The following is a 72,089-nucleotide window of genomic DNA, read 5'->3' on the forward strand; positions in this document are numbered from 1 at the left end:
ATAAAAGATAAAAAGTGTTTACAATCGCTAAAAATTATAGACACTCTTTGGAATTATCTCTCTCTAAATTTTTTCCTTGTGCATTTCCATTTTAGATGTATACATTTTTCTTAAATCAAAACTTTGAGTTTTCGCACTACCTTCATCAGTAAACAAAAAAGGCAAATAGATCACAAAAATATGAAATATTTAGAGATTATTTAAGAAAAAATTTTAAAACAATAAAAATTGTAAGTAAGGAAAATTTATGCACACACCAAAAATGAACACAAAAGTTTTGTTATCCAAGTTTGGGAAATTGCACAAGTTCAACCCTAATAGCTTGGAAATTTTAAGAAAGTTTTTTCTTCTAGACATGTTTTAAAAAGCGATAAGCATGCTTGAAACATGTTAAAGATGCTAATGACCTATGGAATCAAACCTTTTAAAAAGAATAACAAACGCCCACTAAATTCACAAGTGAACTTGGGGTGGGATATTTACTCGAGCCAAACAAGCCACTATTTTTCCCATTTACAAAACGTTGGCTTAAAAATCATAGATGATTGTAGAGTGATTTATCACGGGTAACGGGCTATATTTTTCTAAGAAATGACTAATGCATTGGGAGTCAACACTCAGTTAAAAATGCCCCCCCCCCCCCCCCCCCCCCCCCCCCCCCCCCCCCCCCCCCCCTCCCCTCCCTTTTCCCCGACCTTTGAAAAACCTAATATATAAAAAAACTAAAAAGAGTTTACAATCCCTAAAAATTATAGACACTCTTTGGAATTATATCTCTCTATGTTTGTGCATTGTGCATTTCCATTTTAGATGTTTACGTTTTATTTAAATCAAAACTTTGAGTTTTCGCTCTCCCTTCATCCCCTAAACAAAAAAGGCAAATAGAACACAAAAAAAATGAAAATTTTAGAGTTTATGTGTGGAAAAAATTTAAAACAATAACAAATGTTAGTAACGAAAATTTATTCACACACCACAAATGAACACAAAAGTTTTGTTATCCCAGTTTCGGAAATTCCACTAGTTCAACCCTAATAGCTTGGAATTTTATAAGAAAGAGATTTCTTCTACACATGTCTTACAAATGGATATGCATGCTGGAAACATGTTAACGATTAAAATGACCTATGGATCGAAACCTTTTAAAGAGAATAACAAATACTCATTAAATTCTCAAGTGAACGTGCGGTGAAAAATTTTCCTAAGTCAAACAAGCCACTATTTTGTCCATTTACAAAAAGCTGACCTAACAATCATATATGATTGTAAAGTGATTTATCATGCATAATGGGCTATATTTTTGTAAGAAATGACTTATGGATTGGGAGTCAACACTCAGTTAAAAATCCCCCGCCTCCCCCTTTTCCCCGACGATTGCAAAACCTAATATATATAAAAACTAAAAAGAGTTTACAATCCATAAAAATTACAGACACTCTTTGGAATTATCTCTCTCTACATTTGTGCATTATGATTTTCCTTTTTATATGTATACTTTTTTCTTAAATCAAAACTTTTACTTTTCTCACTCACTTCATCCTAAAAAAAAAGGCAAATAGATCGCAACAAAATGAAAATTTTAAGAGTTTATGTTTGGAAATAATTTAATCAATAACAAATGTAAGTAAATAAAATTTATTCACACACCATAGATGAACACAAAAGTTTTGTTATCCCAGTTTGGGACATTCCTCTAGTTCAACCCTAATAGGTTGGAATTATTTAAGAAAGAGATTTCTTTTACACATGTTTTAAAAATGGATATGCACACTTGGATAATGTTAAAGATGCATATGACCTATGCATCCAAACCTTTCATAGAGTATAACAAACGCTCATTAAATTCTCAAGTGAACGCGCGGTGGGATATTTACCCGAGTTAAATAAGCCATTATGTTGTCCATTTACAAAAAGCTGACCAAACAATCAAAGATGATTGTAAAGTGATATATGACGCATAACGGGCTATATTTTTGTAATAAATGACTTATGGATAGAGTGTCAACACTCAGTTAAAATCCCCCCCCCCCCCCCCCCCCATGCTCCCCCTTTTCCCCAACGATTGCAAAACCTAATATATAAAAACTAAAAAGAGTTTACATTCCCTAAAAATTACAGAAACTCTTTAGAATTATCAAATTTTTGCATTGTGCATTTCCATTTTAGATGTATACTTTCTTCTTAAATCAAAACTTTGAGTTTTCGCTCTTCCTTCATTCCGTAAGCAAAAATGGCAAATAGATCACAACAAAATGAAAATTTTTAGAGTTTAAGTTTGGAAATAATTTAATACAATAACAAATGTAAGTATATAAAATTTATTCAAACACCACAAATGAACACAAAAGTTTTTTTATCCCTGTTTGAGAAATTCCACTAGTTCAACATGAATAGCTTGGAATTTATAAGAAAGAGCTTTCTTGTACACATGTTTTAAAAAAGGATATGCATGCTTGAAACATGTGAAAGATGAGCAAGACATATGGATCCAAACCTTTTAAAGAGAATAGCAAACGCTCATTAAATTCTCTAGTGAACGTGCGGTGGGATAATTACTCGAGTCAAACAAGCCATTATTTCAACCATTTAGAAAAAGCTCATTAAGAATCATAGATGATTGTAAAGTGATTTATCACGCGTAACGGGCTATATTTTTATAAGAAATGACTTATGGATTGGGAGTCAACACTCAGTTAAAAATCCCCGCCCCCCCCCCCCCCCCCCCCCCCCCCCCCCCTCCTCTCCCCGAAGATTGCAAAACCTAATATATAAAAACTAAACAGAGTTTACATTCCCTAAAAGTTACAGACACTCTTTAGAATTATCTCTCTCGAAATTTTTGCATTGTGCATTTCCATTTTAGATGTATACTTTTTTCTTAAATCAAAACTTTGACTTTTCGCTCTCCCTTCATCCTGTAAACAAAAACGGCAAATAGATCACAACAAAATGAAAATTTTAAGATTTTAAGTTTGGAAATAATTTAATATAATAACAAATGTAAGTATAGAAAATTTATTCAAATACCACAAATGAACACAAAAGTTTTTTTATCCCTGTTTGAGAAATTGCACTAGTTCAACATGAATAGCTTGGAATTTATAAGAAAGAGCTTTCTTATACACATGTTTTAAAAATGGATATGCACGCTTGAAACATGTGAAAGATGAGGAAGACATATGGATCCAAACCTTTTAAAGAGAATAGCAAACGCTCATTAAATTCTCTAGTGAACGTCCGGTGGGATAATTACCCGAGTCAAACAAGCCATTATCTTACCCATTTACAAAAAGCTCACTAAGAATCATAGATGATTGTAAAGTGATTTATCACGCGTAACGGGCTATATTTTTGTAAGAAATGACTTATGGATTGGGAGTCAACACTCATTTAAAATCCCCCGCCTCCCCCTTTTCCCCGACGATTGCAAAACCTAATAAATAAAAACTAAAAAGAGTTTACATTCCCTAAAAATTACAGACACTCTTTCGAATTATCTCTCTCAACATTTGTGCATTGTGCATTTCTATTTTAGATGTATAATTTTTTCTTCAAATCAAAACTTTGAGTTTTCGCTCTCCCTTCATCCCGTAAACAAAAAAGGCAAATACATCACAGCTAAATGAAAATTTTAGAGGTTATATATGGAAAAAATTTAAAACTATAACAAATGTAAGTAAAGAAAATTTATTCACACACCACAAATGAACACATAAGTTTTGTTATCCAAGTTTGGGAAATTCCACTAGTTCAACCTTAATAGCTTGGAATTTTATAAGGAAGAGATTTCTTCTACATATGTTTTCAAAATGGATATGCATGCTTGAAACATTTTAAAGATGCAAATCACCTATGGATCCAAACCTTTCAAAGAGCATAACAAACACTCATTAAATTCTCAAGCGAACGTGTGGTGGGATATTTACCCGAGTCCAACAACCCATTATTTTGCCCATTTACAAAAAGTTGACATAAAAATCATAGATGATTGTAAAGTGATTTATCACGCGTAACGAACTATATTTTTGTAAGAAATGACTTTTGATTGAGAGTCAAAACTGAGTTAAAAATCCCCCGCCTCCCCCTTTTCCCCGACATTTGCAAAACCTAATATATACAAACTAAAAAGAGTTTACAATCCCTAAAAATTACAAACACTCTTTGGAATTATCTCTCTCTACATTTGTGCATTGTACATTTCCATTTTTTATGTATACTTTTTTATTAAATCAAAACTTTGAGTTTTTGCTCTCCCTTCATCCTCTAAACAAAAAAGGCAAATACGTCACAACAAAATGAAAATTTAAGAGTTTAAGTAAGGAAAAAATTTTTAAAAATAAAAAATTTAAGTAAAGAAAATTTATTCACACACCACAAATGATTACAAAAGTTTTGTTATCCAAGTTTGGGAAATTCCACTAGTTCAACCCTAATAGCTTGGAATTTTATAAGAAAGAGATTTCTTCTACACATGTTTAAAAAATGGATATGCATGCATAAAACATGTTAATGATTCAAATGACCTATGGATCCACACCTTTTTAAGGTAATAACAAACTCTCATTAAATTCTCAAATGAACGAGTGGTGGGATATTTACCTGACTCAAACAAGCCATTATTTTGCCCATTTACAAACACCTGACCTAACAATCATAGATGATTGTGAAGTAATTTATCACGCGTAATGGTCTATATTTTGGTAAGAAATGACGTATGGATTGGGAGTCAACACTCAGATAAAAATCCCCCGCCTCCCCTTTTCCTCGACGATTGCAAAACCTAATATATAAAAACTAAAAAGAGTTTACATTCCCTAAAAATTACAGACACTCTTTGGAATTATCTCTCTCCACATTTGTGCATTGTTCATTTGCATTTTAGAAGTATACTTTTTCGTTAAATAAAAACTTTGAGTTTTCGCTCTCCCTTCCTCCAGTAAAAAAAAAAGGTAAATAGTTTACAACAAACTGAAAATTTTAGAGTTTTTGTATGGAAAAAATTTAAAACAATAAAAAATGTAAGTAAAGAAAATTTATTCACACACCACAAATGAACACAAAAGTTTTGTTATCCCAGCTTGGGAAATTCCACAAGTTCAACCGTAATGGCTTGGAATTTAATAAGAAAGAGATTTATTCTACACATGATTTAAAAATAGATAAGGAAACTTGAAACATGTGAAAGATGAACATGACTTATGGATCCAAACCTTTTAAAGAGAATTACAAATGCTCATTAAATTCTCAATTGAAAGTGTGGTGGGATATTTACTAGAGTCAAACAAGCCATTATGTTGCCCATTTACAAAAAGCTGACCTAACAATCATAGATGATTGTAAAGTGATTTATCACGCATAACGTGCTATATTTTTTTTAGAAATAATTTATGGATTGGGAGTCAACACTCAGTTAAAAATCCCCGACCTCCCCATTTTCCTCGATAATTGAAAACCCTAATATATAAAAACTAAAAAGAGTTTACAATCCCTAAACATTATAGGCACTATTTGCAATTATATCTCTCTACATTTGTTCATTGTGCATTTCCATTTTAGATATATACTTTTTCCTTAATCAAAACTATGAGTTTTCACTGTCCCTTCATCTCGTAAACAAAAAAGGCAAATAGATCACAGCAAAATGAAAATTTAAGAGTTTATGTAAGAAAAAAGTTTAAAACAATAACAAATGTAAGTAAATAAAATTTATTCACACAACACAAATGAACACAAAGTTTTGTTATCCCAGTTTGGGAAATTCCACTAGTTCAACCCTAAAAGCTTGGAATTTTATAAGAAAGAGATTTCTTCTACACATGTTTAAAATATATATATGCATGCTTGAAACAAGTTAAAGATCCAAATGACCTATGGATCCAAGCCTTTTAAAGAGAATAACAAACGCTCATTAAATTCTGAAGAGAACGTGCGGTGGGATATTTACTCGAGTCAAACAAACCGTTATTTTAACCATTTACTGAAACCTGATCTAACAATCGTAGATGATTGCAAAGTGATTTATCACACGTAACTGGCTTTATTTTTGTAAGAAATGACTTATGGATAAGGAGTCAACACTCAGTTCAAATTCCCCCTCCTCCCTCTTTTCCCCGACGATTGAAAAACCTAATAAATAAAAACTAAAAAGAGTTTACATTCCCTAAAAATTACAGACACTCTTTGGAATTATCTCTCTCTTCATTTGTGGATTGTGCATTGTGCATTTCCATTTTAGATGTATACTTTTTCCATTAATCAAAACTTTGAGTTTTCGTTCTCCCTTCATCCAGTAAACAAAAAAGGCATATAGATCCCAACAAACAAAAAATTATAGAGTTTATGTATGGAAAAAATTTAAAACAATGACAAATGAAAGTATAGAAAATTTATTTACACACCACAAATGCACACAAAAGTTTTGTTATCCCGGTTTGGGAAATTCCATTAATTCAACCCTAAAAGCTAGGAATTTTATAAGAAAGATATTTCTTCTACACTTTTTTTAAAAATGAAACATGTCAAAGATGTAAATGACTTATTGATCCAAACCATTTAAAGAGAATAACACACCCTCAACAAATTCTCAAGTGAAAGTGCGGTGGGAATTATCTCTCTCTACATTTGTCCATTGTGCATTTCCATTTTAGATGTATACTTTTTCATAAATCAAACTTTAATCTTTCACTCTCCCTTTGTCCCGTCAACAAAAAATGCAAATAGATCACAACAAAATGAAAATTTTAGAGTTTATGTATGGAAAAATTTCAAACAATAAAAAATTTAAGTAAAGAGAATTTATTCACACACCACAAATGAACACAAAGGTTTAGTTATCCCAGTTTGGGAAATTCCACTAGTTTATCCCTAATAGGTTGGAATTTTATAAGAAGGAGATTTCTTCTACACATGTTTTAATAATGGATATGCATGCTTGAAACAAGTTAAAGATGAAAATGACCTATGGATCCAAACCTTTTAAAGAGAATAACAAACGCTCACTAAATTCTCAAGTGAACGTGCGGTGGGATATTTACCCGAGTCAAACAAGCCATTATTTTGCCCATTTACAAAAAGCTGACCTAACAATCATAGATGATTGTAAAGTGATTTATCACGAGTAACGGGCTATATTTTTGTAAGAAATGACTTATGGATTGGGTGTCAACACTCAGTTAAAAATCCCCCGCCTCCCCCTTTTCACAATTGCAAAACCTAATATATAAAAACTAAAAAGAGTTTACTATCCCTAAAAATTACCGACACTCATTGTTATTATCCCTCACTACATTTGTGCATTGTGCATTTCAATTTTAGATGTATACTTTTTTCTTAAATCAAAACTTTGAGTTTTCGCTCTCCCTTCGTCCTGTAAAATAAAAAGGCAAACACATCACAAGAAAAATGAAAATTTTAGAGTTTATGTATGGAAAAAATTTAGATGATAAAAAATGTAAATAAAGAAAATTTATTCCCACGCCACAGATGAACAAAAAATTTTTGGTATCCAAGTTTGGAAAAATCCACTAGTTCAACAAATATAGCTTGGAATTTTAAAGAAAGAGATATCTACTATACATGTTTTAAAAATGGATATGCATGCTCCGAACGTGTTAAAGATGCAAATGACTTATGGATCCAAACCTTTTAAAGAGAATAACAAACGCTCTTTAAATTCTCAAGTTAACCTGTGGTGGGATATTTACCAGAGTCAAACAGGCCATTATATTGCCCATTTACAAAAAGTTGACCTAACAATGATAGATGATTGGAAATTGATTTAGCACGCGTAACAGGATATGTTTTTGTAAGAAATGACTTATGGATTGGGTGTCAACAATCAGTTAAAAATCCCGCGCCTCCCCCTTTTCTCCGACAATTGCTAAACTTATTATATAAAAACAAAAAAGATTTTACAACCCCTAAAATTACAGACACTCTTTGGAATTATCTCTCTCTCCAATTTTGCACTGTGCTTTTCCATTTTAGATGTATACTTTTTTCTTAAATCAAAACTTTGAGTTTTTCCTCTCCTTTCATCCCGTAAACAAAAAAGGCAAATAGATCACAACAAAATTAAAATTTTAGAGGTTATGTATGAAAAAAATTTAAAACAATAACAAATTTAAGTAAAGAATATTTATTCACACACCACAAATGAATGCAAAAGTTTTGTTATCCAAGTTTTGGAAATTCCACTACTTCAACCCCAAGTGCTTGGAATTTTATAAGAAAGAGATTTCTTCTAAACAAGTTTTAAAGATGGATATGCATGCTTGAGACATGTTAAAGACGCAAATGACCTACGGATCCAAACCTTTTAAAGAGAATAACAAACGCTCATTAAATTCTCAAGTGAACATGCGGAGGGATATTTACCCGAGTCAAACAAGCAATTATTTTGCCCATTAACAAAAAGCAGACAAAACAGTCATAGATGATTGTAAAGTAATTTATCACGCGTAATGGGCTATATTTTTGAAAGAAATGACTACTGGATTGGGAGTCAACACTTAGTTAAAAATCCCCCGCCTCCCCCTTTTCCCTTTCAATTGCAAAACCTAATATACAAAAAATAAAAAGAGTTTACAATCCCAAAATATTACAAACATTCTTTGGAATTATCTCTCTCTACATTCATGTATTGTGCATTTCCATTTTAGATGTATACTTTTTTCTGAAATCAAAACTGAGTTTTCGTTCTCCCTTCATCCTGTCAACAAAAAAGACAAATAAATCACTACAAAATGAAAATTTGAGAGTTTATGTATTGAAAAATTTAAAACAATAAAAAATGCAAGTAAAAAAAATTTATTACACACCACAAAAGAACACAAAAGTTTTTTTATCCAAGTTTGGGAAATTCCACTAGTTCAACCCCAATAGCTTAAAATTTTACAAGAAAGAGATTTCTTCTACACATGTTTTAAAAATGGATATGCATGCTTGAAACATGTTAAAGATGCACATGACCTATGGATCCAAACCTTTTATAGAGAATAACAAACGCTCATTAAATTCTCAAGTGAACTTGCGGAGGGATATTTACCCGAATCAAAAGAGCCAATATTTTGCCCATTTACAAAAAGTTGACCTAACAATCATACATGATTGTAAAGTGATTTAACACGCGAATGGGCAATATTTTTGTTAGAAATGACTTATGGATTGGGAGTTAACACTCAGTTAAAAATCCTCTGCCTCCCCTTTTTCCCCGACGTTTCAAAAACGAAATATATAAAAACTAACAATTGTTTACAATCCCTAAAAATTAAAGACACTCTTTGGAATTATCTCTCTCTAAATTTGTGCATTGCACATTTCCATTTCAGACATATAATATTTTTTTTTAAATCAAAACTTTGAGTTTTCGCTCTTCCTTCATCCTGTAAACAAAAAAGGAAAATAGATCACAACGAAATGAAAATTTTAGAGTTTATGTATGGAAATAATTTAAAAAAATAATAAATTTAGGTAAAGAAAATTTATTCACAAACTTCAAATGAACACAAAAGTTTTCTTATCCAAGTTTTGGAAATTTCACTAATTCAACCCTAATTGCTTGAAATTTTATAAGAAAGAGATTTTTTCTACACATGTTTTAAAAATGGATTTGCATTCTTGAAACATGTTAAAGATGCAAATGACCTATGCATGAAAACCTTTTAAAGAGAAAAATAAATGCTCATTAAATTCTCAAGAGAACATGCAGAGGATATTTACCCGAGAAACACAACCCATTATATTGCCCATTGATAAAAAGCTGACCTAAGAATTAGAGATGATTGTAAAGTGATTTATCACTCATAACAGTCTATATTTATGTAAGAAATGATTTCTGGATTGGGAGTCAACACTCAGTTAAAAATCCCTCCCCTCCCCCTTTTTCCCGACGATTGCAAAACCTAATATATAAAAACTAAAAAGAGTTTACAATCCCTTAAAATTACAGACACTCTTTGGAATTATCTCTCTCTTCATTTGTGAATTGTGCATTTCCATTTTTAGATGTATACTTTTTTCTTAAATCAAAACTTTAAGTTTTCGCTCTCCCTTCATCTCGTAAACAAAAAAGGCAAATAGATCACAACAAAATGAAAATTTTAGAGTTGATGTATGGAAAAAATTTAAAAAATAACAAATTTAAGTAAAGAAAATTTATTCACAGACCACAAATGAACACAAAAGTTTTGTTATCCAAGTTTTGGAAATTCTACAAGTTCAACCCTAGTAGCTTGAAATTTTAGAAGAAAGAGATTTCTTCTACACATGTTTTAAAAATGGATATGCATGCTTGGAACCTGTTAAAGATGCAAATGACCTATGGATCCAAACCTTTCAATGAGAATAACAAACGCTCATAAAATTCTCAAGTGAATGTGCGGTGGAATATTTACCCGAGTGAAACAAGCCATTATTTTGCCCATTTAAAAAATGCTGACGTAACAATCATAGATGATTGTAAAGTGATTTATCATACATAATGGGTTAAATTTTTGGGACAAATGACTCAAGGATTGGGAGTCAACTCTCAGTTAAAAATCCCCCACCTGCCCCTTTTCCCCGACGATTGCAAAACCAAATATATAAAAACTAAAACTAATTTACTAACCCTAAAATTTACAAATACTCTTTGGAATTACCTCTCTCTACATTTGTGCATTGGGCAATTCCATTGTAGATGTTTACTTTTTTCTTAAATCAAATCTTTGTGTTTTCGTTCTCCCTTCATCTCGTAAACAAAAAAGGCAAATAGATCACAACAAAATGAAAATTTTAGAGTTTATGTATAGAAAAAACTTTAAACAATAAAAAATGTAGGTAAAGAAAATTTATTCACATACCACAAATGACCACAAAAGTTTTGTTATCCAAGTTTTCAAAATTCCACAAGATCAACCCCTAATTACTTGGAATTTTATAAGAAACAGATTTCTTCTACACGTGTTTTAAAAATGGATATGCATGCTACAAACATGTTAAAGATGCAAATGACCTATGGATCCAAACCTTTTAAAGAGAATAACTAACAGTCATTAAATTCTCAAGTGAACGAACGGTGGGATATTTTGACGAGTGAAACAAGCCATTATTTTGCCCATTTACAAAATGCTGACCTAAAAATCATAGATGATTGTAAAGTGATTTATCACACGTAACGGGGGCAAATTTTTGTGACAAATAACATAAGGATTGGGAGTCAACACTCAGCTAAAAATACTTCACCTCCCCCTTTTCCCCGACGATCGCAAAACCTATTATATAAAAACTAAAAAGAGTTTACAATCCCTAAAAATTATAGACACACATTGGAATTATCTCTCTCTACATTTTTGTATTGTGCATTTCCATTTTAGATGTATACTTTTTTTTAAATCAAAACTTTTAGTTTACACTCTCCTTACATCCCGTAAACAAAAAAACGCAAATAGATCACAACAAAATCAAAATTTGAGAGTTTATGTATTGAATTTTTTTTTTAAAATTACAAATGTAAGTAAAAAAAAATTATTCACACACCACAAAAGAACACAAAAGTTTTGTTATCCAAGTTTGGAAAATTCAACTAGTTCAACCCCAATAGCTTTAAATTTTATAAGAAAGAGATTTCTTGTACACATGTTTTAAAAATGGATATGCATGCTTGAAACATGTTAAAGATGCAAATGACCTATGGATCCAAACCTTTCAAAGAGAATAACAGACGCTCATTAAATTCTCAAGTGAACGTGCGAAGGGATATTTACCTGAATCAAAAGAGCCATTAGTTTGCCCATTTACAAAAAACTGACCTAACAATCAAAGATGATTGTAAAGTGATTTATCATGCGTAACGGGCTATATTTTTGTAAGAAATGACTTTTGGATTGGGTGTCAACACTCAGTTAAAAATCCCCTGGCTCGCCCTGTTCCCTGAAGATTTCAAAACCTTATGTATAAAAACTAAAAGAATTTACAATCCCTAAAAATTACAGACACTCTTCGGAATTATCTCTCTCTCCATTTGTGAATTGTGCAATTCCATTTTAGATGTATACTTTTTTTTTAAATGAAAACTTTGAATTTTCGCTCTCCCTCATCTCGTAAACAAAATAAGCAAATATATCACAACAAAATGAAAATTTAAGAGTTTATGTATGGAAAAATTTTTAAACAATAAAAATTGTAAGTAAAGAAAATTTATTCACACAGTACAAATGAACACAAAAGTTTTGTTATCCAAGTTTGGGAAATTCCACTAGTTCAACCCCAATAACTTGGAATCTTAAAAGAAAGAGATTTCTTCAACACATGTTTTAAAAATGGATATGCATGCTTGAAACATGTTAAAGATGCAAATGACCTACGGATCCAAACCTTTTAAAGAGAATAACAAATGCTCATTAAATTCTCAAGTGAACGTGCGGTGGGTTATTTACCCGAGTAACACAAGCCATTATATTGCCCATTTAAAAAAAGTTGTCCTAACAATCATAGGTGATAGTAAATTTATTTATCATGCGTAATGGCCTATATTTTTTTAAGAAATGACTTCTGGATTGGTAGTCAACACTCAATTAAAAATCCCCCGGCTCCCCCTATTCCCTGACGATTACAAAACCTTATGTATAAAAACTAAACAGAGTTTAAAATCCCTAAAAATTACAGACACTCTTTGGAATTATCTCTCTCTCCATTTTTGAATTGTGCAATTTCATTTTAGATGTATACTTTTTTCCTAAATCAAAACATTGAATTTTCGCTCTCAGTTCATCCCGTAAATAAAATTGTCAAATTGATCACAAAAAAATGAAAATTTTAGAGTTTATATATTGAAAAAATTTTAAACTATTAAAAACATAAGTAAAGAAAATTTATTAACTCAACACAAATGAATACAAAAGTTTTGTTATCCCAGTTTGGGAAATTCCACTAGTTTAACCCTAATAGATTGGAATTTTATTAGAAAGAGATTTCATCTACATATGTTTCAAAAATAGATACGCATGCTTGAAAGAAGTTAAAGATGCAAATGACCTACGGATAAAAAACGCTCATTAAATTCTCAAGTGAACGTGCGGTGGTGTATTTACCCGAGTCAATCAAGTAATTATTATCTCTATTTAGAAAAAGCTGACCTAACAATCATTGATGATTTTAAAGTGATTTCTCACACGTAACGGGCTATATTTTTGTATGAATGACTTCTGGATTGGGAGTCAACACTCGGTTAAAAATTCCCCGCCTCCCCCTTTTCCCTCACGATTGCAAAACCTAATATACAAAAACTAAAAAGAGTTTACAATCCTTAAAAATTACAAACACTCTTCTGAATTATCTCTCTCTACATTTGTGCATTGTGCATTTCCATTTTAGATGTATACTTTTTTCTTAAATCAAAACTTTGAGTTTTCATTGTTCTTTCATCCTTTGAGAAAAAAGGCAAAATCGATCACAACATAATGAAAATTTTAAAGTTTATGTATTGAAAAAATTTAAAACAATAACAAATGTAAGTAAAAAAATTTATTCACACACAACAAATGAACATAGAAGTTTTGTTATCCCAGTTTAGGAAATTCCACTTGTTCAACCCTAATAGCTTGGAATTTTATAAGAAAGAGATTTCTTCTACACATGTTTTAAAAATGGATATGTATGCTTGAAACATGTTAAAGATGCAAATGACCTATGGATTCAAACCTTTTAAAGAGAATAACAAACACTCATTAAATTCTCACGTGAACATGCAGTGGGATATTTACCCGAGTCAAACAAGCCATTATTTTGCTCATTTACAAATAGATGATTGTAAAGTGATTTATCACATGTAACAGGCTATATTTTTGTAAGAAATGACTTATGGATTGGGAGCCCGCACTCAGTTAAAAACCCCTCGCCTTCCCCTTTTCCTTGATGATTGCAAAACCTAACATATAAAAACTAAAAAGAGTTTGCAATCCCTTTAAATTACAGACACTCTTAGGACTTATCTCTATCTACATTTGTCCATTGTGCATTTCCATTTTAGATGTATATTTTTTTCTTAAATCAAAACTTTGTGTTTTCGCTCTCCCTTCTTACAGTAAAATAAAAAGGCAAATAGATTACAACAAAATTAAAATTTCAGAGTTTACGTATGAAAAAAATTTAAAACAATAACAAATGTAAGAAAAGAAAATTTCAGCACATACCACAAATGAACACAAAAGATTTGTTATCAATGTTTTGGAAATTTCACTAGTTCAACCCGAATAGCTTGGAATTTTATAAGAAAAAGATTTCTTGTACACATGTTTTAAAAAAGGTAATGCATTCTTGAAACATGTTGAACATGCAAATGACCTATAGATCCAAACTTTTAAAATAGAATAACAAACGCTTATTAAATTCTCCAGTGAACGTGCGGTGGGATATTTACTCGAGGCAAACAAGCCATTATTTTGCCCATTTACAAAAAGCTGACTAACAATCATAGATGATAGTAAAGTGATTTATCATGCGTAACGATTTATATTTTTGTGAGAAATGACTTATGGATTGGGAGTCAACACTCAGTTAAAAATCCCCTGCCTCACTCCTTTCCCCTACGTTTGCAAAACCTAATATATAAAAACAAAAAAGAGATTACAATCCCTAAAAATTACAGACACTCTTTGAAATTATCTCTCTCTACATTTGTGCATTGAGCTTTTCCCTTTTATATGTTTACTTTTTTCTTAAATCAAAACTTTGAGTTTTCGCTCTCCCTTCATCCCATAAACAAAAAAGGCAAATAGATCACAACAATATGAAAATTTTAGAGTTTATGTATGGAAAAAATTTAAAACAATAACAAAAGTAAGTAAAGAAAATTTATTCACACAACAAAAATGAACACAAAAGTTTATTTATCCAATTTTGGGAAATTCCACTAGTTCAACCCCATTAGATTGGAATTTTTTAAAAAATAGTTTTCATCTACACATGTTTTAAAAATGGATATTCATGCTTGAAACATGTTAAAGTTGAAAATGACGTATGGATCCAAAACTTTTAAAGAGAATAAAAAACGCCCATTAAGTTCTCAAACGAACGTGCGGTGGGATATTTATCCAAGGTCAAACAAGCCATTATTTTGCCCATTTACAAAAAGCTGACTGATGTAGAATTTAGTTACATCGGCTTTAATACCTCGCAAGCGTACGAATCGTTCATGTAATTTAGCGGGAAGCGAGGGTCATATCCATAGGGAGGACTGAATTTTGTGTATTCTTCAGTCAACTAGCCTAACCAAATATGATGAATTAATATGAACTAAACACTAATTATATCCTAAATTGTCAAACAATCATCTGGTTAACTACTTGCACAACAGGAAATGTCAATTCTGGATTTTACGGTGATTCGAGCCTCTCTCGAGCTCCACATAACCACGGATCGGATTTCTCAATCCTTGCGTCTAGACCCTCTCGGGCGCATAGAGTGAAAGACAGAAATCGGATTAAAATACCAAAATCCAACCTAAATTATATTCCTACCCTAATTAGTCAATTTAATCAAATATCTGGAAAACAAATATTCAATAAACATTAATTATCAAATCAGATTCAATAAACATTCAAAACCTAAGTTAAAACTATATAAAAAATGAAATTCAAAAATGACGAATTACTCCCTTTCTCCTTCCTCTCGCTCGGGCAGCAACTCGTTCTCACGGGTGCTGCAATTTCCCAAAATTGATGGCTTCGGGTAGCAAGAGTGAGTGGCCGAAGGTAGAGACGATGTCGGGGACGACAGATAGAAGCCGACGGACGGAGATGATGTTCGATGAAGAACGAAACAGAGATGAAGTTCTATAACTGGCTCTCTCGAGTCTCGGTCAGAGTCGGAATAGCTCTGGGAATGGTCGAAAATACGTAATCGACGCCGGAGGATGGTCGGAAATGAGAATTGGCACCGGAGAAGCCCTCTCGGATCACTTCTCGACTGGGCGAGCGGATACTAGCACCGTCGAACTCACCTCGACGGAGACTCTCTCGAGCTCTCCTCGGGTTTGTTCTTGGTTGCTAGACAGCGGTGGACGGCGGTGGACGATGGTGGCGCGGCAAACGACGGTGGTAAACTCCTCTCGGGTCTTCCCCTATTTCGGTCGACGATCGTGCTTTGTTTTGGTCGATGCTCTGTTTTCTCTTGACGCTCTCCCCCTCCCTTCGAAGCTCCTCTTTTCCTTTAATACCATCTTATTTGTTTTAAAACAATTTGCCCTAAAAATCACCTCCATTTCACTAAGGGCATTTTGGTGAATATCTCCTTCTCCACCAAAATTCTACTGAAATTCCATAATTGAATCTATAAAAAGAATTTCAGGAAGAAATAAACCTTAAAAACAATGAAATATAATTCAGGAGAGAAAAATATGCAATATCGACAGTGATTAATGCCAAATTCAATAAATGCTCATTTCATTTGAAAACCGATAAATAACCACCCATAACACAATTATAAAGGTTATTATATTATAATTAACTTAGTTCTCATGTCACAATATGGCATCTATCACACCCCCAAACTTAAATCTTTGCTAGTCCCTAGCAAAACAACAATCGAACCAAACTTAAGCCTAGGAAAACAAAATGCCACTTTCGTAGGGAGCACAATTGCATTTAGCACATGCAACAAGCCGTTAAACCCCTACTCTGCAGTAGTGGACGAGTTATCTCTCGTGAGGGTTTGCATGGAATTTACCCACAAAATTCATCTAAATCAATAATATAAAAAAGAAAAACTGAAGAAAATTTACTCCTCATTAGCATATGACTAACACTTAGTATCGTAAAATATCTGAAAATTATATGAGATCTTGCGCAATTTGAAAACCTGTGTAAAATATAGCCTATTATCAATCCGAATACACTCATTGTTACTCCACCTGAACCAATGTGACCCATAAGTTATTACTTCAACAGAACAAAGAGGCAACAAATAACAATAAAATCCTGGTCACATCACAATTAAGAGAAAATAGTAGAGTAAGCATGTTGTCTGACAATCTCACAAAATAAATATACCAATTTCAATCTTGACTTGCAACTTCTTTCAAATTAAAATTCATCATCAAAGTTAAGGAAACTCATTGCTTCCAGATTTAAAACCATTTTATGCTATTACCAGCGTACTTTTGCTATTACCAGCGTAATTTTTGTTTCACTGAATACTTTTGGTATTACCACCATTTTGTATTCGTCTTCACTGCACATGCACTTATTTTTAAGTAACCGACTGTTCCGGCGCATGTCCCTAGGTTTGCCCAGGCTGTTTCTGAAGTTATCTGTCTTTTGCAAGCAAGAGCATTTCCATTTGCATTCATACATTACAACAAGGAATTTCACTGAGGTATAAAAAGGAATGAGTTCAAACAGGCATACAAGACTATTCAGACTAACATAGATCAACACTAGATTTACATGTTCTCTTTTGCAACTAAGTTCCAAGTCTAATGCAATAGTAAGTTATCCCATTGAATTCTCATGGATCACAACAAATGATATCAGATTTCTAATAGGCATATTCTGCACAGTTTTACGAAAAATTTTGAAACACATTTGAGCAACTTATTTTAACTCTACTAATGTTAACCACATACTAAGAGGAGTAATTTGAAAACCACGAACAGAAATCAAAAGAAAATTATTGCTAAGACATAAAAGAGCCATTCACACCCCACCCCCCCCCCCCCCCCCCCCCCCCCCAAACCTAAATCTGACATTGTCCTCAATGGGGAAAAGTTAAAACACCGGAACGACTACAAAAAAGGAATAACAACTTAGCTAGTTATATTCTAGCAAGGTGAGGGTTAAGCTCCCTCAGGGCTCCTAAATCCATAGGTGGGACCATATGTGTTTGGTCATCAACAATAATACCAAAAAGTCAATAAAGACCCCAGGAATGATACATAGTCTCCCTCGAAGAAGGTTTACTCGTATCAGCCGTACCCGTAGGTAATCATTCGTAGATGAAACCGCTATCCCACATCACACTTTGAAGAAATCTCCGTGTGACTGGCCACTGAAGGCAACATGAATCATGCGCTGAACACAAGTCCTTAAGTTACTCACCATAAGGTTTTCATTCAATACTTCAAGATCGAACTGGTCAATCCCAAAACGGTTGTTTGAGTACAGACCTCTCAAACTAGGGACCAAAAGTCTGGTCATCGACTACTGGAACCATTTATTCTCTCAGCCGGCAAATAAGAATGAATAGACGAAAAAAAGAAAAAAAATTGTAATGTACAAAGGGATAGAAACATGGGGATTTCCCACAATATGCTAAGTTTATAGTCGTAAGCAAGACTCTGACGCATTCAAGATGAAATGATAGGTTCCTCCAAGAAAATCACCATCACTTCCTCCGGTGTGGGGACATTCTCAAGATATGGTTTGAGCCTTTGACTGTTAACTTTGAAAACCGACCCGTCTCCGTGATTGCGGATCTCAATAGCGCCATGAGGAAACACCTGTGTAACTTCAAATGGACCAGACCACCTGGATCTTAGCTTCCCTAGAAACAAATGCAATCATGAGGTATAAAGTAAAACATTCTGCCCAACAGTAAAAGACTTGCAAAAAATAGATTTATCATGTAAAAGCTTTGTTCGCTCCTTTTACAGTTTGGCATTCTCATAAGCATCATGACTTATCTCCTCCAACTCATTCAATTGCAACTTTCTCTCCTCACCCGCTTGAGTTAAATCAAAATTCAAAGCCTTAATGGCCCAATAAGCTCTATGCTCAAGCTCAACAGGTAGATGACATGCTTTGCCGAACACTAGGCGAAATGGAGACATCCCAATAGGTGTCTTATAAGCGGTTCGATAGGCCCATAAAGCATCGTCCAATCGAGTGGACCAATCTTTCCTATCAAAGCGAACCGACTCCTCCAAAATCCGTTTGATCTCCCTATTAGAGATTTCCACTTGACCACAAGTTTGCGGGTGGTACGGAGTGGACACCCGATGAGTGATGGAATATTTCTTTAATAAGGTCTCAAATGCTCTGTTACAAAAATGAGATCCCCCATCACTGATGATCGCTCTCGGGGTACCAAACCGATTAAAGATATTTTCTTTTAAAAACTTTACCACCACTTTGTGATCATTTGTCTTACATGATATAGCTTCAATCCATTTAGAGACATATTCAACAGCAACAAGGATGTATTGATAGCCGAACGAGACAGGAAAAGGACCCATGAAATCAATACCCCATACATCAAACAATTCAACAATAAGAATAGGGTTAAGAGGCATCATGTTCTTCCTAGACAAACAACCAGTCCGTTGGCATTTATCACACACCTGAAAAAACTCATGGGCATCTCTAAATAATGAAGGCCAATAGAAACCACATTGCAAGACTTTAGCCGCGGTCTTTCTAGCACCAAAATGTCCACCACATGCGTGGGAATGACAAAATTCAAGAATGTTGGCAAAGCTTTGCTCATGTACACAACGCCTAATGACTTGGTTAGAACACACCTTGAACAAATAAGGGTCATCCCAAAAAAAATGTTTGACTTGGGAAAAGAATTTCAACCGATCTTGTTTACTCCAATAATCAGGAATCTTATGAGTTACAAGATAGTTGACTATGTCAGCAAACCAAGGCAACTGGGATACTTGGAGAATTTGTTCATCAGGGAAGGAATCATTTAAAGGAAGGAATCCTTCCTGAGGTGCTACACAGATCCTAGATAGATGATCAGCAACAACATTCTCACAACCCTTCTTATCTCGAATCTCAAGGTCAAATTCTTGCAATTGCAAGATCCATCTAATCAAGCGAGGTTTAGTGTCCTTGATGGATAATAAGTACTTCAAAGCAGAATGATCAGTGAACACTATAACCTTTGACCCTAACATATATGATCTGAATTTGTTCAAGGCAAACATAACAGCTAGCAACTCCTTCTCAGTGGTAGAGTAATTCAATTGAGCATCATGAAGAGTGCGGCTAGCATACTGAATGACACAGGGCATTTTATCCGTCTTTTGCCCCAAAACAGCCCCCAATGCATAGTCAGAGGCATCACACATCAACTCAAAAGGCAAAGACCAAATAGGGGGTTGGACAATGGGTGCAGTGGACAAACATTTCTTCAGTGTCTCAAAAGCATGAATACAGGCATCATCAAAGGCAAAACCAACATCTTGAGCAAGCAAATTCGTCAAAGGACGGGAAATTTTGCTAAAGTCTTTAATGAAATGACTATAGAACCCAGCATGGCCAATGAAAGAATGCACCCCCTTCACAGAAGTAGGTGGTGGCAGATTGGCAATTAGGTCAACCTTGGCTTTGTCCACTTCTACACCCTCTCAGACACTACATGTCCTAAACAATTCCTTCTTTTACCATGAAGTGGCATTTCTCCCAATTCAAGACTAAATTGGACTTAATGCAACGGGACAATACGAGTGAAAGATTGTGCAGACATGTATCAAAACTAGAGCCAAACAAAGAAAAGTCATCCATAAAGACCTCTAAAAAGTCACCAATCATGTCAGAAAAGATACTCATCATGCACCGTTGGAAAGTGGCGGGCGCATTGCATAAACCAAAAGGCATGCGTCTGTAAGCATAGGTGCCAAACGGACACATGAATGTGGTCTTTTCCTGGTCTTCTGGAGCAATGGGAATTTGATTGTAGCCGGAGTATCCGTCTAAAAAGCAATAAAAATTGTGGCCTGCCAATCGCTCTAGTACCTGATCAATGAAAGGTAGTGGAAGTGATCCTTCCTAGTGGCGGAATTAAGTTTTCTATAGTCAATGCAGACACGCCACTTGGTGGTAGTTCTTGTGGGAATCAATTCACCACTCTCATTTTTCATTATCGTTATCCCCCCTTTCTTAGGGACAACTTGAATTGGACTCACCCAGGTGCTATAGGAAATAGGGAAATGATTCCTATCACAAGCAACCTGATGACTTCTTCTCTCACAACCTCCAGCATATGGGGATTTAACCTACGTGGCATATCATGTGAGGCTTTAGTCCCCTCCTCCAAATGAATACGATGCATGCATATGGAGGGGCTAATCCCTTTTAAGGCATCAAGAGTCCACCCCAATGCCTCTCTATGTGCTTGTAAAACTTCAGTCAATTGTTCCTCCTACTCAGTACTCAAATCAGAGGAAATAATGACTGGTAATGAGTTCATGGGCCCCAAGGATGCATACTTCAACGTGGGAGGAAGTGGCTTAAGATCTAGCTTGGAAGTTTCATGAGGTTTGTCCAAGTCAAGAGGAAGATCCTGTGTATGATCAGTTGTGATAACCTCATAAGCTTCCTCCAACAGAGGTACAAAATTGAGTAAAGAATCAACCTCTCTGAAATATGTTTCCTCATCAAAATAGTCCATGTCTAAAGATGTTATGCAAAACTCAAAAGATTCAAGAGTGGATTCGTCATCAAGCATAACAGTTTCTATCTTAAATGCAAGACTCAGATCATCAACCTCAAGTGGGTGGTACCCGGCATTAAATACATTCAATGAGACCTTAAAATTTCCAAAAGACAACTCCAACTCACCACTTTTACAATGAATGATAGCATTAGATGTGGCTAAGAAGGGACGTCCTAGGATGACATGAATTTGGTTGGTCACATTGACTACTGGTTCTGTATCAAGAACAATAAAGTCAACTGGGAACAGAAATTTGTCCACTTTTATCAAAACATCTTCAACTATTCCTCGTGGTATCTTGATAGAACTGTCAGGTAGTTGAAGTGTGATGGGAGTAGGCTTCAATTCCCCCAAACCTAATTGCTGGTACACAAAGAAAGGAAGCAAATTCACACTTGCCCCTAAGTGAAGAAGAGCTCTCTGGATGGTATGTTCACCAATGACACATGAAATTGTGGGACATCCAGGATCTTTAACTTTAGGAGGAGTGTTATGCTTCAGAATTGAGCTTACATTCTCAGTAAGAAAGACCTTTTTGTTAACATGTTGTTTTCTCTTCTGTGTACAAAGGTCTTTCAAAAATCGGGCATAGGCAGGGACTTGCGTAATAGCATCAAGAAGTCGAATGTTAATGTGAACCTTACTAAACAGTTCCAACGTTTCAAGCATGCTATCTCCTTTTTTAGGTGGCCCGATAACCTCTGCGGATAAGGAGCTAGTGGGACTTGGTTAGGGATCTACTTGGCTGTTGGTGGAGAACTTGGAGGTTCTTCACTCAATGATGTGTCCCCATTGTCATCCTTTGACTCCTTAGACTTAGTGGTCCCTACCCCATTGTTCAACTCACGACCACTCCTAAGGGTGGTTATGGCTTTGGCTTGCTCATGGTGGGGTTTGGAACTCAACCCACTCTCATGTGTGCTTTTGGGGTTAGGAATGGTTTGACTCGGGAGTCTATTTTGTGCTTGTTCACTCATGTGGCTGGCCAACTGACTCACTTGCATTTCAAGTTTAGCAATGGAGGACTGTGTATTCTGCATGAATAATAGAAGTGTATCCTCAAGTGAAGGTTTTTGTGGAATCAATGGTTGTTGAGTGAAGTGTGGGCGCGGAGCTTGGGGTTGAGTAAACCCTGGAGGACCCCCAAGCTGTGGGCCCTTGGACCATGAGAAATTTGGGTGCCTAGCCCAACCCGGATTATATGTTTCTGAAAAAGGATCGTTCCGGTTTGGTCTATGAAAATTCTGGACTGCATTCAAGTCCTCAATGAGCTCTAGGTAGGATGAACTAGATGGACACATTTGTGTGGGATGAGATGAACCAGAGCATATGGCACAGACAGTAGATGGGTTAGGAGCAGGTGAACTCTTGGACACCATAAGGGCATCCATTTTTCTAGTCAACCCCTCAATCTTGGCCATGAGCATAGGTGTTTCACTAACCTCGTAGAGACCCCCTCTTTTGGCTTCGTGGGATCTCCTATCAACATTAAATGATGAACCCCATTGCTGAGATTGATCACTCAACGATTCAAAGAAGTCCCACGACTCACTAGCACTCTTACCCATCAAACTCCCACCACTCGTTGCATCTACCATGGATCTAACCTAGGGTGTAAGACCTTGATAAAAGTATTGCACTAAATGCCGTTTCTCAAACCCATGATGCGGACACCTACGGATCAAATCCTTCCATTTCTCCCAAGCCACATAAAAGTGTTCACCATCCTGCTGCATAAAGTTGAAGATTTCTCTCCTGAGGGCTATAGTTCTCTGAATGGGAAAGTACTTGGATAAAAATTTTGTGACTAATGTGTTCCATGAAGTAATGATGCCCACCTCTAAGGAATTAAGCCAAGACTTGGCCTTATCCTTAAGTGAAAATGGAAAAAGTCTTAACCGAATAGAGTCATCTGAGAAATTCTGGAATTTGAAAGTTGCACAAATATCTAAGAATTCCTTGATGTGGTAATATGGGTCCTCCTTCTCCAACCCATAGAATGTAGGGAGGAGTTGGATCACACCCGGTTTCAACTCGTAACTGGCGGCAGTAGTGGGTGGCAATATAATGCAAGAAGGTGATGTGAAGTGGGATGGGATAGAATAATCCCTCAGGGCTCTACGGTCACCTACTACAGGTAACTGTAATGGTTCGCCCTGATTGCCCATGGTAGCTCCTTACTCGACTTTGGGTGTTTTCCTACAAATATGTTCTACCGCTTCAACAAAGGGAGCTAATGGTCCACCTAGGGAGCGATGCCCGTGCATAAAAAAACAAAAAGAAACAAAACGAACTATCAAATTAAGCTAACAAACTCACTACTAAAAATATGAACTAACTAGAAGAAATAAAAATAATTCCATAAAAAATCACCAAGCTAAACTTATGAAATAAAAAAATAAAAATAAATAAATAAATAAATAAATAAATAAAATAAATCTAACCTAAGACCATGGAAAACAAAGAAATACACTTAATACGTGCCTCCTCGGCAACGGCGCCAAAAACTTGATGTAGAATTTAGTTACATCGGCTTTAATACCTTGAAAGCGTACGAATCGTTCATGTAATTTAGCGGGAAGCGAGGGTCATATCCATAGGGAGGACTGAATTTTGTGTATTCTTCAGTCAACTAGCCTAACCAAATATGATGAATTAATATGAACTAAACACTAATTATATCCTAAATTGTCAAGCAATCATATGGTTAACTACTTGCACAACAGGAAACATCAATTCTGGATTTTATGGTGATTCGTACCTCTCTCGAGCGTCACGTAACCACGGATCCGATTTCTCAATCCTTGCGTCTAGACCCTCTAGGGCGCATAGAGTGAAAGACAGAAATCGAATTAAAATACCAAAATCCAACCTAAATTATATTCCTACCCTAACTAGTCAATTTAATCAAATATCCGGAAAACAAATATTCAATAAACATTAATTATCAAATCAGATTCAATAAACATTCAAAACCTAAGTTCAAACTATATAAAAAATGAAATTCAAAAATGACAAATTACTCCCCTTCTCCTTCCTCTCGCTCGGGCAGCAACTCGTTCTCATGGGTGTTGCAATTTCCCGAAATTGATGGCTTCGGGTAGCAAGAGTGAGTGGCCAGAGGTAGAGACGACGCCGACGACGACGGATAGAAGCCGACGGATGGAGGTGACGTTCGGCGAAGAATGAAACAGAGATGAAGTTCTCTAACCGGCTCTCTCGAGTCTCGGTCGGAGTCGGAATAGCTCCGGGAATGGTCAAAAATACGTAACCGACGCCAGAGGATGGTCGGAAAGCGGAATTGGCAGCGGAGAAGCCCTCTCAGATCACTTCTCGGCCTGGCGAGTGGAAACTAGCACTGTCGAACTCACCTCAACGGAGACTCTCTCGAGCTCTCCTCGGGTTTGTTCTCGGTTTCTGGACGGCGGTGGACGGCTGTGGACGATAGTGGCACGGCGAACGACGGTGGGAAACTCCTCTCGGGTCTTCCCCTGTTTCGGTCGACGGTCGTGCTCTATTTTGTTCGATGCTCTATTTTCTCTTGACGCTCTCCCCCTCCCTTCGACGCTCCTCTTTTCCTTTAATACCATCTTATTTGTTTTAAAACGATTTGGCCTAAAAATCACCTCCATTTCACTAAGGGCATTTTGGTAAATATCTTTTTCTCCACCAAAATTCTCCTGAAATTCCATAATTGAATCTATAAAAAGCATATCAGGAAGAAATAAACCTTAAAAACAATGAAATATAATTCAGGAGAGAAAAATATGCAATATTGATAGTGATTAATGCCAAATTCAATAAATGCTCATTTCATTTAAAAACCGATATATAACCACCTATAACACAATTATAAAGGTTATTCTATTATAATTAACCTAGTTCTCATATAAGAATATGGCATCTATCACTGACCTAACAATCATAGATGATTGTAAAGTGATTTATCACGCGTAACGGGGAATATTTTTGTAAGAAATGACTTCTGGATAGGGAGTCAACACTCAGTAAAAAATCCCCCGCCTCCTACTTTTCCATGACGATTGCAAAACCTAATATATAAAAACTAAAAAGAGTTTACATTCCCTAAAAATTAGAGACACTCTTTGGAATTATCTCTCTCTACATTTGTGCATTGTGCATTTCCATTTAAGATGTATATTTTTTTCTTAAATCAAAACTTTGAGTTTTCGCTCTCCCTTCATCCCGTAAACAAAAAAGGTAAATAGATCACTACAAAATAAAAATTTTAGAGTTTATGTTTGGAAAAAATTTAAAACATTAACTAATATAAGTAATGAAAATTTATAGACACACCATAAATGAACACAAAAATTTCGTTATCCATGTTTGGAAAATTCCACTAGTTCAACCCCTATTGCTTGGAATTTTATAAGAAAGAGATTTCATCTACACATGTTTTAAAAATGGATATGCATGCTTGAAACATGCTAAAGATGCAAATGACCTATGGATCCAAACCTTTGAAAGAGAATAACAAAGGCTCATTAAATTCTCAAGTAAACGTGCGGTGGGCTGTTTACCCGATTCAAACAAGGCATTATTTTGCTCGCTTTTCCCCCACGATTGCAAAACCTAATATTTAAAAACTAAAAAGAGCTTACAATCCCTAAAAATTACAGACACTCTTTGGAATTATCACTCTCTATATTTGTGCATTGTGCATTTCCATATTAGATGTATACTTTTTTCTTAAATCAAAACTTTGTGTTTTCGCTCTCTCTTCATCCAGTAAAATAAAAAGGCAAATTGATCACAACAAAAATGAAAATTTTAGAGTTTATGTATGGAAAAAATTTAAACGATAAAAAATGTAAGTAAATAAAATTTATTCACAGACCACAGATGAATAGAAAAGTTTTGGTATCGAAGTTTGGAAAATTCCACTAGTTCAACCCCAATAGCTTGGAATTTTAAAGAAAGAGATCTCTTCTATAAATGTTTTAAAAATGGATATGAATTCTTCGGACGTGTTAAAGATGCAAATGACCTATGGATCCAAACCTTTTAAAAAGAATAACAAACGCTCATTAAATTCACAAGTGAACATGCGGTAGGATATTTACCCGAGTCAAACAAGCCATTATTTTTCCCTTTAAAAAATGCTGACCTAACAATCCTAGATGATTGTAAAGTGATTTATCACTCGTAACGGGGTAAATTTTTGTGACAAATGAATTAATGATTGGGAGTCAACCCTCAGTTAAAAATCCCATGCCTCCCCCTTTTCCCCGGCAATTGCAAAACCGAATATATAAAAACTTAAAAGAGTTTACAATCCCTAAAAATTACAGACACTCTTTAGAATTATCTCTCTCTACATTTTTGCATTGTGCATTTCCATTTTAGATGTATACTTTTTTCTTAAATCAAAACTTCGAGTTTTTGTTCTCCCTTCATCTTGTAAAAAAAACAAGGCAAATAGATCACAACAAAATGAAAATTTTAGAGTTTAAGTACGGAAAAAAAATTAAAACAATAACAAATGTAAGTAAAGAAAAATTATTCACACACCACAAATCAACCAAAAAGTTTTCTTATCCAAGTTTGGGAAATTCCACTAGTTCAACCCCAATAACTTAAAATTTTATAAGAAAGAGATTTCTTCTACACATGTTTTAAAAATGGATATGCATGTTTGAACCATGTTAAAGATGCAAATGACCTATGGATTCAAACCTTTTAAAAAGAATAACAAACACTCATTAAATTCTCAAGTGAACGTGCAGTGGGATATTTACCCGAGTCAAACAAGCCATTATTTTGCCCATTTACAAATAGATGATTGTAAAGTGATTTATCACATGTAACAGGCTAATTTTTGTTAGAAATGACTTATGGATTGGGAGTCAACATTCAGTTAAAAATTCCCCGCCTCCCCCTTTTCCCCAACGATTTCAAAACAAAATATATAAAAACTAAAAATTTTTTACTATTACAGACACTCTTTGGAATTATCTTTATCTAAATTTGTGCATTGTGCATTTCCATTTCAGACATATACTATTTTCTTATATCCAAACTTTGAGTTTTCGCTCTTCCTTCATCCCATAAACATAAAAGGCAAATAGATGACGACAAAATGAAAATTTTAGAGTTTATCTATGGAAAAAATTTAAAACAATAACAAATGTAGGTAAAGAAAATTTATTCACACACTTCAAATGAACACAAAACTTTTCTTATCCAAGTTTTGGAAATTCCACTAGTTCAACCCTTATAACTTGGAATTTTATAAGAGAGAGATTTCTTCTACACATGTCTTAAAAAAGGATATGCATGCTTGAAACATGTTAAAGACGCAAATGACCTATGGATCCAAACATTTTAAAGAAAATAAAAAAGGCTCATTAAATTCTTAAGTAAACGTGCGGTACAATATTTATCCGAGTCAAACAAGCCATTATTTTGCCCATTACAAATAGTTGACCTACCAATCGTAGATAATTGTAAGGTGAATTATCATGCGTAACGGGCTATATTTTTGTAAGAAATGACTTTTGGATTGGGAGTCAACACTCAGTTAAAAATCCCCCGCCTCCCCTTTTTCCTTGACGATTACAAAACCTTATATATAAAAACAAAAAATATTTTGCAAACCCTAAAAATTACAAACACTCTTTGAAATTATCTTTCTCTACATTTGCGCATTGTGCATTTCCATTTTAGATGTTTACTTTTTTCTTAAATCAAAACTTCGAGTTTTCTCTCTCCCTTCATCTGGTTTAAAAATAAGCAAATATATCACAACCAAATGAAAATTTTAGAGTTTATGTATGGAATAAATTTAAAATAATAAGAAATGTAAGTAAATAAAATTTATTCTCCTACCACAAATGAACACAAAAGTTTTGTTATCCAAGTTTGGGAAATTCCACTAGTTCAACCACAATAGCTTGGAATTTTATAAGAAAAAGATTTCTTCTACACATGTTTTAAAAATGGATATGCATGCTTGAAACATGTTAAAGATGCAAATGACCTATGGATAAACATCTTTTAAAGAGAATAATAAATGCTCATTAAATTCTCAAGTGAACGTGTGGTGGGATATTTACCCGAGTAACACATGCCATTATATTGCCCATTTACAAAAAAAGCTGACCTAAGAATCATAGATGATTGTAAAGTGATTTATCAGGCGTAACGGGCTATATTTTTGTAAGAAAAGATTTCTGGATTGGGAGTCAACACTCAGTTAAAAATCCCCCGCTTCCCCCTTTTCCCTGACAATCGCAAAACCTGATATATAAAAACAAAAAGAGTTTACAATCCCTAAAAATTATAGACACTCTTTGGAATTATCTCTCTCTACATTTGTGAATTGTGCATTTCCATTTTAGATGTATACTTTTTTCTTAAATCAAAACTATGAGTTTTCAATCTACCTTCATCGCGTAAAAAAAAAAAAGCAAATTGATCAGAACAAAATGAAAATTTTAGAGTTTATGCATTGAAAAAATTTAAAAAAATAACAAATGTTAGTAAATAAAATTTATTCATACACCACAAATGAACACAAAAGTTTTGTTATCCCAGTTTTGTAAATTCCACTAGTTCAACCACAATGGCTTGGAATTTTATAAGAAAAAGATTTCTTCTACACATGTATGAAAAATGGATATGCATACTTGAAACATGTTAAAAATGCAAATGTCCTAGGGATCCAAACCTTTCAAAGAGAATAAAAAACGCTCATTAAATTCTAAAATGAACGTGCGGTGGGATATTTACCCGAGTAAAACAAGCAATTATTATGCCCATTTACAAAAAGATTACGTAACAATCATAGATGATTTTAAAGTGATTTATCATGCGTAACGGGCTAGATTTTTGTATGAAATGACTTCTGGATGAGGAGTCAACACTCAGTTAAAAATCCCCCGCCTCCCCCTTTTCCCTGACGATCACAAAACCTAATACATAAAGACTAAAAAGAGTTTACAATCCCTAAAAATTACAGACACTCTTTGGAATTATCTATCTCTACATTTGTGCATTGTGCATTTCCATTTTAGATGCATACTTTTTTCTTAAATCAAAACTTTGAGTTTTCACTCTCCCTTCATCCCGTAAAAAAAATAGGCAAATTGATGACAACAAAATGAAAATTTTAGAAATCATGTATTGAAAAAATATAAAACAATAACAAATGTTAGTAAAGAAAATTTATTCACACACCACAAATGAACACAAAAGTTTTGTTATGCCAATTTCAGAAATTCCATTAGTTCAACCCTAGTAGCTTGGAATTTTGATAAGAAAGAGATTTCTTCTACACATGTATTAAAAAAGGATATGCATGTTTGAAACATGTTAAAGATGCAAATGACCTATGGATCCAAACCTTTTAAAGAGAATAACAAACGTTCATTAAATTCTTAAATGAATGAGCGGTGGGTTATTTACTCGAGTCAAACAAGCCATTAATATGCCCATTTACAAAAACCTGACCTAGGAATCATTGATGATTGTAAAGTGATTTATCACGCGTAATGGGCTATATTTTGGTAAGAAATGACTTCTGGATTGGGAGTCAACACTATGTTAAAAATCCCCAGCCTCCCCCTTTTCCCTGGCGATTGCAAAACCTAATATATAAAAATTAAAAAAAGTTTACAATCCCTAAAAATTACAGACACTCATTGGAATTATCTCTCTCTACATTTTTGCATTGTGCATTTGCATTTTAGATGTATATTTTTTTCTTAAGTCAAAACTTTGAGTTTTCGCACTCCCTTCAACCCCTAAAAAAATAGGCAAATAGATCACAATAAAATGAAAATTTAAGAGTTTATGTATTGAAAATTTTTAAAACAATAACAAATAAAAGTAAATAAAATTTATTAACTTACCACAAATGAACACAAAAGTTTTGTTATCCTAGTTTGGGAAATTCCAATAGTTCAACCCTAATAGCTTGAAATTTTATAAGAAAGAGATTTCTTCTACACATGTTTTAAAAATAGATATGCTTGCTTGAAACATGTTAACGATGAAAATGACCTATGGATCCAAACCTTTAAAGAGAACAACAAACGCTCATTAAATTCTCAAGTGAGCGTGTGGTGGTATATTTACCTGAGTCAAACAACCCATTATTATGCCCATTTAAAAAAATTGACCTAACAATCATAGATTGTAAAGTGATTTACACACGCAACGGGCTATATTTTTGTAAGAATTGACTTCAGGATTGGGAGTCAACACTAAGTTAAAATTCCCCTTCCTCCCCCTTTTCCCTTTCGATTGGAAAGCCTAATATACAAAAACTAAAAAGAGTTTACAAACCCTAAAAATTACAGACACTCTTTGGAATTATCTCTCTCTACTTTATTGCATTGTGCATTTCCATTTTAGATATACATTTTTTCTTAAATCAAAACTATGAGTATTCGCTCTCCCTTTATCCCATAAACAAAAAATACAAATAGATCTCAACAAAATGAAACTTTTAGAGTTTATGTATGGAAAAAATTTTAAACAATAACAAATGTAAGTAAAGAATATTTCTTCACACACCAAAAATGAACAAAAAAGTTTTCTTATCCTAGTTTACGAAATTCTACTATTTCAACCCGAATAGCTTGGAATTTTATAAGAAAGAGATTTCTTCTGCACATGTTTTAAAAATGGATATGCATTCTTTAAACATGTTCAATTTGCAAATGACCAATAGATCCAAACCTTTTAAAGAGAATAACAAACACTCATTAAATTCTCAATCGAACGTACAGTGGGATATTTACTCGAGTCAAACAAGCCATTATTTTGCCCATTTACAAAAAGCTGACACAACAATCAGAGATGATTGTAAAGTGATTTATCACTCATAACTGGCTATATTTTTGTAAGAAATGACTTCTGGATTGGGAGTCAACACTCAGTTAAAAATCCCTCACCTCCCCCTTTTCCCTGACGATAGCAAAACCTAATATATAAAAAGAGTTTACAATCCCTTAAAATTACAGACATATATGGAATTATCTCTGTTCATTTGTGCATTGTGCATTTCCATTTTTAGATGTATACTTTTTTCTTAAATCAAAACTTTGAGTTTTTGCTCTCCCTTCATCCCGTAAACAAAAAAAGGCAAACAATTCACAACAAAATGAAAATTTTAGAGTTTATGATTGGAAAAAATTTAAAACAATAAAAATGTAAGTAAAGAAAATTTGTTCACATACCACAAATGAACACAAAAGTTTTTTTATCCCAGTTTGGGAAATTCCTCTAGTTCAATCCTAATAGCTTGGAATTTTATAAGGAAGAAATTTCTTTTACACATGTTTTAAAAATGGATATGAAAGTTTGAAACATGCTAAAGATGCAAATGACCTAAGGATCCAAACATTTTAAAGAGAATAACAAACGGTCATTAAATTCTCAAGTGAACATGCGGTGGAATATTTACGCGAGTGAAACAAGCCATTATTTTGCTCATTTACAAAATGCTGACCTAACAATAATAGATGATTGTAAAGTGATTTATCACGACTAACGGGTAAATTTTTTGTCACAAATGACATAAGGATTGGGAGTCAACACTCAGTTAAATATCCCCCGTCACCCCCTTTTCCTCGATGATTGCAAAACCTAATATATAAAAACTAAACAGAGTAGTTATCCCTAAAAATTACAGACACTTTTTGAAATAATCTCTCTCTACATTGGTGCATTGTGAATTTCCTTTGTAGATGAATATTTTTTTCTTAAATAAAAACTTTGTGTTTTCCCTCTCCCTTCATCCCGTAAACTAAAGAGGCAAATAGATCAGAACAAAATGAAAATTTAAAAGTTTATGTATGGAAAAAAATTTAAACAATAAAAATTTTTGGTAAAGAAAATATATTCACATACCACAAATGACCACCAATGAACACAAAAGTTTTGTTATCCAAGTTTGGAAAATTCCACTAGTTCAACCCGTAATTGCTTTGAATTTTATAAGAAAGAGATTTCTTCTACACATGTTTTAAAAATGGATATGCATGCTTGAAACAAGTTAAAGAAGCAAATGACCTATGGATCCAAACCTTTCAAAGAGAATAACAAACCCTCATTAAATTCACAAGTGAACGTGCAGAGGGATATTTACCCAAATCAAAAGTGCCATTATTTTGCCCATTAAAAAAAAAGCTGACCTAACAATCATAAATGATTGTAAAGATATTTATCATGCGTAATGGGCTATATTTTTTTCATAAAAGAATTATTGATTGGGAGTCAACACTCAGTTAAAAATCCCTCGCCTCCCCTTTTCCCTGACGATTACAAAACCAAATTTAAAAACACTAAAAATATTTTAAAATCCCTAAAAACTACAAACACTCTTTTGAATTATCTCTCTCTCCATTTGTGCATTGTGCATTTCTATTTCAGATGTATACTTTTTTGCTCTCCTTTCATCCCGTAAACAAAAAAGGCAAATAGATCACAACAAAATGAAAATTTAAGAGTTTATGTATGAAAAAAAATTAAAACAATAACAAAAGTAAGTAAATAAAATTTATTCACACACCAAAAATGAACACAAAAGTTTAATTATCCAAGTTTTGGAAATTCCACTAGTTCAACCCCAATAGCTTGGAATTTCTAAAGAAAGAGGTTTCTTCTACACATGTTTTAAAAATGGATATGTATGCTTGAAACATGTTAAAGATGCAAATGACCTATGGATCTAAACCTTTTAAAGAGAAAAACAAACACCCATTAAATTCTCAAATGAACGTGCGGTGGGATATTTACCCGATGTCAAACAAGCCACTATTTTGCCCATTTACAAAAAGCTGACCTAACAATAATAGATGATTGTAAAGTGATTTATCACGCATAACGGGCTATATTTATGTAAGAAATGACTTTTGGATTGGGAGTCAACACTCAGTTAAAAATCCCCCGTCTCCCCTTTTTCTATGACGATCACAAAACCTAATAAATAAAAACTAAAAAGAGTTTACAATCCCTAAAAATTACAGACACTCTTTGAATTATCTCTCTCTACATTTCTGCCTTGTGCATTTCCATTTTAGATGTATATTTTTTTCTTAAATTAATATTTGAGTTTTCGTTGTGCCTTCATCCCGTAAAATAATAGGCAAATTGATCACAACAAAATGAAAATTTTAGAGTTTATGTATTGAAAAAATTTAAAACAATAAAAAATGTAAGTACAAAAAATTTATTCACACACAAATGAACGTAAAAATTTTGTTATCCAAGTTGGGGAAATTCCACTAGTTCAACCCTAATAGCTTGGAATTTTATAAGAAAGAGATTTCTTCTACACATGTATTAAAAATGGATATACATGCTTGAAACATATTAAAGATGCGAATGACCTATGGATCGAAACCCTTTAAAGAGAATAAGAAACGCTCATTAAATTCTCAAGTGAACGTGCGGTAGGATATTTACCTGAGTCAAACAAGCCATTACAATGCCCATTTACCAAAAGCTGACCTAACAATCATAGATGATTGTAAAGTGCTTTATCATTCGTAACTGGCAATATTTTTGTAAGAAATGACTTCTGGATTGGGAGTCAACACTCAGTTAAAATCCCCAGCCTCCACCTTTTCCCTGACGATTGATAAACCTAATATATAAAAACTAAAAAGAGTTTACAATCCCTAAAAATTGCAGACACTCTTTGGAATTATCTCTCTCTACATTTGTGCATTGTGCATTTCCATTTTAGATGTATACTTTTTTCTTAAATCTAAACTTTGAGTTTTCGCTCTCCCTTCATCACGAAATTAAAATCGACAAATAGATCACGACAAAATGAAAATTTTAGAGTTTATGCATTGAAAAAATTTAAAACAATAACAAATATAAGTAAATAAAATTTATTAACTCACCACAAATGAACAGAAAAGTTTTGTTATCCCAGTTTTGGAAATTCCACAAGTTCAACCCTAATTGCTTGGAGTTTTATAAGAAAGAGATGTCTTATACACTTGTTTTAAAAAATCATATGCATGCTTGAAACATGTTAAAGATGCAAATGACCTATGGCTCCAAACATTTTAAAGAGAATAATAAACACTCATTAAATTTTCAAGTGAACATGCAGTGGTATATTTACCTGAGTCAAACAAGCCAATATTATGCCCATTTACAAAAAGCTGACCTAAACTTCATAGATGATTGTAAAGTGATTTATCACATGTAACGGCCTATATTTTTGTAAGAAATGACTTCTGGATTGGGTGTCAACACTCAGTTAAAATTCCCCCGCCTCCCCCTTTTCCATTTCGATTGCAAAACCTAATAAACAAAAACTAAAAAGAGTTTAAAATCCTAAAAATTACAGTCACTCTTTGGAATTATATCTCTCTACATTTGTGCATTGTGCATTTCCATTTTAGATGTATAATTTTTTCTTAAATAAAAAATTTTGAGTTTTCGCTCTCCCTTCTTCCCGTAAACAAAAAAGGCAAAAGGATCACAGCAAAATAAAAATTTTAGAGTTTATGTATGGAAAAAACTTTAAACTATAAAAACTAAAGATAAAGAAAATTTATTTAGACACCACAAATGACCAGAAAAGTTTTTTTATCCTAGTTTGGAAAATTCCACTAGTTCAACCCCTAATTGTTTAGAATTTTATAAGAAACAGATTTCTTCTACATGTATTTTAAAAATGGATACGCCTGCTTGAAACATTTTAAAGATGGAAATGACCTATGGATCAAAACGTTTTAAAGAGAATAAAAAATAATCATTAAATTCTCAAGTGAACGTACGGCGGGATATTAACACGAGTGAAACAAGCCATTATTTTGCCCATTAACAAAATCCTGACCTAACAATCATATATGATTGTAAAGTGATTTATCACACGTAACGGGGGTAAATTTTTGTGACAAATGATTTAAGGATTGTGTTAGGGTCCCCGAGTCATGGATCGAGTAACACGGTGTGGGATTTGTGAATCCAGCACTGGTACTGAGTTGCTGGACTCGGTATGAGTGTAAACAAAAATCTTCCTAGCTGGTTTTCTCTCGCGTGGACAAGACTTGATGGATACAATATCTTCATTGCTAAATATATGAAGTTAAGCCATCAATATTGACCAGAAATAAGTAAGGAGAATACCTTTCTTTCTTCTCATGGAAATCAGGGTTTCCTCCCTTGATTTTGTTGTAGCAAGGCAAGCTATGTACACCTAGCTTGTAGCAAGCCTTGGCCCACATGCATGAATGACTATCCTCTCTTTCCTTGCGGGTCCAAGCTTAGGAACAGCAATTAATCTCCTTCACGTGAATGACCAGAAAACTCTCCACTTGCTGCTCGTCAAGAGGGTTAGACCCTTGATGGTGGCTGAAGTTGATGAAGAGGGAGAACCCTCTCTTTGGGCTTGGAAAAGGGGCAGGAAGCTCCTTTTCTTAGTATGGATGATGGAGGATGAATTTGGGTGAAGACGGATGGCAATGGGGGGTGAAGGATAGGTTGGATTTTTGGAGTAAACCCTAAACTCGAGTTTTCATTCATACCTATCCCTTAAATAGGGAGTTTTAGGGTTAGGGTTACAATAATTCCCCATAATGCCCTTATATATAAAGTAATTAGAAATAACTCCTACTTAAAAAAATATAAGAAATAAATCCAACTTAAAACAATATAAGAAATAAATCCTACTCAAAGAAATATAAGAATTAAATCCTATTGAGTGAGTTGTTGTTGTCTTCCTCGTTGTGTGACTCGGTGTGCTATTGAGTCCACAACATCTGCCTCCCCATGGAGAAAGAGCTTTCCTCAAGCTCAAAAGGTGGGTAGACTTGTTTGAAGATGTCCACACGTTCCCATGTTGCAGCATCGGGGTTAGTGTCCATCCACTGAACGAGAATCTCCCAATGATCATTGGTCAGCTGTGCACGTAACACCGCATCTGGGTTAAGAATAACCTCGCTATGATCAACCGGTGGTAGGAATGGAGTGGATGTAGGCTGTGCTCCGGAATGCGGCTTCAAAAGAGAGACATGAAACACATCGTGAATTCTGGCTGTGTCCGGTAATTTGAGTTGAGAGGCGACTGGTCCCACGTGTCGAAGAATGGAAAACGGTCCAAAAAATCTGGGTGAGAGCTTATGACGTGGAGGTCCCGCTAGAGACTGCTGATGGTAGGGCTGGAGCCGTAGCCACACATACTTTCCAACCGCAAAAGAGACCTCACAGTGGCCTCTGTCGTATACATCCTTCATCCGAGCTTGGGCGCGTCGTAGCCGTTCTGTGATATTATGTAGCAGTAGATCCTTGTCTATGAGTGCCTGATCAATCGTGTCCACGCGGGTGGACCCTGGGTTGTACGAGAGGAGGCGAGGTGGATCCCGGCCATATATAACCCGAAAAGGAGTGGATTACAATGCAGAGTGGAACGAAGTGTTGTAACAGTATTCGGCCCATGGAAGCCATTGAACCCATTGTCGCGGAGGATCCCCCACCAAGCACCGTAGATACATCTCAATGGTGTGGTTCACGAGCTCAGTCTGCCCGTCTGTCTGTGGATGATAGGCAGAGGAGAACTTCAATTTCGTCCCACTCAAGCGAAACAGTTCCCGCCAAAAGGTACTCGTGAAAACTGCATATCTATCACTCACAATGGATTCTGGAATGCCACGTAAGCGGACTATATGCTCCAGGAAAGTCTGAGCAACCCGTGTTTCTGTATACGGATGAGCCATCGGTATAAAATGCCCGTACTTGGAGAATCGATCAACGACTACGAAAAGTACGGATTTGTCGGCTGACAGGGGTAGGCCTTCCACAAAATCCATTGAAATGTCGGCCCAAACCTACGTAGGAAGGGCCAGAGGATGGAGAAGACCGGCTGGACTCAAGTGCTCGGCTTTGTTGCCCTGGCATACCTGCCAGTCGCCCACATAAGTCACAATAGAGGGTTTCATGGATTGCCAGTAAAAATCAGCTCGAATTCTGTGCAAGGTCTTCTGGATCCCCTCGTGTGTACTGTCGTGGTAGGCCGAGAGAATAGCTGGAATCAACTTGGACTCAGGTGGAAGGAAAATCCACTGCTTGTAATAAATAAGTGAATCCTGGATGGACCATTTTACATTCATTGTCCCTTCTGAGATCTGCTAATGCAGTTCCTGCAGTGCAGGGTTAGTAGCATGTGCTTCTCGCACCAAGTCCATGATGAGAAATCTCGGCTGGCTGATAGAATAGATCGACTGATGATCTTCAAAACATCGTGACAAGGCATCTGCCGCCTTATTTAATCTCCCTGCATGATACTCCACCGAGAAGTCAAACCCCAACAACTTACTGATCTAGTGTTGCTGTGGCGACGTCGTCAAACGTTGTTCTAGTAGGAATTTAAGGCTGTAGTGATCCGTGCGTATGAGAAAAGCCCGGCCCAAGAGTTAAGGCCTCCAATGTTGGACTGCTTTGGCCAACCCAATCAATTCGCGCTCATAGGCTGCCAGTTTGTGATGGTGGCCTGCCAACTATTTGCTAAAATACGCAATAGGATGACCCAGTTGCTGTAAAATGGCCCCCATGCCCACGCCCGAAGCATCACACTCTACCACGAACAATTCGTTGAAGTTGGGAAGTTGTAATACTAGCACAGATGCGAGGGCAGCTTTGAGTGCCACAAACGAAGTGGTGGCCCCCTCATTCCAAATAAAGGAATTTTTCTTGAGTAAACTCATCAATGGTGCTACCACTAGCCCATAGTTCTTAATAAATTTGCGGTAGTAGCCCGCAAGACCCAGAAAACCCCGTAATGCAGAACACGACTGTTGTTGCGGCCACTCGTGAATAGCTCGGATCTTCTCGGGATCCACTGTAACCCCCTCATGTGAGATAATGTGTCCCAGATATCCCACATGTGAAGCCGCAAAAGAACACTTGGAGTGTTTCAAATAGAGCTGATGTGCTCTTAACAAGTCGAAAACAATCCTCAAGTGTGCCAAGTGCTCCTCAACCGACTTGTTATATATCAAAATATCATCGAAAAATACAAGAAATTTTTTTTGAAGATAGGGACTAAATACCTCGTTCATCAAAGTTTGAAAAGTGAAGGGTGCATTGGATAACCCGAACAGCATGACAACGAACTCAAAGTGGCCATGGTGTGTGCGGAACGCCGTCTTCTCGATATCATAGGGGTGCATCCGGATCTGATGGTATCCCGAACGGAGGTCGAGTTTAGTGAATAACCACGACCCATGTAACTCATCCAGAAGATCATCCACTACCAGAATTGGGAACTTGTCTTTTACTGTCTGCACGTTCAACTCCCGATAATCCACGCAGAACCTCCATGTCCCATCATGTTTCTTCACAAGTAAGACGGGTGAAGAGAACGGGGAGCGGCTGGGACGAATAAGACCCTGTTTCAACATCTCATGGCACTGACGCTCTATCTCGTCCTTCTAAAGGTGTGGGTAACGGTATGGTCGCACGACCACTACCTCAGAACCTGGTTTCAGACCGATCATGTGGTCACAGGGCCTCATGGGAGGCAACCCCGAAGGCTCCTGGAAGAGGTCATAGAACTCCTCAACCAGACCATCACTAGTACTGTCAGGCTAATCCTGTGTCTGCAAAGTGTGTATGCGGTGGGCCCTGTCCACCTGACAACCCTGTAAGAGCACCCAACTTCCGGCCAAATCAAAGCTCATGGTTAAAGCCGAAAAGTCCCACAGAATGGGCCCCAACATTTGTAACCATTTAATGCCTAAAACATATCAAATCCCGCTAGGGGAATAACAAAAAAATCCGCATTAAATGAAGTAAATCCAATGGAAAAAGTTACCGCCTTACTAATCCCATAGCTAGGGATCTTCTCTCCATTGGCCACTGAGACGGTGGCTGTCGGATGAGTGTGTATCTGGAGCTGGAGTGTTGTGCGGCTATCAAACTCAGAAAATTGTGTGTACTCCCTGAGTCGACTAGTCCCACCAGTTCTCGGTCGATGACATGAGCTCGGACTTGCATTGTAGTAGGCAATTTCTGCCCAGTAATAGCATGCAAGGATATCTCTGGTGGTTCCTCCTCGATAATATCCTCTGGTTCCTCTGGATCCTCTAAATCCTCCATCTCGAGCCAAAATAATCGTTTACATTGGTGTCCGACCAGATACTGCTCATCGCAGTTATAACAGAGATTTTTGGACCGCCTTTCTGCCATCTCCGCACTCGTCAATTTTTTTATAAAGCTCGGTAGGGAATTACTAGGGTGGGGATCGGCTATCCGAGTCGTAGTCGGAGTGTGTCTGGATGGTGCTGTTGCAGATGCTCCCTGAGATGAATTATAGTGGCGCCCTTGCCACGTGGAGGAAGTGTTCCTCTCACTCGACCAACCCGGCTTACGTTGCTGCAACTTTTGTCGTTGTTCCATTGCTTGGGCCATATTCATGGCATGAGCTAGATCCGTGAGCATAAGGAGTTCTATCTCTAGCCGTAAATACTCATTGAGACCTGCTGTGAATAAGGAGACCTGTTGGTCAACCGATACCCTCTCTCCAGCACTAGCCAACTTTTCCTAGAATAGTTTTTGATATTGTTCCACCGAACCCGTTTGTCTCAATAGGACTAACTCTCCCAAGGGGTTGCTGTTGGCGGGAGGCCCAAATCTAACTGTGCATAGATTTTTAAATTCTCCCCAAGTCATTCCCGGTCTCTCTTTCTCTACTTGAGTCACCCATAAAATGGCTTCATCTGTCATATGGAAAGAGGCTAGTTGCACCTTATCCCATTCAGTAGTCCCTTGGTTCAAAAAAAAAAATTCACATCTATGCAACCAAATTACGGGATCCACAGAACCATTGAAAGAGGGAAACTCTAACTTGGTGTACCTTGGGATTGTGCCTCCATGCTGAGGTGCTTGGACAGCAGTGCACCCAGGCCACTGCTCCCCTCTTCATTGATATGGTTGAGCAACCTCTGTCACCTCTGGACTCTGATGTCTCTCTGTCCTCAACTCCAGTAGCATGCTAATGATTCGGCTCATCTCTTCTTCCAAACCACAAACCTTTCCCAACACTGGTTGTGCTGTTTCAAGGCTATCTTCTATCTTTTGTATCCTGATTTTGATTTCTTCATTGCTAATATTACCCCCATGTTACCCTGCTCTGATACCAAGTTGTTACGGTCCCGAGTCTTGGATCGAGGAACACGGTGTGGGATTTGTGAATCCGGCACTGGTACTGAGTTGCTGGACTCGGTATGAGTGTAAACAAAAATCTTCCTTGCTGGTTTTCTCTCACGTGGACAAGACTTGATGGATACAATATCTTGATTGCTAAATATATGAAGTTAAGCTATCAATATTGACCAGAAATAAGTAAGGAGAATACCTTTCTTTCTTCTCACGGAAATCAGGGTTTCCTCCCTTGATTTGGTTGTAGCAAGGCAAGCTATGTACACCTAGCTTGTAGCAAGCCTTGGCCCACGTGCATGAATGATTATCCTCTCTTTCCTTGCTGGCTCCAAGCTTAGGAACAACAATTAATCTCCTTCACGTGAATGACCAGAAAACTCTCCACTTGTTGCTCGTCAAGAGGGTTAGACCCCTTGATGGTGGCTGAAGTTGATGAAGAGGGAGAACCCTCTCTTTGGGCTTGGAAAAGGGGCAGGAAGCTCATTTTCTTAGTATGGATGATGGAGGATGAATTTGGGTGAAGATGGATGGCAATGGGGGGTGAAGGATAGGTTGGATTTTTGGAGTAAACCCTAAACTCGAGATCAAGAGGTGATCTCAACCTGTTTAGACTAGGTTATTCTAAAATCTCGAAGCTTACCTATTTCATTCATACCTATCCCTTAAATAGGGAGTTTTAGGGTTAGGGTTACAATAATTCCCCATAATGCCCTTACATATAAAGTAATTAGAAATAACTCCTAATTAAAACAATATAAGAAATAAATCCAACTTAAAATAATATAAGAAATAAATCCTACTCAAAGAAATATAAAAATTAAATCCTATTGAGTGAGTTGTTGTTGTCTTCTTCGTTGTGTGACTCGGTGTGCTGTTGAGTCCACAACAGATTGGGAGACAACACTCAGTTAAAAATCCTTCACCTCCCCCTTTTCCCCAATGATCAGAAAACCTAATATATAAAAACTAAAAAGAGTTTACAATCCCTAAAAATTACAGACACACATTGGAATTATCTCCCTCTACATTTTTGCATTGGGCATTTCCATTTTAGATGTATACTTTTTTCTTAAATCAAAACTTTTAGTTGTCGCTCTCCCTACATCCCGTAAACAAAAAATGCAAATAGATCACTACAAAATGAAAATTTGAGAGTTTATGTATTGAATTTTTTTTTTAAAATTACAAATGTCACTAAAAAAAATTTATTCACACACCACAAATGAACACAAAAGTTTATTTATCCAGTTTGGGAAATTCCACTAGTTCAACCCCAATAGCTTTAAATTTTATAAGAAAGAGATTTCTGCTACACTTGTTTTAAAAATGGATATGCATGCTTGAAACATGTTAAAGATGCAAATGACCTATGGATCCAAACCTTTCAAAAAGAACAACAAACGCTCATTAAATTCTCAAGTGAACGTGCAGAGGGATATTTACCCAAATCAAAAGAGCCATTATTTTGCCCATTTACAAAAAGCTGATTGTAAAGTTTTTTTATCACGCGTAACGGGCTATATTTTTGTAAGAAATGACTTTTGGATTGGGAGCCAAAGTTAAAAATCTCCCGCCTCCCCTTTTTCCCTGACGATTGAAAAACCTTATATATAAAAACAAAAAAGATTTTGCAAACCCTAAAAATTAAAAACACTCTTTGAAATTATCTTTCTCTACATTTGTTCATTGTGCATTTCCATTTTAGATGTATACTTTTTTCTTAATTCAAAACATTGAGTTTTTGCTCTCCATTCATCCCATTTTCAAAATAGGCAAATATATCACAACAAAATGAAAATTTTAGAGTTTATGTATGGAATAAATTTAAAATAATAACAAATGTAAGTAAATAAAATTTATTCACACATAAAAAATGAACACAAAAGTTTTATTATCCAAGTTTGGAAAATTCCACTAGTTCAACTCCAATAGCTTGGAATTTTATAAGAAAAAGATTTCTTCTACACATGTTTTAAAAATGGATATGCATGCTTAAAACATGTTAAAGATGCAAATGACCTATGGATCCAAACCTTTTAAAGAGAATAAAAAATGCTCATTAAATTCTCAAGTGAACGTGCGGTGGGTTATTTACCCAAGTAACACAAGCCATTATATTGCCTATTTAAAAAAAGCTGACCTAACAATCATTGATGATCGTAATGCTATTTATCATGTGTAACGGGCTATAGTTTTGTAAGAAATAACTTCTGGATTGGGAGTCAACACTCAGTTAAAAATCCCCCGCCTCCCCTTGTTCCCTGACTATTACAAAACCTTATCTGTAAAAACTAAAAAGAGTTTACAATCCCTATAAATTACAAACACACTTTCGAATTAAATCTCTTTCCATTTGTGCATTGTGAAATTCCATTTTAGATGTATACTTTTTTCTTAAATCAAAACTTTAAATTTTCACTCTACCTTCATCCTTCAAACAAAATTGTCAAATATATCACACAAAATGAAAATTTTAGAGTTATGTATTGGAAAAATTTTAAACTATAAAAAATATAAGTAAAAGAAATTTATTAACTCACCACAAATGAATACAAAAGTTTTGTTATCCCCGTTTGGGAAATTCCACTAGTTCAACCCTAATAGCTTAGAATTTTATAAGAAAGAGATTTCTTCTACACTTGTTTTAAAAATAGAGATGCATGTTTGAAACATGTTAAAGATAAAAATGACCTATGGATAAAAAACGCTCATTAAATTCTCAAGTGAACGTGTGGTGGTATATTTACCCGAGTCAAACAAGTAATTATTATGTCTATTTACAAAAAGCAGACCTAGCAATCATAGATGATTTTAAAGTAATTTATCACGCGTAACGGGCTATATTTTAGTAAGAAATGACTTCTGGATTGGGAGTCAACACTCTTTGGAATTATCTTTCTCTACATATGTGCATTGTGCATTTCCATTTTAGATGTATACTTTTTCCTGAAATCAAAACTTTGAGTTTTCGTTGTTCTTTCATCCCGTAAATAAAAAAGGCAAATCTATCACAACAAAATGAAAATTTTAGAGTTTATGTATTGAAAAAATTTAAAACAAAAATAAAAGTAAGTAAAGAAAATTTATTCACACACTACAAATGAACACATAAGTTTTGTTATCCCAGTTTGGGAAATTCCACTTGTTCAACCCTAATAGCTTGGAATTCTATAAAAAAAGAGATTTTTTCTACACATGTTTTAAAAATGGATATGTATGCTTGAAACATGTTAAAGATTCAAATGAACTATGGATCCAAATCTTTTAAAGAGAATAACAAATGCTTATTAAATTCTCAAGTGAACGTACAGTGGGATATTTACCCGAGTCAAACACGCCATTATTTTGCCCATTTACAAAAAGCTGAACTAACAATCATAGATGATTTTAAAGTGATTTATCACACGTAATGGGCTATATTTTTTTAAGAAATGCCTTATGGATTGGGAGTCTGCACTTAGTTAAAAACCCCCTGCCTCCCCCTTTTTCTTGACAATAGAAAAACCTAATATATAAAAACTAAAAAGAGTTTACAATCCCTTAAAATTACAGACACTCTAAGGAATTATCTCTATCTCAATTTGTGCATTGTGAATTTCCATTTTAGATGTATACTTTTTTCTTAAATAAAAACGTTGTGTTTTCGCTCTCCCTTCATCCAGTAAAATAAAAAGGCAAATAGATCACGACAAAATGAAAATTTTAAATTTTATGTACGGAAAAACTTTCAAACAATACCAAATATAAGAAAAGAATATTTTCTCACACACTACAAATGAACACTAAAGATTTGTTATCCATGTTTTCGAAATTTCACTAGTTCAACCCTAATAGCTTGGAATTTCTTAAGAAAGAGATTTCACATGTTTTAAAAATGGATATGTATACATGAAACATGTTAAAGATGCAAATGACCTCTGGATTCAAACCTTTTAAAGAGAAAAAAAACACCCATTAAATTCTCAAATCAACATGTGGTGGGATATTTACCCGAGGACAAACAAGCCATTATTTTGCCAATTTACAAAAAGCTGACTTAACAATAATAGATGATTGTAAAGTGATTTATCATGCGTAATGGACTATATTTTTGTAAGAAATGACTTCTGGATTGGGAGTCAACACTCAGTTAAAAATTCCCGCCCCCCCTTTTCCTCATTGATTTCAAAACCTAATATATAAAAACTAAAAATAGTTTACAATCCCTAAAAATTATAGACACTCTTTGGAATTATCTCTCTCTACATTTGTGCATTGTGCATTTCCATTTAAGATATATAATTTTTTCTTAAATCAAAATTTTGAGTTTTCGCTCTCCCTTCATCTCATAAACAAAAACGGTAAATAGATCACAACAACATGAAAATTTTATAGTTTATGTTTGGAAAAAATTTAAAACATTAACTAATATAAGTAAAGAAAATTTATACACACACCATAAATGAACACAAAATTTTCGTTATCCATGTTTGGAAAATTCCACTAGTTCAACCCCTATTGCTTGGAATTTTATAAGAAAGAGATTTAATCTACACATGTTTTAAAAACAGGATATGCATGTTGAAACATGTTAAAGATGCAAATAACCTATGGATCCAAACCTTTGAAAGACAATAACTAAGGCTCATTAAATTCTCAAGTTAACGGGCGGTGGGCTATTTACCCGAGCCAAACAAGGCATTATTTTGCCCATTTTCAAAAAGCTGACCTAACAATCCTAGACGATTGCCAAGCGATTTATCACGCGTAACTGGCTATTTTTTTTAAGAAATGACTTATGGATTGGGAGTCAATAGTTAGTTAAAAATCCCCCGCCTCCCCCTTTTCACCCATGATTGCAAAACCTAATATATAAAAATTAAAAAGAGTTTACTATCCCTAAAAATTACAGACACTCATTGTTATTATCCAGGTTTGCATTTGTGCATTGTGCATTTCCATTTTTGATGTATACTTTTTTATAAAATCAAAACTTTGAGTTTTCACTCTCCCTTCGTCCCGTAAACAAAAAAGGCAAACATATCACAACAAAAATGAAAATTTTAGAGTTTATGTATGGAAACAATTTAAACGATAAAAAATGTAAGTAAAGAAAATTTATTCACACACCACAAATGAAAAGAAAAGTTTTGCTATCCAAGTTTGGAAAATTCCACTAGTTCAACCCTTATAGCTTGGAATTTTATAAGAAAGAGATTTCTTCTACACATATTTTAAAAATGGATATGCATGTTTGAAACATGTAAAAGATGCAAATCACCTATTGATCCAAACCTTTCAAAGAGAATAACAAACGCTCATTAAATTCACAAGTCAACGTGCGGTGGGATATTTACCCATGTGAAACAAGCCATTAGTTTGCCCTTTACAGAATGCTGACCTAACAATCATAGATGATTGTAAAGTGATTTATCACATGTAACGGGCTAAATGTTTGAGACAAATGACTTAATGATTAGGAGTCAACACTCAGTTAAAAATCCCCCGCCTCCCCCTTTTCCCTGACAATTCAAAAACCTAATTTATAAAAACATAAAAGATTTTACATCCCCTAAAAATTACATACACTCTTCGGAATTATCTCTGTCTACATTTTTGCATTGTGCATTTCAATTTTAGATGTATACTTTTTTCCTAAATCAAAACTTTGATTTTTTTCTCTCCCTTCGTCCCGTAAACAAAAAAGGCAAATAGATCACAACAAAATGAAGATTTTATAGTTTAAGTGAGGAAAAAAATTAAAACAATAAAAAATGTAAGTATAGAAAATTTATTCACACAACACAAATGAACACAAAAGTTTTGTTATCCAAGTTTGCGAAATTTCACTAGTTCAACCCCAATAGCTTGGAATTTTAAAAGAAAGAGATTTCTTTTACACATGTTTTAAAAATGGATATGCATACTTGAAACATGTTAAAGATGCAAATGACCTATGGAACCAAACCTTTTAAAGAGAATAACAAACGCTCATTAAATTCTCAAGTGAACGTGCGGTGGGATATTTACCGGAGTCAAACAAGCCAGTATTTTGCCCACTTACAAAATGCTGACCTAAAAATCATAGATGATTGTAAAGTGATTTATTACACGTAACGGGATAAATTTTTGTGGCAAATGACTTAACGAATTGGAGTCAACACTCAGTTAAAATCCCCCACCTCCCCCTTTTTCCCAACGATTGCAAAACTTAATATATAAAAACTAAAAAGAGTTTACTACCCCTAAAAATTACAGACACTCTTTGGAATTATCTCTCTCTACATTTGTGCATTTCCATTTTAAATGTATACTTTTTTCTTAAATCAAAACTTTGAGTTTTGGCTCTCCCTTCATTCCGGAAAAAAAAAAAAGGCAAATAGATCACAAAAAATGAAAATTTTAGAGTTTATGAATGGAAAAAATTTAAAACAATAAGAAATATAAATAAGCAAAATTTATACACACACCATAAATGAACACAAAAGTTTTGTTATCCATGTTTGGTAAATTCCACTAGTTCAATCCCTATAGCTTGGAATTTTATAAGAAAGAGATTTCTTCTACACATGTTTTAAAAATGGATATGTATGCTTGAAACAAGTTAAAGATGCAAAGATAATAACAAACGCTCATTAAATTCTCAGGTGAACGTGCGGTGGGATATTTACCCGAGTCAAACATGCCATTATTTTGCCCATTTATAAAAAGCTAACCTAACAATCATAGATGATTGTAAAGTCATTTATCACATGTAACGTGCTATATTTTTGTAAGAAATGACTTATGGATTGGGAGTCAACACTCCATTAAAAATCCCCCACTCCTGCTTTTCCCCCACCATCGCAAAACCTAATATATGAAAACTAAAAAGAGTTTACTATCCCTAAAAATTACAGACACTCATTGTTATTAACCCTCTCTACTTTTGTGCATTATTCATTTCCAATTTAGATGTAGACATTTTTCATAAATAAAAACTTTGATTTTTCTCTCTCCCTTCATCTCGTAAAATAAAAAGCCAAATAGATGACAACAAAAATGAAAATTTTAGAGTTTCTGTATGGAAAAAATTTAAACAAAAAAAAATTAAGTAAAGAAAATTTATTCACACACAACAAATGAACAGAAAAGTTTTGCTATCCAAGTTTGGAAAATTCCACTAGTTCAACCCAAATAGCTTGGACTTGTATAGGAAAGAGATTTCTTCTACACAAGTTTTAAAAATGGATATGCATGCTTGAAACATGATAAAGATGCAAATGACATATGGATCCAAACCTTTTAAAGAGAATAATAAACGCTCATTAAATTCTCTAGTGAACATGCGGTGGGATATTTACCCGAGTCAAACAAGCCATTATTTTTCCCTTTTACAAAAAGCTGACCAAACAATCATAGATTATTTTCAAGTGATTTATCATGCGTAATGGGCTATGTTTTTGTATGAAATGACTTATGGATTGGAAGTTAACACTCAGTTAAAAATCCACCGCCTCCCCCTTTTCCCCAACGATTGCAAAACCTATTATATAAAAACCGAAAAGAGTTTATAATCCCTAAAAATTACAGACATTCTTAGGAATTATCTCTCTCTATATTTGTGCATTGTGCCCTTCCATTTTAGAAGTATACATTTTTCTTAAATCAAAACTTTGAATTTTCGTACTCCCTTCATCCAGTAAACAAAAAAGGTAAATAGATAACAACAAAATGAAAATTAAAGAGTTTATGATTGGAAAAAAAATGTAAGTAAAGAAAATTTATACACACGCCACAAATGAACACAAAAGTTTTGTTATCCAAGTTTGGGAAATTTCACTACATCAACCCCAATAGCTTGGAATTTTATAAGAAAGAGATTTCTTCTACACATGTTTTAAAAATGGATATGCATGCTTGAAACATGTTAAAGATGCAAATGACCTATGGATCCAAACCTTTTAAAGAGAATAACAAATGCTCAATAAATTCTCAAGTGAACGTGCGGTGGGATATTTACTCGAGTCAAACAAGACATTATTTTGCCCATTTACAAAAAGTAGACCTAACAATCATAGATGATTGTAAAGTGATTTATCATGTGTAACAGTCAATATTTTTGTAAGAAATGACTTATGGATTGGGAGTCAACACTCTGTTCAAAATCCCCCGCCTCCCCTCTTCCCTAACGATTGTAAAACCTAATATATAAACACTAAAAACAGTTTACAATCCCTAAAAATTCCAGAAGCTCTTAGGAATTATCTCTCTCTACATTTGAGCATTGTGCATTTCCATTTTATAAGAATACTTTTTTTTAATTCAAAACTTTGAGCTTTTGCTCTCCCTTCATCCCGTAAAAAAAAAGGCAAACAAATAACAAAAAAAGGAAAATAATAAATTTTATGTATGGAAAATATTTAAAACAATAAATAATGTAAGTAAAGAAAAAATTTTCACACACCACAAATGAACACAAAATTTTTGTTATCCAAGTTTGGGAAATTTCACTAGTTCAACCCCAATAGCTTGTCATTTTATCAGAAAGAGATTTCATCTACACATGTTTTAAAAATGGATATGCATGTTTGGAACATGTTAAAGATGCAAACAACCTATGGATCCAAACCTTTTAAAGAGAATAACAAACACTCATTAAATTCTCAAGTGAACGTGTTGTGGGATATTTACCCGAGTTAAACAAGTCATTATTTTGCCCATTTACAAAAAACTAACCTAACAATCATAGATGATTGTAAAGTGATTTATCACACATAGCGGGCTAAATTTTACTGACAAATGACTTAATGATTAGGAGTCAAAACTCAGTTAAAAATCCCCCGCCTCCCCCTTTTCCCCAACGATTACAAAACCTAATATATAAAAATTAAAAAGAGTTTACAATCCCTAAAATTACAGACACTCTTTGGAATTATCTCTCTCTCCAATTCTGCACAGTGCTTTTCCATTTTAGATGTATACTTTTTTCTTAAATGAAAACTTTGCGTTTTTGCTCTCCTTTCATTCCAAAAACAAAAAAGGCAAATAGAACACAACAAAATGAAAATTTTAGAGTTTATGTACGGAAAAAATTTAAAACAATAACAAATGTTAGTAAAGAAAAATTATTCACACAACACAAATGAATGCAAATTTTTTGTTATCCAAGTTTGGGAAATTCCACTAGTTCAACCCCAATTGCTTGGAATTTTATAAGAAAGAGATTTCCTCTACACATGTTTTCAAAATGGATATGCATGCTTGAAACATGTTAAAGACGCAAATGACCTACAGATCCAAACCTTTTAAAGAGAATAACAAACGCTAATTAAATTCTCAAATGAACTTGCGTAGGGATATTTACCCAAGTCAAACAAGCAATTATTTTGCCCATTTACAAAATGTTGACCTAGCAGTCATAGATGATTGTAAAGTGATTTATCACATGTAACGGGCTATATTTTTGTAAGAAATGACTTCTGGATTGGGAGTCAACACTCAGTTAAAAATCCCCTGCCTCCCCCTTTTCCCTTACGATTGCAAAACTTAAGATACAAAAAATAAAATTAGTTTACAATCCCTAAAAATTACAATCTCTCTTTGGAATTATCTCTGTCTACATTTGTGCATTGTGCTTTTCCAGTTTAGATGTATACTTTTTCCTTAAATCAAAAGTTTGAGTTTTTGCTCTCCCTTCATCCCGTAAAAAAAAGGCAAATAGATAACTACAAAATGAAAATTTTAGAGTTTATGAATGGAAAAAATTTAAAACAATAAAAAATGTAAGTAAAGAAAATTTATTCACGCACCTGAAATGAACACAAAAGTTTTGTTATCCAAGTTTGGGAAATTCCACTAGTTGAACCCTAATTATAAGAAAGAGATTTCTTCTATACTTGTTTTAAAAATGGATATGAATGCTTGAAACATGCTAAAGATGCAAATGACCTATGGATCCAAACTTTTTTTAGAGAGTAACAAACACTCATTAAATTCTCAAGTGAAACAAGCCATTATTTTTTCCATTTAAAAAATACTGACCTAACAACCATATATGATTGTATAGTGACTTATCACGCGTAACAGGTTTAATTTTTGTGACAAATGACTTAAGGATTGGGAGTCAACACTCAGTTAAAAATCCCCTGCCTCCCCCTTTTCATCGATGATTGTAAAACCTAATATAAAAAAACTATAAAGAGTTTTCTATCCCTAAAAATTACAGACACTCTTTCAAATTATCTCTCTCCACATTTGTGCATTGTGCATTTCAATTTTAGATGTATAATTTTTTCTTAAATAAAAACTTTGTGTTTTAGCTCTCCCTTCATCCCTTAAACAAAAAAGGCAAATAGATCACAACAAAATGAATATTTTAGAGTTTATGTATGGAAAAAAATTTAAACAATAAAAAATGTAAGTAAAGAAAATTTATTCACACACCACAAATGACCACAAAAGTGTTGTTTTCTAAGTTTTGAAAAATCCACCAATTCAACCCCAAATTGCTTGGAATTTTATAAGAAAGAGATTTCTTCTACACATGTTTTAAAAATGGATATGCATGCTTGAAACATGTTCAAGATGCAAATGACCTATGGATCCAAACCTTTTAAAGAGAATAACAAACACTCATTAAATTCTCAAATGAACCTGCGGTGGTGTATTTAACCGAGTCTAACAAGCCATTATAATGCCCATTTAAAAAAATCTGACCTAACAATCATAGATGATTGTGAAGGGATTTATCACGCGCAACGGGCAATATTTTTGTAAGAAATAACTTATGGAATTGGAGTTAACACTCAGTTAAAATCCCCCCGCCTCCCCCTTTTCCCTTATGATTGCAAAACTTAATATACAAAAAATAAAAAGAGTTTATAATCCATAAAAATTATAGACTCTCTTTGGAATTATCTCTGTCTACATTTGTGCATTGTGCATTTCCATTTTAGATGTATACTTTTTTCTTAAATCAAAAGTTTGAGTTTTTGCTGTCCCTTCTTCCCGTAAAAAAAAAAGTCAAATAGATAACTACAAAATGAAAATTTTAGAGTTTATGAATGGAAAAAAATTAAAACAATAAAAAATGTAAGTAAAGAAAATTTATTCACACACCTGAAATGAACACAAAAGTTTTGTTATCCTAGTTTGGGAAATTCCACTAGTTCAACCCTAAAAGCTTGGAATTTTATAAGAAAGAGATTTCTTCTATACATGTTTTAAAAATGGATATGAATGCTTGAAACATGCTAAAGATGCAAATGACCTATGGATCCAAACTTTTTTTAGAGAATAAAAAACGCTCATTAAATTCTCAAGTGAACGTCCGGTGGAATATTTACGCAAGTGAAGCAAGTCATCATTATGCCCATTTACAAAAAGCAAACCTAACAATCATAGATGATTGTAAAGTGATTTATCACGTGCAATAGGCTATGTTTTTTTAAGAAAGGACTTCTAGATTGGGTGTCAACAATCAGTTAAAATTCCCCCGCCTCCCCCTTTTCCCTTTCGATTGGAAAACCTAATATACAAAAACTAAAAAGAGTTTACAATCCCTAAAAATTACAGATACTCTTTGGAAATATCTCTCTCTACATTTGTGCATTGTGCATTTCCATTTTAGATGTATATTTTTTCTTAAACCAAAACTTTGAGTTTTTGCACTCCCTTCATCCTGTAAACAAAATAGGCAAATAGATCGCAACAAAATGAAAATTTTAGAGTTTATGTATTGAAAAAATTTAAAACAGTAAAAAATATAAGTAAAGAAAATTTATTAACTTACCACAAATGAACAGAAAAGTTTTGTTATCCCAGTTTGGGAAATTCCAATAGTTCAACCCTAATAGTTTGGAATTTTACAAGAAAGATATTTCTTCTACACATGTTTTAAAAATAGATATGCATGCCTGAAACATGTTAAAGATGTAAATGACCTATGGAGCCAAACCTTTAAAGAGAATAACAAACGCTCATTCAATTCACAAGTGAACATGCGGTGGTGTATTTACCAGAGTCAAACAAGCCATTATTATGTCCATTTAAAAAAATCTGACCTAACAATCATAGATGATTGTCAAGTGCTTTATCACGCGCAACGGGCTATATTTTTGTAAGAAATAACTTCTGGAATGGGAATCAACACTCAATTAAAAATCCCCCGCCTCCCCCTTTTTCCTTTCGATTGCAAAACCTAATATACAAAACCTAATATTAAAAATCCCCCGCCTCCCCCTTTTTTCCTCTCTCTACATTTGTGCATTGTGCATTTCCATTTTAGATATATACTTTTTTCTTAAATCAAAACTTTGAGTATTCGCACTCCCTTCATCCCATAAACAAAAAAGTCAAATAGATCACAAGAAAAGGAAACTTTTAGAGTTTATGTATGGAAAATATTTAAAAAATAACAAATGTATGTAAAGAATATTTCTTCACACACCAAAAATGAACACAAAAGTTTTCTTATCCCAGTTTGCGAAATTCCACTTTTTCAACCGGAATAGCTTGGAATTTTATAAGAAAGAGATTTCTTCAACACATGTTTTAAAAATGGATATACATGTTTTAAACATGTTAAAGATGCAACTAACCAATGGATCCAAACATTTGAAAGAGAATAACAAACGCTCTTTAAATTCTCAAGCGAACGTACGGTGGGATATTTACTCAAGTCAAACAAGCCATTATTTTGCCCTGAACAAAATGTTGACCTAGCAATCATAGATGATTTTAAAGTGATTTATCACACGTAACGGGCTAAATTTTTGTGACAAATGACTTAATGATTAGGAGTCAACACTCAGTTAAAAATTCCCCACCTCCCCCTTTTCCCCATCGATTGCAAAACCTAATATATAAAAAATAAAAAGAGTTTACAATCCCTTATAATTATAGACACTCTTTGGAATTATCTCTCCCTTCATTTGTGCATTGTGCATTTCCATTTTTAGATGTATACTTTTTTCTTAAATCAAAACTTTGAGTTTTAGCTCTCCCTTAATCTCGTAAAAAAAAGGCAAACAAATCACAACAAAATGAAAATTTTACAGTTTATGAATGGAAAAAATTTAAAACAATAAAAAATGTAAGTGAAGAAAATTTATTCACACATCAAAAATGAACAAACAAGTTTTGTTATCCTAGTTTGCAACCCTAATAGCTTGGAATTTTATTAGAAAGAAATTTCTTCTACACATGTTTTAAAAATGGATATGAATGCTTGAAACATGCTAAAGATGCAAATGACCTATGGATCCAAACATTTTAAAGAGAATAACAAACGGTCATTAAATTCTCAAGTGAACATGCGGTGGAATATTTACCCAAGTAAAACAAGCCATTATTTTTCCCATTTACAAAATGCTGACCTAACAATCTTAGATGATTGTAAAGTTATTTATCACAAGTAATGGGTAAAATTTTGGTCACGAATGACTTAAGGATTGGGAGTCAACATTCAGTTAAAAATCCCCCTGTCTCCCTCTGTTCCTTGACAATTGCAAAACCTAATATATAAAAACTAAACAGAGTAGTTATTCCTAAAATTTACAGACACTCTTTGCAATAATCTCTCTCAACATTTGTGCATTCTGAATTTCCTTTGTAGATGTATACTTTTTTCTAAAATCAAAACTTTGTGTTTTCCCTCTCCCTTCATCCCATAACCTAAAAAGGCAAATATATCACAAATAAATGAAATTTTTAAACAATAAATGACCACAAAAGTTTTGTTATCCAAGTTTGGAAAATTCCACTAGTTCAACCCCTATTTGCTTGGATTTTATAAGAAAGAGATTTCTTCTACACATGTTTTAAAAATGGATATGCATGGTTGAAACATGTTAAAGATGCAAATGACCTATGGATCCAAACCTTTTAAAGAGAATAACAAACGCCCATTAAAATCTCAAGTGAACATGCGGAGGGATATTTACCCGAATCAAAAGAGCCATTATTTTGCCCATTTACAAAAATCTGACCTAACAATCATAGATGATTTTAAAGGGATTTATCACACGTAACGGGCTATATTTTTGTCATAAATTAAAAATGGAATGGAAGTCAACACTCAGTTAAAAATCCCCCGCCTGCCCCTTTTCCCTAACTATTCCAAAACCAAATATATAAAAACTAAAATTTTTTTACAATCCCTAAAAATTACAGACACTCTTTTGAATTATCTCTCTCTCCATTTGTGCATTGTGCATTTCCATTTCAGATGTATACTATTTTCTTAAATCAAAACTTTGAGTTTTCGCTCTTCCTTCATCCCGTAAACAAAAAAGGCAAATAGATCACAACAAAATGAAAATTTTAAAGTTTATGTATGGAAAAAATTTAAAACAATAAAAAATGAAAGTAAAGAAAATTTAATCACACACCACAAATGAACACAAAAGTTTTGTTATTCAACTTTGGGAAATTCCACTAGTTCAAGCCCAATAGCTTAGAATTTTATAAGAAAGATATTTCTTCTGCGCATGTTTAAAGAATGGATATGCATGCTTGAAACATGTTAAAGATGCAAATGACCTATGGATCCAAACCTTTTAAAGAGAATAAGAAAGGCTCATTAAATTTTCAAGTGAACGTGTGGTGGGATATTTACCCGAGTAACACAAGCCATTATATTGGCCATTTACAAAAAGCTAACCTAACAATCATAGATGATTTTAAAGTGATTTGTCACGCGTAACGTGCTATAGTTTTGTAAGATATGACTTTTGGATTGGGAGTCAACACTCAATTAAAAATCCCCCACCCTCCCCCTTTTCTCTGATGATCGCAAAACCTAATATATAAAATCTAAAAAGAGTTTACAATCCCTAACAATTATAGACACTCTTTGGAATTATCTCTCTCTACATTTTTGCATTGTGCATTCCTATTTTAGATGTATACTTTTCTCTTAAATCAAAACTTTGAGTTCTTGCGCTCCCTTCTTCCCGTTAAAACAAAAGGCAAATTGATCACAACAAAATGAAAATTTTAGAGTTTATATATTGAAAAAATTTAAAACAATAAGAAATGTAAGTACCAAAAATTTATTCACACACCCAAATGAATGCAAAAATTTTGTTATCCAAGTTTGGGAAATTCCACTAGTTCAACCTTAATAGCTTGGAATTTTATAAGAAAGAGATTTCTTCTACACATGTATTAAAAATGGATATACATGCTTGAAACATGTTAAAGATGCAAATGACCTATGGATCGAAACCTTTTAAAGAAAATAACAAACGCTCACTAAATTCTCAAGGGAACGTGCAGTGGGATATTTACCTGAGTCAAACAAGCCATTATTATGCCCATTTACATAAAGCTGACCTAACAATCATAGATGATTGTAAAGTGATTTATCACGCGTAACTGGCTATATTTTTGTCAAAAATGACTTCTGGATTGGGAGTCAACACTCAGTTAAAAATCCCCGCCTTCCCCTTTTCCTTGACGATTGCAAAACTTAATATATAAAAACTAAAAAGAGTTTACAATCCCTAAAAATTGCACATACTCTTTGGAATTATCTCTCTCTACATTTGTGCATTATGCATTTCCATTTTAGATATATACTTTTTTCTTAAATCAAAGCTTTGAGTTTTCGCTCTCTCCTCATCCGGTAAACAAAATAGGCAAATAGATCATGACAAAAATTATTAAATCACCACAAATGAACACAAAATTTTTGTCATCCCAGTTTGGGAAATTCCAATAGTTCAACCCTAATAGCTTGGAATTTTATAAGAAATAAATATCTTTTATACATGTTTTTAAAAAAGATATGCATATTTGAAACATGTTAAAGATGCAAATGACCTATGGATCCAAACCTTTTAAATAGAATAACAAATACTCAATAAATTCTCCCCTTAACGTGCGGTGGTATATTTACCCGAATCAAACAAGCCATTATTATGCCCATTTACAAAAAGTTGACCTAAACTTCATAGATGATTGTAAAGTGATTTATTACACGTAACAGGATATATTTTTTTAAGAAATGACTTCTGGATTAGGAGTCAACACTCAATTAAAATTCTCCTGCCTCCCCCTTTTCCCTATCGATTGCAAAACCTAATTTACAAAAACTAAAAAGAGTTTACAATCCCTAAAAATTACAGTCACTTTTTGGAATTATATCTCTTTACATTTGTGCATTGTGCATTTCCATTTTAGATGTACACTTTTTTCTTATATTAAAATTTTGAGTTTTCGCTCTCCCTTCATCCCGTAAAGCAAAAAGGCAAATAGGTCACAACAAAATGAAAATTTTAGAGTTTATGTATGCAAAAAATTTAAAACAATCACAAATGTAAATAAATAAAATTTATTCACACACCACAAATGAACACAAAAGTTTGGTTATCCAAGTTTAGGAAATTCCACTAGGTCAACCCCAATAGCTTGGAATTTTATAAGAAAGAGATTTCTTCCACACATGTTTTAAAAATGGATATGCTTTCTGGAAACATTTTAAAGATGAAAATGACCTATGGATCCAAACCTTTTCAAGAGAATAACAAACGATCATTAAATTCTCTAGTGAACGTGCGGTGGGATATTTACCCGAGCCAAACAAGCCATTATTTTTTCCATTTACAAAAATCTGACCAAACAATCATAGATTATTGTAAAGTGATTTAACATGCGTGAAGGGCTATATTTTTTAAGAAATGACTTATGGATTTGGAGTCAACAGTCAGTTAAAAATCCCCTGCCTCCCCCTATTCCCCGACAATTGCAAAACCTAATATATAAAAACTAAAAAGAGTTTACAATCCCTTAAAATTACAGACACTCATTGGAATTATCTCTCTCTACATTTTTACATTGTCCATTTCTATTTTAGATGTATACTTTTTACTTAAATAAAAACTTTGAGTTTTCGCTCTCCCTTCATCACGTAAACAAGAAAGGCAAATAGATCACAACAAAATGAAAATTTTAGAGTTTATGTATGAAAAAAACTTTAAAAAATAAAAAATGTAAGTAAAGAAAATTTATTCACACACCACAATTGAAAACAAAAGTTTTGTTATCCAAGTTTGGGAAATTCCACTAGTTCATGCCCAATAGCTTGGAATTTTATAAGAAATAGATTTCTTCCACACATGTTTAAAAAATGGATATGCATTCTAGAAACATTTTAAATATGCAAATGACCTATGGATCCAAACCTTGTAAATAGAATAACAAAGGATCATTAAATTCTCAAGTGAACGTGTGGTGGGACATTTAGCCGAGTATAACAGGTCATTATTTTTCCCATTTACAAAAATTTGACCTAACAATCATAGATGATTATAAAGTGATTTATCACGTGTAACGGGCTATATTTTCATTAGAAATGACTTATGGATTGGGAGTCAACACGCAGTTAAAAAACCACCGCCTCCCAATTTTCCCCGACGATTGCAAAATCTAATATATAAGAACTAAAAAGAGTTTACATTCCATAAAAATTTCAGACACTCTTAGGAATAATCTCTCTCTACATTTTGAATTGTGCTTTTCCATTTTAGATGTATACTTTATTCTTTAATCAAAACTTTGAGTTTTTGCTCTCCTTTCATCCCGTAAACAAAAAAAGCAAATAGATCTGAACAAAATGAAAATTTTAGAGTTTATGTGTGGAAAAAATTTAAAACAATAACAAATCTAAGTGAAGAAAATTTATTCACACACCACAAATGAACACAAAAGTTTGGTTATCCAAGTTTGGGAAATTCCACTAGGTCAACCCCAATAGCTTGCAATTTTATAAGAAAGAGATTTCTTCCACACATGTTTTAAAAATGGATATGCTTGCATTAAACATTTTAAAGATGCAAATGACCTATGGATCCAAACCTTTTCAAGAGAATAACAAACGATCATTAAATTCTCCAGTGAACGTGCGGTGGGATATTTACCCGAGCCAAACAAGCCATTATTTTTCCCATTTACAACAAGCTGACCAAACAGTGATAGATTATTGTAAAGTGATTTAACATGTGTGAAGGGCTATATTTTTGTAAGAAATGACTTATGGATTTGGAGTCAACACTGAGTTAAAAATCCCCGCCTCCCCCTCTTCCCCGACGATTGCAAAACCTAATATATAAAAACTAAAAAGAGTTTACAATCCCTTAAAATTACAGACACTCATTGGAATTATCTCCCTCTACATTTGTACATTGTCCATTTCTATTTTAGATGTATACTTTTTACTTAAATAAAAACTTTGAGTTTTCGCTCTCCCTTCATCACGTAAACAAAAAAGGCAAATAGATCACAACAAAATGAAAATTTTAGAGTTTATGTATGGAAAAAACTTTAAAAATAACAAATGTAAGAAAAGAAAATTTATTCACACACCACAAATGAAAACAAAAGTTTTGTTATCCAAGTTTGGGAAATTCCACTAGTTCATGCCCAATAGCTTGGAATTTTATAAGAAATAGATTTCTTCCACACATGTTTAAAAAACTGGATATGCATGCTTGAAACATGTTAAATATGCAAATGACCTATGGATCCAAACCTTGTAAATAGAATAACAAAGGATCATTAAATTATCAAGTGAACGTGTGGTGGGACATTTAGCCGAGTATAATAGGCCATTATTTTTCCCATTTACAAAAAGTTGACCTAACAATCATAGATGATTGTAAAGTAATTTATCACGTGTAACGGGCTATATTTTTGTTATAAATGAGTTATGGATTGGGAGTCAACACGCAATTAAAAAATCACCGCCTCCCAACTTTCCCCGACGATTGCAAAATCTAATATATAAGGACTAAAAAGAGTTTACATTCCCTAAAAATTTCAAACACTCTGAGTAATTATCTTTCTCTACATTTTTGAATTGTGTTTTTCCATTTTAGATGTATACTTTATTCTTTAATCAAAACTTTGAGTTTTTGCTCTCCTTTCATCCCGTAAACAAAAAAGGCAAATAGATCTCAACAAAATGAAAATTTTAGAGTTTATGTGTGGGAAAATTTAAAAAAATAACAAATGTAAGTAAAGAAAATTTATTCACACACCACAAATGAACAAAAAAGTTTTGTTATCCAAGTTTGGGAAATTCCACAAGTTCAACCCCTAGTTCAACCCCTATAGCTTGGAAATTTATAAGAAATAGATTTCTTCTTCATTTGTTTTAAAAATGAAAATGCATGATTGAAACATGTTAAAGATGCAAATGACCTATGCATCCAAACCTTTTAAAGAGAATAACAAACGCTCATTAAATTCTCAAGTGAACATGCGGTGGGATTCTTACCCAAGTCAAACAAGCAATTATGTTGCCCATTTATAAAAAGTTGACCTTACAATCATTGATGATTGTAAAGTGAATTCTCACGCGTAACGGGCTATATTTTTTTAAGAAATGACTTATGGATTGGAGTCAACACTCAGTTAAAAACCCCCTTCTCCCCCTTTTTCAGAACGATTGCAAAACCTAATATATAAAAACAAAAAAGAGCTTACAATACCTAATAATTGCAGACACTCTTTGGAATTATCTCCCTCTATATTTGTACATTGTGCATTCCCATTTTAGATGTATTCTTTTTTATTAAATCAAAACTTTGAGTTTTCACTCTCCCTTCATCCCATAAACAAAAAAGGCAAATAGATCACAACAAAATGAAAATTTTAGAATTTATGTATGGAAAAATTTTAAAACAATAACAAATGTACGAAAAAAAATTTATTCACACACCACAAATGTACACAAAAGTTTTTTTATCCAAGTTTGGGAAATTCCACTAGTTCAACTCCAATAGCTTGGTATTTTATAAGAAAAAGATTTTTGCCACACATGATATTCATGCTTGAAACTTGTTAAAGATGCAAATGACCTATGGATCCAAACATTTTAAAGAGAATAACAAACGCTCATTACTTTCTCAAGTGAACGTGCGGTGGGATATTTACCGAGCCAAACAAGCCATTATTTTTCCCATTTACAAAAAGCTGACCTAACAATAATAGATGATTTTAGAGTGATTTTCATGCGTAATGGGCTATATTTTTATATAAAATGACTTATGGATAGGGAGTCAACACTCAGTTAAAATTCCCCCTGCCTACCCCTCTTCCCCGATGATTGGAAAACCAAATATATAAAAAATAAAAAGAGTTTACAATCCCTAAAAATTATAGACACTCTTTGGAATTATCTCTCTCTACATTAGTGCATTGTGCATTTCCATTTTTTAAGTAAACTTTTTTATTAAATCAAAACTTTGAGTTTTCGCTCTCCCTTCGTCCCGTCTACAAAAAAGGCAAATAGATCACAACTAAATGAAAATTTTAGAGTTTACGAATGGAAAAAATTTATAACAATAGAAAATGCAAGTAAAGAAAATTATTCACACACCACAAATGAACACAAAAGTATTTTTATCTTGGTTTGGGAAATTCCACTAGTTCAACCCCAATAGCTTTGAATTTTATAAGAAAGAGATTTCTTCTACACAAGTTTTCAAAATGGATATGCAAGCTTGAAACATGTTAAAGATGGAAATGACATATGGATCCAAACCTTTTAAAGAGAATAAGAAATGCTCATTAAATTCTGAAGTGAACGTGCGGTGGGAAATTTATCCGTGTCAAACAAGCCATTATTTTGCCCATTTACAAAATGCTAACCTAACCATCATAGATGATTGTAAAGTGATTTATCACGCTTAATGGGCTATATTTTTTTAAGAACTGACTTATGGATTGGGGCTTAACGCTCAATTAAAAATCCACCGCCTCCCCCTTTTCCACGATGATTGCAAAACCTAATAAATAAAAACTAAAAAGAGTTTACAATCCCAAAAAATTACATACACTCTTTGGAATTACCTCTCTTTACATTTATGCATCGTGTATTTCCTTTTTAGATGTATATTTTTTTCTTAAATCAAAACTTTGAGTTTTTGCTCTCCCTTCATCCTATAAACAAAAAAGGCAAATAGATCCCAACAAAATGAAAATTTTAGAATTTATGTATTTAAAAAATTTAAACAATAAAAAATGTAAGTAAAGAAAAATTTTCACACACCACAAAAAAAAAACAAAAGTTTTGCTATCCAAGTTTGGGAAATTCCACTTGTTCAACTCTAATAGCTTGGAGTTTTATAAGAGAGAGATTTCTTCTACATGTGTTTTAAAAATGGATATGCATGCTTGAAACATGTTAAAGATGCAAATGACCTATGGATCCAAACCTTTTAACAAGAATAACAAACGCTCATTAAATTCTCAATTGAACATGCGGTGGGATATTTACCTGAGTCAAACAAGCCATTATTTTGCCCACTTACAAAAAGTTGACCTACAAAACATAGATGATAGTAAAGTGATTTATCATGCGTAATGGGCTATATTTTTGTGACAAATGGCTTATGGATTGGGAGTCAACACTCAGTTAAAAATCCCCTGCCTCCCCCTTCTCCCCGATGATTGCAAAACCTAATATATAAAATGTAAAAAGAGTTTTAAATCCTAAAAAATTACAGACACTCTTTTGAATTACCTCTCTCTACATATTTGCATTGTGCATTTCCATTTTAGATATATACTTTTTTCATAAATCAAAACATTGAGTTTTCGCTCTCCCTTCATCCCGAAAATAAAAAAGGCAAATAGATAACTACTAAATGAAAATTTTGGAGTTTATGTATGGAAAATTTTTTAAAAAATAACAAATGTAAGTAAAGAAAAGTCATTCACACACCACAAATAAACCCAAAAGTTATCTTATCCAAGTTTGGGAAATTCCACTAGTTTAACCCCAATAGCTTGGAATTTTATAAGAAAGAGATTTCTTCTACACATGTTTTAAAAATGGATATGCGTGCTTGAAACATGTTAAAGATGCAAATGACCTATGGATCCAAACCTTTTGAAGAGAATAAAAAATGCTCATTAAATTCTCAAGCGAATGTGCGGTGGGATATTTACCCTAGTCAAACAAACCATTATTTTGCCCATTTACAAAAAGCTGACCTTACAATCATAGATGATTTTAAAGTGATTAATCACCCGTACTAGGATATATTTTTCTAAGAAATTACTTATGGATTGGGAGTCAACACTCAGTTAAAAATCCCACGCCTCCCCCTTTTCCCCGACTATAGCAAAACCTAATATATAAAAACTAAAAAGCTTACAATCCCTTAAAATTACAGACACTCTTTGGAATTATCTCTCTCTACATTTTTGCGTTGTGCATTTCCATTTTAGATGTATACTTCTTCTTAAATCGAAACTTTCAGTTTTTGCTCTCCCATTATCCCGTAAACAAAAAAGGCAAATTGATCACAACAAAATTGAAATTTTAGAGTTTATGTATGGAAAAAATTTAAAACAATAACCAATGTAAGTAAAGAAAATTTAATCACACACCACAAATGAACACAAAAGTTTAATATCCAGGTTTGGGAAATTCCACTAGCTCAACCCCAATAGCTTAGAATTTTATAAGAAAGAGATTTCTTCTACAAGTGTTTTAAAAATGGATGTGCTTGCTTGAAACATCTTAATGATGCAAATGACCTATGGATCCAAACCTTTTAAAGAGAATAACAAACGCTCATTAAATTCTCAAGTGAACTTGTGGTGGGATATTTACCTGAGTCAAACAAGCCACTATTTTGCCCATTTACAAAAAGCTGACCTGACAGTAGTAGATGATTGTAAAATTATTTATCACCAGTAACAGGCTATATTTTTCACAAAAATGACTTATGGATTCGGAGTCAACACTTAGTTAAAAATCCCCCGGCTGCCCCTTTTCCCCGACGATTACAAAACCTAATATATAAAAACTAAAAAGAGCTTACAATCCCTAAAAAATACAGGCACTCTTTGGAATTATTTCTCTCTACATTTGTGCATTGTGCATCTCCATTTTAGATGCATACTTTTTTCTTAAATCAAAACTTTGAGTTTTCTCTCTCCCTTCATCACGTAAACAAAAAAGGCAAATAGATCACAAGAAAATGAAAATTTTAGAGTTTATGTATTGAAAAAATTAAAAACAACAAAAACTTTAATAAAATAAAATTTATTCACACACCATAAATGAACACAAAAGTTTTGTTATCATAGTTTGGGAAATTTCACTAGTTCAACCCCTATAGCTTGGAATTTTATAAGAAAGAGATTTCTTCTACACATGTTTTAAAAATGGATATGCATGCTTGAAACAAGTTAAAGATGCAAATGACCTATGGATCCAAACCCTTTAAAGAGAATAACAAACACTCATTAAATTCACAAGTGAACGTGCAGTGGGATATTTACCAGAGTCAAACAAGCCATTATTTTCTCCATTTACAAAAGCTAACCTAACCATCATATATGATTGTAAAGTGATTTATCACGCTAGTGGGCTATATTTTTTTAAAAAATGACTTATGGATTGGAAGTCAACACTCAATTAAAAATCCCCTGCCTCCCCCTTTTCCCCGATGATTACAAAATCAAATATATAAAAACTAAAAAGAGTTTACATTCCCTAAAAATTTCAGACACTCTTAGGAATTATCTCTCTCTACATTTTTACATTGTGTTTTTCCATTTTAGATGTATACTTTATTATTTAGTCAAAACTTTGAGTTTTTGTTCTCCTTTCATCCCGTAAACAAAAAAGGCAAATAGATGTCAACAAAATGAAAATTTTAGTGTTTATGTATGGAAAAAATTTAAAACAATAACAAATGTAAGTAAATAAAAAATATTCACACACCACAAATGAACAAAAAAGTTTTGTTATCCAAGTTTGAGAAATTCCACTAGTTCAACCCCAATAGCTTGGAATTTTATAAGAAAGAGATTTCTTCTACACAAGTTTTAAAAACGGATATGGATTCTTGAAACATATTAAAGATGCAAATGACCTATGGATCCAAACCTTTTAAATAAAATAGCAAACGCTCATTAAAATCTCAAGTGAACGTGTGGTGGGATATTTACCCGAGTCAAACAAGTCATTATTTTGCCTATTTACAAAAAGCTGACATAACAATCATAGATGATTGTAAAGTGATTTATCACATGTAGCGGGTAATATTTTTGTAATAAATGACTTATAGATTGGGAGACAAGAATCAGTTAAAAATCCCCCGCCTCCCCCTTTTCCCCGACGATTGCAAAACTTAATATATAAAAACAAAAAAGAGTTTACAATCCCTGAAAATTTCAGACACTCCTTGGAATTATCTCTCTCTACATTTTTGCATTGTGCATTTCCATTTTAGATGTAAAATTTTTTCTTAAATCAAAACTTTTGAGTTTTTGCTCTCCCTTCATCTCGTAAACAAAAAAGGCAAATAGATCACAACAAAATGAAAATTTTAGAATTTTTGTATGGAAAAAATTTAAAACAATAACAAATGTAAGTAAATAAAATTTATTCACACACCACAAATGAACACAAAATTTTTGTTATCCAAGTTTGGGAAATTCCACTAGTTCAACCACAATAGCTAGGAATTTTATAAGAAAGAGATTTCTTCTACACTTTTTTTAAAAATTGATATGCATGCTTGGAACATGTTAAAGATTCAAATGACCTATGGATCCAAACCTTTTAAAGAGAATAATATACGCTCATTAAAATCTCAAGTGAACGTGCGGTGGGATATTTACCCGAGTCAAACAAGCAATTATTTTTGCCATTTATAAAAAGATAACCTATCAATCATAGATGATTGTAAAGTGATTTATCACGCGTAATGGGCTATAGTTTTTTAAGAAATGACTTATGGATTGGGAGACAACACTCAGTTAAAAATTCCCTGCCTCCCCTTTTTCCCGACAAATAAAAACTAAAAAGAGCTTACAATACCTAAAAATTGCTGACACTCTTTGGAATTATCTCCCTCTATATTTGTGCATTGTGCATTTTCATTTTAGATGTATACATTTTTCTTAAATCAAAACTTTGAGTTTTCGCTCTCCTTTCATCCCATAAACAAAAAAGGGTAATAGATGACAACAAAATGAAAATTTTATAGTTTATGTATGGAAAATTTTTAAAAAAATAACAAATGTAAGAAATGAAAATTTATTCACATAGTACAAATGAACACAAAAGTTTTGTTATCCAAGTTTGAGAAATTCCACTACTTCAACTCCAATAGCTTGGAATTTTATAAGAAAAAGATTTTTGCCACACATGTTTTAAAAATTGATATTCATGGTTGAAACATGTTAAAGATGCAAAGGACCTATGGATCCAAACTTTTTAAAGAAAATAACAAACGCTCAGAAAATTCTCAAGAGAACGTGCGGTGGGATATTTACCCGAGCCAAACAAGCCATTATTTTGCCCATTTACAAAATGTTGACGTTACAATCATAGATGATTGTAGAGTGATTTTCACTTGTAACGGGCAACATTTTTTAAAGAAATTACTTATGGATAGGGAGTGAACACTCAGTTAAAAATCTCCTACCTCCCCCTCTTCCCCGACGATTTCAAAAACAAATATATAAAAAATAAATAGAGTTTAAAATCCCTAAAAATTATAGACACTCTTTGGAATTATCTCTCTCTACATTAGTGCATTGTTCATTTCCATTTTAGATGTAAACTTTTTTCTTAAATCAAAACTTTGAGTTTTCGCTCTCCCTCCATCCCATCAACAAAAAAGGCAAATAGATCACGACAAAATGAAAATTTTAGAGTTTATGGATGGAAAAAATTTATAACAATAGAAAATGTAAGTAAAGAAAATTTATTCACACACCACAAATGAACACAAAAGTTTTGTTATCCTGGTTTGGGCAATTCCACTAGTTCAACCCCAATAGCTTGGAATTTTATAAGAAAGAGATTTCTTCACACATGTTTTAAAAATGGATATGCATGCTTGAAACATGTTAAAGATGCAAATGACCTATGGATCCAAACTTTTTTAAGGGAATAAGAAACACTCATTAAATTCTGAAGTGAACGTGCAGTGGGATATTTATCTGAGTTAAACAAGCCATTATTTTTCCCATGTACAAAAAGCATACCTAACAATCATAGATGATTGTAAACTGATTTATCACGCATAACAGGCTATATTTTTGTAAGAAATGACTTACGGATTCGGAGTCAACACTCAGTTAAAAATCCCCCTTTTCCCCCTTTTCCCCAAGGAGTGAAAAATCTAATAAATAAAAACTAAAAAGAGTTTAAAATCCCTAAAAATTTCAGACACACTTGTGAATTATCTCTCTCTACATTTGTGCATTGAGCATTTCCATTTTAGATGTACACTTTTTTGTTAAATAAAAACTTTGAGTTTTCGGTCTCCCTTCATCCCGTAAACAAAAAGGTAAATAGATCACAACAAGATGAAAATTTTAGAGTTTATGTATGGAAAAAATTTAAAAAAATAACAAATGTAAGTAAAGAATATTTATTCACACACCACAAATGAACACAAAAATTTTGTTATCCAAGTTTGGGGAAATTCCACTAGTTCAACCGCAATTGCTTGGAATTTCATAAGAAAGATATTTATTTTGCACATATTTTAAAAATGGATATGCATGCTTGAAACATGTTAAGGATGCAAACGACTTATGGATCCAAACCTTTTATAGAGAATAAAACACCCTCATTAAATTCTGAAGTGAACGTGTGGTGGGCTATTTACCCGAGTCAAACAAACAATTATTTTGCCCATTTTCAAAAAACTGACCTAACAATCATAGATGATTGTATAGAGTTTCATCACGCGTAACGGGCTATATTTTTGTAAGAAATGACTTCTAGATTGGGAGTAAATACTTAGTTAAAAATCCCCCACCTCCCCCTCTTCCCTAACGATTGCATAACCTAATATATAAAAACTAAAAAGTACTTACAATCCCTTAAAATTACAGACTCACTTTGGAATTATCTCTCTCTACATTTGTACATTGTGCATTTCCATTTTAGATGTAAAATTTTTTCTTAATTAAAAACTTTGAGTTTTCGCTCTCCCTTCATCCCGTATACAAAAAATCCAAATAGATCACAACAAAAGGAAATTTAAGAGTTTAAGTATGGAAAAAATTTTAAACAATATCAAACGTAAGTAAAGAAAATTTATCACATACTACAAATGAACACAAAAGTTTTGTTATCCAAGATTGGGAAATTCTACTAGTTCAACCCCAATAGCTTAGAATTTATAAGAAAGAGCTTTCTTCTACACATGTTTTAATAATGGATATGCATGCTTGAAACATGTTAAAGATGCAAATGACCTATGGATCCAAACGTTTTAAAGAGAATAACAAATGCTCATTAAATTCTCAAGTGAATGTTCGGTGGGATATTTACCCGAGTCAAACAAGCCATTATTTTTCCCATTTACAAAAAGCTAACCTTACAATCATAGATGATTGTAAAATGATTTATCATGCGTAATGAGCTATATTTTTGTAAGATATGACTTATAGATTGGGAGTCAAGACTCAGTTAAAAATCCCCCGCCTCCATCTTTTTCCCGACGATTGCAAAACCTAATATATAAAAACAAAAAAGAGCTTACAATCCCTAAAAATTACAGACACTCTTTGGAATTATCTCTTTCTACATTTGTGCATTGTGCATTTCCATTTTAGATGTATACTTTTTTCTTAAATCCAAACTTTGAGTTTTCGCACTCCCTTCATCCAGTAAACAAAAAAGGCAAATAGATCACAACAAAATGAAAATTTTATAGTTCATGTATGGAAAAAATTTAAAACAATAACAAATGTAATAAAAGAAATTTTCTTCACACACCACAAATGAACACAAAAGTTTTGTTATCCAAGTTTGGGAAATTCCACTAGTTCAACCCCAATAGCTTGGAATTTTCATAAGATAGCGATTTCTTCTACACATGTTTTAAAAATGGATATGCATGCTTGAAACATGTTAAAGATGAAAATGAGCTATGGATCCAAACCTTTTAAAGTGAATAAAAAATGCTCATTAAATTCTCACGTGAACGTGCGGTGGGATATTTACCTGAGCCAAACAAACCATTATTTTGCCCATTTACAAAAAACTGACCTAACAATCACAGATGATTGTAAAGTGATTTATCATGCTTAACGGGCTATATTTCTTTAGAAATGACTTATGGATTGGGAGTAAAAACTCAGTGAAAAATCTCACGCCACCCTCTCTTCCCCAACTATTAGAAAACCTAATATATAAAAACAAAAATAAGCTTAAAATCCCTTAAAATTACAGAAACTCTTTGGAATTATCTCTCTCTACATTTGTGCATTGTGCATTTCCATTTTAGATGTATACTTGTTTCTTAAATCAAAACTTTGAGTTTTCTCTCTCCCTTCATCCCGTAAATAAAAAAGGCAAATAGATCACAACAAAATAAAAATTTGAGAGTTTATGTATGGAAAAATATTTAAAAAATAACAAATGTAAGTAAAGAAAATTTTTTCAGACACCACAAATGTACACAAAAGTTAAGTTGTCCAAATATGGGAAATTCCACTAGTTCAACCCAAATAGCTTGGAATTTTATAAGATAGACATTTCTTCACCACATGTTTTAAAAATGGATATGCATGATTGAAACATGTTAAAGATGCAAATGACCTATGGATCAAAAAATTTTAGAGAGAATAAGAAATGTTTAATAAATTCTGAAGTGAACGTGCAGTGGGATATTTATCCGAGTCAAACAAGCCATTATTTTCCCCATTTAGAAAAAGCTGACTTAACAATATAGATGATTGTAAAGTGATTTATCACTCACAACGGGCTATATTTTTGTAAGAAACGCCTTCTGGATTGGGAGTTAACACTCAGTCAAAAATCCCCCGCCTCCACCTTTTCCTCGACGAACGCAAAACATAATAATTTAAAAAAAAAAGAGTTTACAATCCTTAAAAATTTCAGACACTGTTTGGAATTTTCTCTCTTTACATTTGTGCATTGTGCATTTCCATTTTAGATGTATACTTTTTGGTTCAATCAAAACTTTGAGTTTTCGATCTCCCTTCATCCAGTAAATCAAAAATGCAAATAGATCACAAAAAGAAATGTAAGTAAAACAATAACAAATGTAAGTAAAGAAAATTTATTCACACACCACAAATGAACACAAAAGTTTTGTTGTCCAAGTTTGGGAAATTCCACTAGTTAAACCCCAATAGCTTGGAAGTTTATTAGAAAAAGATTTCTTCTACACATGTTTTAAGAATGGATATGCATGCTTGATACATGTTAAATAAGAAAATGACATATGGATCCAAACCTTTTAAAGAGAATAACAAGCGCTCATTAAATTTTCTACTGAACGTGCGGTGGGATATTTACCCGAGTCAAACAAGCCATTATTTTGCCCATTTACAAAACACTGACCTCACAATCAAAGATGATAGTAAAGTGACTTATCACCAGTAACGGGCTATATTTTTGTAAGAAATGACTTATAGATTGGGAGTCAACACTCAGTTCAAAATCCACCACCTCCCCCTCTTCTCTGACGATTGCAAAACCTAATATTTAGTAACTAAAATGAGTTTACAATCCCTTAAAATTAAAGTCACTCTTTGGAATTATCTCTCTCTACATTTGTGCATTGTGCATTTCCATTTTAGATTTATTCTTTTTTCTTAAATCAAAACTTTAAGTTTTCGTTCTCCCTTCATCCCGTAAAAAAAATGGCAAATAGATCACATGAAAATGAAAATTTTAGAGTTTATGCATGGAAAAAGTTTAAAACAATAACAAATGTAAGTATTGAAAATTTATTCACACAGCACAAATGAACACAAAAGTTTTGTTATCCAAGTTTGGCAAATTCCACTAGTTCAACCCCAATAGCTTGGAATTTTAAAAGAAAGAGATTTCTTCTACAGATTTTTTAAAAATGCATATGCATTCTTGAAACATGTTAAAGAAGCAAATGACCTATGGATCCAAACCTTTTAAAGAGAAGAACAAACACTCATTAAATTCTTAAGTGAACGTGCGGTGGGATATTTACTCGAGTCAAACAAGCCATTATTTTGCCCTAGTTCAAAACTCTAACCTAACAATCACAGATGATTGTAAAGTGATTTATCATCGTAAAGGGCTATATTTTTGTAAGAAATGACTAATGGACTGGGACTCAACACTTAGTTAAAAATCCACTGGCTGCCCCTTTTCTCCGACGATTGCAAAACCTAATATATAAAAACTAAAAAGAGTTTACAATCCCTAAAAATTACTGACTCTCTTTGGAATTATCTATCTCTACATTTGTGCATAGTGCATTTCCTTTTTAGATGTATACTTTTTTCTTAAATCAAAACTTAGAGTTTTCGCTCTCCCTTCATCCAGTAAACAAAAAAGGCAAATAGATCACAACAAAATGAAAATTTGAGAGTTTATGCATGGAAAAAATTTAAAACCATAAAAAATGTTAGTAAAGAAAATTTATTCACACACCACAAAGGAACACAAAAGTTTTGTTATCCCAGTTTGGGAAATTCCACTAGTTCTACCCCAATAGCTTTGAATTTTATAAGATAGAGATTTCTTCTACACATGTTTTAAAATTGGATATACATGCTTGAAACTTGTTAAAGATGCAAATGACGTATGGATCCAAACCCTTTAAAGAGAATAACAAACGCTCATTAAATACTCAAGTGAACGTGCGGTGGGATATTTATCCGAGTCAAACAAGCCATTTTTTTGCCCATTTACCAAAAGTTGACCTAACAATCCTAGATGATTGTAAAGTGATTTATCACACACAACGGACTATATTTTTGTACGAAATGCCTTCTTGATTGGGAGTCAACACTCTGTTAAAAATCCCATGCCTCCCCTTTTTCCCCGACAATTGCAAAACCTAATAAATAAAAACAAAAAAAAAGTTTAAAATCCCTAAAAATTTCAGTCACTCTTTTGAATTATCTCTCTCTAAATTTTTGTATTTTTCATTTCAATTTTAGATGTATACTTTTTTCTTAAATCAAACTTTTGAGTTTTCACTCTCCTTTCATCCCATAAACAAAAAAGGCCAATAGATCACAACAAAATGAAAATTTTAGAGTTTATGTATGAATTTTTTTAAAAAAAATAACAAATGAATGTAAAGAAAATTTATTCACACACCACAAATGAACACAAAAGATTTTTTATCCAATTTTTGAAAACTCCACTTGTTCAACCCCAATTGCTTTGAATTTTATAAGAAAGAGATATCTTCTACACATGTTTTTAAAATGCATATGCATAATTGTAACATGTTAAAGATGAAAATGACCTATGGATCCAAACCTTTTAATAAGAATAACAAACGCTCATTAAATACTCAAGTGAACGTAAGGTGGGATATTTATCCGAGTCAAACAGGCCATTATTTTGCCCATTTACAAAAAAACTGACCTAACAATCATAGATGATTGTAATGTGATTTATCACACATAACGGGCTATATTTTTGTACGAAATGACTTATGGATTCGGAGACAACACTCAGTTCAAAATCCCCCGCCTCCCCCTTTTCCCCGATGATTGCAAAACCTAATATATGAAAACAAAAAAGAGCTTACAATCCC

The 72,089-nt window shown here is 33.5% G+C and overlaps 1 non-coding gene across 1 annotated transcript; it reads left to right on the top strand.

The window, feature by feature from the left end:
- The first annotated feature begins 23,076 nt into the window (after window positions 1-23,076).
- Window positions 23,077-23,183, top strand: LOC137945102 (small nucleolar RNA R71). Its single transcript, XR_011110919.1, has one exon. It is a non-coding gene; the product is annotated as a small nucleolar RNA R71 (small nucleolar RNA).
- The last annotated feature ends 48,906 nt before the right edge of the window (window positions 23,184-72,089 follow it).

This window comes from Aristolochia californica, unplaced genomic scaffold (assembly GCF_029961685.1).
Source record: "Aristolochia californica isolate CCGP_79_NKW_82.1479 unplaced genomic scaffold, dmAriCali1.0.hap1 SCAF_11, whole genome shotgun sequence".
Lineage (NCBI taxonomy): Eukaryota > Viridiplantae > Streptophyta > Magnoliopsida > Piperales > Aristolochiaceae > Aristolochia > Aristolochia californica.